Source organism: Pavona decussata, unplaced genomic scaffold, assembly GCF_977016875.1.
Source record: "Pavona decussata unplaced genomic scaffold, jaPavDecu1.1 SCAFFOLD_40, whole genome shotgun sequence".
NCBI lineage: Eukaryota > Metazoa > Cnidaria > Anthozoa > Scleractinia > Agariciidae > Pavona > Pavona decussata.
The window spans coordinates 2829427-2898857 of record NW_028145462.1 but is presented as its reverse complement, the minus strand read 5'-3'; the positions used below and the strand labels follow the sequence as shown (position 1 = coordinate 2898857).

The following is a 69431-nucleotide window of genomic DNA, read 5'->3' as shown; positions in this document are numbered from 1 at the left end:
TCAGATCTGTACGTGTATTAATTGTTTCTACTCGAAGGGGAGTAATTTCACGTTAACCATTTGCTTGATTAATTTTTATAGTTTCTTTGAGAATCTAAATGGAAATTAGGGTTTGTCGTTGCCGTAAACGTGTTGCTATCTATAAAACGTTTTTTTAAACAAGAGAAATCTTTACCTAAGTAGAGAACGGTTACTTGTTAATAGTACTGTAAAGAAATCACAGTAACAATTACGTTTATCTTTGATATAAACAGTACATAAGCGTTTTGTTAAAGTTAGGAGTATGATTTGTTTCTGATTGGGCGGGAGGGGGGGGGGGTCATCAGAAAAAAATAGTTCTGCTAGGGGGGGGCCATGTGGAAAAAAATTGCATGCTAGGGGGGGATCATACAGTTTCGTAGTGGCAATTAACCAAATCCCACCAGCCCCCCCATGCTCATAAAAAATGAACGGTCCCTTAAATGGAGCCCTGTATCACCGTGTATCTAAATTAATTAAGTTAACCTCAAGTAAAAATATAATCCACACCAACTCTCTAATCATAACTTCTTACAAAGTTCACTAATTGGTACCTGAAAAAGTCCGCAAGCGCAATCAGTTTAATTCAAATTTTGAATAAACAGTACTAGACTGCTTGCAGTCTGTTTCTCTCTCAAAGTTTGTGTTGTGGTAACACGCAGCGAAAGATTGGGACGAGGAGGATTGGGATCAGACGAGATCGGCGCGCGAGAAGAGACTCTTCTCGCCCCAATCTCTTCTCGTTCATACCCTCATTAGGAGAAAAGGAACTCAAAGCAGTCTATGAGTATACTGAACGAGACATTCGTGTTCGTGTTCGTGTTCTACGATCCAGTCTTGATTAATGGCAAAGATCTGTCCGTGGTTGAGAACGCAAAAATCCTCGGCGTCACCATCTCGAACGATCTTAAGTGGAATGACCACGTAGAGGAAGCTATTAAAAAGGCCAACAAGAGACTCTATTTCCTGGTCCAACTGAGAAGGGCTGATTTTGGGGCCGAAAGTCTGAGTAAATTTTACTGCATGGTTATACGACCGGTTCTTGAGTATCGCGCTCAAGTGTTCCATCACAACCTTCAAGATTACCCCTGTGAAGACCTTGAGAGGGTTCAGACTAACGGGCTTTGTATATAAGTCTTTTTTAATATTTCTTGTATATAGTTATGCAATTCAGCCTTTGGCTGCGATTCAATTATTTCAATAAACTTATCTATCTATCTCTATCTTATCTACTCTTTTCTCGCTTGTGGGGATATTGAAATCGGTTTAGTCCCATTTTTGGTCTGCGATTCTCATTGCAGTTGGAACTTTTGTATTAGAAAAAACCAGGAACTAGCTGAAGTGGATTATCGGCGAAAATTAAGAAAAGGTACCGTAGGCTACAACGACGACAGCGACGACGACTACATCTACGACATTCGATAACCTTACTTAGATCAAATATGATATCGATCTATATTTACCGCATATCTTACAGAGAAACCAAACTGATTGCAGGGCTGACACTACGGCAAAGGGCTTATTTGTTTGGGCCAATATTTCAACTAGTACAACTAGTCTTCTTCAGGGTCAGAGTTACAATGAGAAAAACTAACGGCCCTTAAAAGTTTAAATTTGAACGTAAACATAAACGGTTAATGGTTAACTAGTGTACACGACGTAGCGTATAAAACAGTACATAAGATGCATATACAGGTTAAAAAGTAACAGCTATAAAATTAAAAAGTTTGGTTTATTTACACGTCATTAGTGATGTCTGGCACGCGCATTTCTACTACGAGAGATCCGGCAACGGAACGTTTTCAGAACAGTTTTTTTTGCGTCGTCTGGTCCCTTACATCCAAAAGTTTCGTAATTACAGAGAAATTAACGGTTTATACCTTGACGTAAATTTCTATAGTAACAGCCTTTACAGGTAAAGGAGTTTACACAACTGAGCCTTAAATCATACTGAGTCACGCTGAATAATTCTGCATCATCAACAAAACAGTATGTTCGTCCTACGCTCACGCAAGTATGTGTAAAAAATGAAATGCGAGTTAGTAAATATAGCTATTATAACGACAGGAAGTTAATACCTTGTAACGGAAGTTGTCGAGAGAGAAGCGAATGAGGCAGGCGAACCAGTTGCGCAACACTGACCCGCGAACGTTCATTTGGGAATTGGCTTCCCACTTGCAACTACATCAGAGAAATCTAAGGCCCCAGAGGGAGCGGCGGAAATGGTGCCTAAAGAAGCTTTGGGCACGAGAGAAAGGATCCCAGACGAGTGGGGGTAGGATGGGCCGGGAGCCCCCGCAGAGAGTCTGTCAGGGCTAGGGTGTGAACTAAGCCCACACAAAATTCCGAGGGGCTTTTTACACCCCCTCCCTCCGTTTTCCCCTTATGGAAAAATGCGGGACTATATTATTGTAATGTTAGTTAACATGGGTCCCGATCAAGTATCAATTCTGAAATGTCCAAACGCTCTCAGCTGTGATAGAAAAATGGAACCGAACCATCATTTTCTTCTGTTTGCAGATAACAAGGTAGGATTACAAAAAGAAACGCGGAGGCATTTACTGGGAGGCTTAAAGACTTATAAACAAGCGGAAATGTTGTAATCAAGTAAAGTTATTTTTTTCAAACAAAAGCCAATAAAGAGGCGCATTATTCTAACCGCAATCACAAATCGTGAAATGGTAAATTTGAAAAGAGACTACCGCCAATGATCGGTGGTGACCGGTTTCTTTCGACAGAATAAGCCTGTGTAAAGTCTCTTTGATGGCATCTTTCGAAAGACCACCCATATGTAATTATATGTGCCGACGTTCCGAGCCGCGGGAAGGGGGTCGGGGGTGGGGCTGGTGGGACTGAGAGAGTGGGGTTGTTGCATACTCCTTGGGAATTTGGAGTGAGTGAGCTAAAGATCCTGCCCTGTTGTAGACCGGGTTCACTTACTGTTTTAAACCAAATGAGTACACTGGGGTTTTTAAGAGCAAAGCTTGAGGTTTCGTGAGTAAATTACAAGGAAACTGAGAAAATTAAACGACAATTTAGTTGTTTTAGGGCTGAGTTTGCAAAACATTCCATTCCATTCCGGCATATACCTTTGGTGTATAGCTTGTATATGATCACGGGTTGATCACAGGGATGGTATACTTTTCCCCGTTCTACCCACCCCAAGGGAAATAAATAATAAAATTTAGAATTGATGGAAGAATTCACACTTTTTCCAATTTGGCCAGCACTCGAGTAGCTGAGTATGCCAGTCGCTTTTTTACGCAAATCTGTGGCATCTCAGGCTCACACTTCTCGAAGCTTTCGGCTCTTTGGTTAGATTCACTGTTTATTTGTCAAGGTCAATTGAGAAGCCGGAAGACCTAACCTTAAGCCTCTTATTACCCTAGTCATGTATCGATAACGAAGCTGGAATTCCTTTGCTTGTAATTCTTAGGGGAATGCGTTTTAGATTGCTACGGAATTTTGACGGGAAAGTGAAGGAGAAGTTGTGCATTCGTCACCCTGTAGATGAGCTGGTCGGAAACAACGAACAGAAGTGCAAGCAAACAGAAAAGATTAATGACAGAGGTTTGGTATTTGCGAGCCAGACGTGCGGACATGAAGGCAAACAGTTATAAACACTCTAGAGATGCTTAGGAAACCAGCACGATAGTAAAGCTGTTTATTTTGTTTGAGTGATTACAAATAAATGAAATATTTGTTCATGTAGAATGGTGCCCTCAGCAATCTTTATTGTATAGTTAGCAAGAAAGAAGCCTCTTTAACGAGGAAACAAGGATGAAGGGAGGGAAGGTGAAACGTCCCTTCGAACACAAAAATATAGAAAGTAATTTTAAGCAGAAGAAGAAGAAGAAGAAGAAGAAGAAGAAGAAGAAGAAGACGAGAAGAACAACAATTCAATTAATTTTCAAATTTTACCTGTCCAAGGACAGAATTTACTTGAATATGCAAAGTCCCACCTGATTTTGTTGAAGTCGAAGAAGGGAAAGGCTTTGAAACATATGCATATCGAAAATAGTGATAAAAAGTTCCCTTTTCAGGGTTTTTTTGTGTGGCGCTGAGAAATTTTCGCTTCGGTCACGAAGGAAAATGACTTACAAATGACCGCGCGCTTCGGGTTTAACTTCTGCTATCTTCGGCTATAATTGGCTTTGTCATCTATCGACTACAAAATAAAATTAACATTTTTTTTAGCAATATTCTAAGGTGATAATTCTTTAAGGACAAGGACTAATTCTGATCTAGTTTTTACGGAACGTCCGGTGTATTGCTCAACTTGTTTACAAATCAGTTTTAGGATTAATACCGCCCCGATAAACTTAATCAAAATCTCTTTGAGTCGACGGTTTTTTTTTCGTTCCAGTTGCAATCCAGTTTCCCTCAATCGTAATCAATGATACATCTCAAGTTGTACTTTTAAAGATATTTTAGTGCTTTATAAGACAAAAAAATAAACGAAATTATTTCTAAAATTATTTCAAAGACGTTCAATTGAAGTTCTTCTTACAGAAACCTTTACTGTGGTTTAGCTCATTTAAATCCAACGAAAACGTCACTTAAAATAATAAATATTCTTTGCTTTAGTTACCTATAGCTGGAAAACGCGTTTATTCCATGGTGAACAAGGCTACCCAAGAAATTAATTTTGTAGAAGAAGAGAAACAAAAATTCACGGTCGCCGTCGAGTGTTCACATTTAATTTAGGTTGTTTTCCAGATAAAGGTAAAGAAATGTACTAAAATTTAAAACGCACTTGCAATGCGTTTGTTTTTGCTCAACAAGCCTGTTACTGCAGCCGGCTTTAGTTTTCTAATTATCACATGATAACGACACATCCACAATTCGTACACATCTCATGTCATTTTACCTGCTCCAAGAGAGGACAAAATTCATAAAAATTCTCCCTCCGTGAGACTTTCACTCACATAATGCGGGCACTAGTTCTACCCCTTTTTAGGTTGTCTTTCTTGCGTTGGTTTGACTGTATCAAACAAAGGTGGTTTGTGTTGTAGGACAAAATTTGACCTTATAACAATTCTTAATTCCACTTGCAGTTAATTGAGGCTACTTGGATTCACAAACAAAATGTGTAATAGCTCGCATTTATGGAACGGAAACCTTTTTCGTTATCAAAACAAAATTTACCAAACAGGATATCGAAAAAAGGTAAATATATAGCTAAAAAAAGCGAAGTTAGACCAACAAAGAACATTCATTATCGATAGTATTAATCCAGAAACATTATTTATAGAAAACACGCAAACTCGAAAAACATTGAAAAGACCTGAAATGGTTCCAAAGAAGCTCATCTTCTTTATCGTTATCGATAACTGGGTGTTCAGCTCAGCTGCGCCCAAAACTGCCCAGATACCCATCTACCGACAAAGGTCTCACAATTCGTCAAAATACAGGATTTTCAGATTAATGCCTCAAAATCCCTGATTTAAAAATCTGTATTGACTGAAAAATACCGGTAACTTGGGTCGGATGGTGCGGCGATAAAAAAAATCTGTTTGCGAGGCTTACGCGAAAGACGAAAGATAAGCTTGCTGTAAAATAGCTTGTAGGCTCATGCGGTTTTAGATGCGGTGTCGCCTAGTTGCGAAGAAAGGACCTTTGACGACCTTGTGGTGAACTTTTGGTGCTATAAAAGAGTGGTGGAGGGTTCCGCTTGTCGGCACCATCTACCACGGAATTTGGCGAATTTTTACAATACACAGACTCGAAATATTTCGGGTTATAAATCAGTAAAGTTTGTTAGAAGCTCGGTTTCTCGTAAATTAGCCAAACCGAAGCGTTCACAGCTCTGTATTGTCGACTCTCACTTGAACGTGCGGTTAATGCAGCCGATTGGCACTGAACGGAAGGCAATCAAAGGTAGTATGACGTAGCTAGAAGCTGAGATTTTTGAGCAATGGGTAGGCGGCTTTTTAGCTGTGGTACCGAGCACGGCATGGAATCAAAGAAAAACTAAGAAAAGCAACATTGAACCGAAAATGCCGCCATTGTGGGCCATGTAAGTCGTTTCCTAATCTAACCAAAAGCTGAGGATTTTTGCTCAATTTAATTTTCGTTCTAACTTAGTCTGCAAATTCAGCCGACTTTCCCGGCCGCCACTAAGCTGATCACTGTTTGCACGAAGTAGGCGCGCGGCTAAAGTCTTCGGCAATTCTCACCGGCCGGCTTTTATCCCTACTCGTTTCATTCTAATTAATTTTATTAAAGAAAATTTGAAATTTAGTTAACTTCTTTCGAAAAACGAAAATAACAGAGCGTCGGGCGCCGGTCGGGCCGGGCCGGGCCGGGCCGGGCCGGGCCGGGCCGTAAGTATTGAGAGGTCATGGCGAGGCCCGTTCGGGCCGGACAGGGGTGTTACCCCTCATGTCTACAATTCTAAGGACTTTTGTTCCTTATTAAATTTGCAAGGTTGTTAAACTAGGTTTATAGAGTCGTCTCTGAAAATAAGTCGTCGTTCTCCCTTATCACTAAATTATTTTGCGAGTGACTCTCTTATCCCTAAATGAGGGTCTGTCTGGGGGGGGAGGGGGGTGCTGGATTCTCATTGATCAGCTAAAATTTTAAGCCATTTGTCAGCTATCCGTTTATTTATCCGGATCTCAGTTAACTTTCGGTCACTTGTTTGTGCGTTTTTTTTTTATCGTATCCACTGTGTCTTTCTCGTTAGCCAACCATACACGAATTCCGAAGAGCGTTCGAGTAATTCCGATCTCTTTCGAACCGTTATGAACACTGCTTATCATCTTCTAACGACCTTAAATTTACGACTAACTTGTGAGAAGCTCCGAGCCATGTTCCGCCTTACTGCAACTTGTACTCTAGGCATTAACTACACAGCTATTGGGAAGTTATTTATTTGCAAGTAAAATTCATACTCAGGCAAAGTTTAGACATCTCAGCTAACAGTCTTTCGTAACTTTTCTAGGCGTCAGTTTTAAAAACACCATTTCTCAGCTGACAGTTAAAATTTTGACCATTTCTCAGCTACCAGGCAATCCCATCCAGGCCTGCCTAAATGAATCCTTTCACAGGCATGGTCTCGTTAGCTCTTTCTCAAACACAGGAACACCGCACTTATAAAGTACAATAAATAGCCCAGCGGGAAACTAAGCCTCAAGTACCTTTCACGTGAGTGGTCACACTTTAAGATTTTATCCGCAGACCCAATAGTTAGAGCTTCCTTAACACTCTGACTTTCATACAAAAACGGAAACCACCGCCAATATTAGAACTACAGAGCAGCACCACATAGAAATCATATTTACGTGAACTCAAATGTTGTGCGGTGTATCGAAAATTCCACGACTGATCTGGAGCTACAAAAGATGGAAATTACTGGAGCCGGCCGCTTAAATTTCTATTCCTGGAACTGATAATGAGATCACTACCTGTCTCGACCTGCACCAAGGGCGGAGAACATCATTACAGGCGGCCTGACACGAACGAAACAATATTCATCATTTCTCTTTTTCAGTTGTGTAAACTGCCGGAATTGTTAGTGGATACGTTGGACGCCAGTTTTGACCTAGTCAACCTTCAGATGACCGATTTTGAAATCAGTGGACGTCTAATACAATAATAAGTGACTGTGTACGCAACCAGTGCTAATATGACCATTTGCTAATCGTAGATGGTCTGTAAGGGACAATACCACCCTCACAGATAGGAACAGCCCTACCGCATTCAGCATCAGTCCCTCTGTATCTTTGCAGAACCGCTGCAGATTCTGCGAAAAGCCGTTAAAGTTAAAATGTCATGTGAAAACAGATATCGGTGATTCTCGCTGCAGTACTTATAAAAAAAAAGAGAGAAACTGAAAAAAACACAAAACCTTTCGTGTCATTTTGCGGCTACACTGTGAACAAAGGTATTGGCACTGCCCACCTGATCGGATTTCCAAATCGGCTGCCATTGTTGAGGTGCAAGTTCCAACAACCAGTGTCCGCTCTTACGCTTTTTCAACGAGGCATGATAGGTAATCGTGATAGGTAATATCTTTAGTGCAAATGTCACACCATGCAATGTTTTTGTTTGCTCTACTCTGAAGGAAAATATTTTCACAGGCTCTGCGCTAATTGTAAAATGAGAGCAATTGTTTACTCTCCATGTGATGTGGTTTTTGTATTTCAGCCAGCAGTCACAGCTAGGATTATTTAATGCAAAAAAAAAAACCCACAAGTCTGATCTAGCGCGTCAACAAGATGGTTCAATAAATGATGCTTTCGCTATCGGCCATCCAAGTTTCCTGCGGAAATAACATTTCTTCGACAAAACCGAGATCTTTGCATCACGAAAACGCGTCGTATAATGTATAGTACTTTGTTGCTGAGTGTTTTTTAAAAGAAGTGATTCCTACATTTTAAAATGGAAAATTCTGGATACAAATTCAGTACAAAATCGTGCTACTCGATAGTTTTAATTTCGAACATGTGAATAGTCACACGTTAGAACTTCACGTACAGCTTGGAACCAATGGCAGAATCAAAACCACGATGCATCGCCACAGGAAGGAACTTCAGTGCCGCTGGAAGTTTTCGTTCAACGGTTTTATTTTACCCAGGGCACTTTACTGGATTTAAACCACGAATTAAGAGACGTTGAACCACATTACACGGTTCTTAGTTTCCTTGAAAGAGCGAGTGGGTGCTAAAACTGTAAAGTGCCCGTCCAAAACAACACTGCATTAGAATACAGTCAATAGATGCATGCAAAAAAAACTCGACAGTCAACAAGTATCTTGTTTTGGGGTTTCAACGCTGCAGAAAGATGTCTATTATTTTGAGACGTAATTAGAAATAATTTAGATCTTATCTAAAGGCATTTGCTGCTTTCCGCTGTGAAATAAAAAGGTAGTTGATGCAAGTTTTCAACGTGTGAAAAATTTAACCGTGCGCGCGTTATTTTGATTTGTCCATTTAACACGTTTTTGTGCTCGTGAAATTTGTTTGCAGTAGTGATCAGCAAACAGGTTTTAGTATTTAGTTAGCAAACGTGTGAGTTAGGACGCCTAGAAAACAAACATTAGCAAAGAAATTTGTTGTTCACATCTGGAGGAAGAGTGGAGATCATTTTCCCACACAACTGCGTCATATCTCAGCTCAGCCTTTATTTTAGGAAAAGGCAGCTCCGTTTACTTTGAAAACAACGTCGACAGCTGATTGGTGGTTAGACAATGGTGATTAAAAGAAGCTGATGATCTGTTAAATTAGCCATCCAGCCAGTCAATTAATGTCAATTACGCCTAAGGATTGAAAGAACAAAGATCTAATCAGTGGATGAAAAGAGTGACTGCATTTTTGTGTGGTTTCTGTCGTTGCTGTAGGAGTTGGCAGCTTCGATACTCCGAGGGACGAAGGTCCGATAGTCGAGAGGGCCAACAAATTGTCTATCGGCGTTTTGAAGACAGTGGGACGTGCAGGAATCTTTCGTCAAAGGAGTGGGGCTTACAGAGTGTTTAGAAGATTTTCGACGCAAAGAAAAGCCCAGCGGGGATTTGAATTCACCGAGATCGTATCGCAACAAATTCCAAATTGTCATCTAGAGCAGCCATTGTGTTCTGAACGCACACAGCTTATTCGTAGTACATGCGTGTGGAAGTTCTAAAGTGGGCTAAATCGCAAATCTGACTTCACCAAGTACCCCGGGCGACGGTATAAAATATGACAGCGTCTTGAGTAAGTAGAAAAGTCATTTATTTACTTTCTACATAGGGGAAAATAATTCAGTGACAATTAAACTCGTTAACGTAGGTAATTCAGCGATCACTGGGATATTTCGACCTCACGTATAGGAAATTAGCGTGTGCAATATGTCCTCTGGATTACTATTTTGGGTATATTGAGGTTTATTTAACGATCAGCGAGTATGAGCCAATTGATATAGCAGGGTCGTTTCGAATGCGTCGCTTGGGCGAAGTTTCACCTTCGATTTATCCCATTGCGTTGTGGTGTCCAAGAAATGATCTAATACAGAGATCAGTCGAGCTACTGAACAAGCCTATTCTTTGTTGCGCGCTTGTTCAAATTTGCTCATACCTTCTTGTATTGTTCTATTGTCGAGTTTGTTTTACTTTCCATTCATTCTAAGTAGCCATAACGACTTCCTATGGGCTATAGTTCTTTGACAAAGAAATTGCCAGAAATCGACAATGGTGAAACTGCGAAATGACACCTCTTGCGACAATCAGCATTTTATTTTGCGAAACAAAACAAAAACTTGCAACATCAAGTATTAAAACATAAAAGTTTCGAAGTTATTTTACAGTAATTGTTTTTTTAAAAAGATATGTGTCGCATTCTTTAGCATAGACAAGTACGTGACATTACATTTTGCTGAACTGAACTGAAAGCAGTGCTTACATTAGGCAGACAAACAAAAAGGTGACACTGTGTATATTTGACACTTCATTCTAAAAATTCTTCTGCATGAAAACATAACAAGGCGTATAGTACGAGTTAAAACAAAGACTAGCTAGATGTCAGTTAAAACAATCATTCATGTGATTTTGCGGTCATGACAAGGTTTTTTCGGGTATCGAGTAGATATTTTCCCGTATCGCCCGACGCTGCGGGTTGCAGGGAATCTTTACAGCAGGGACTTCTCGAGCAAGACTTTTAATTAGTGTCCTCGCTTTTAAAACAGCAACACTTCAAGCGACAAAAATTAAATCAAGCGAGCGACATTTTGGCGATAAGCAGCGATAAGAAGGCGCAGTTTCTCCTTATTTACTTTTGTATTTCCTTCCAAAGGAGATCAGTAGGTCAGATACGAGTTATGAGCGCTATTTGACACCAGCTGTGCTGTTAAAATCAGTATCTATATCATTCGACACTTGAAGAAAATATCGCTTCCTTGCTATCTTTCTGCCAACACATTGATATCTCAGGTCATTCTCTGATGCTCAGGGTCACAGCACGTCTTTATGTTTCCATATAACCACTTCTAGCTGTTTCCATCGATTTTATACCCTCGCACATTTCTGAAATGTTTCTGGTTGAAATTTTAGAACCGAGGATTCTACAGTGTATCCGGTGACCTTGCTAGAAATCGGAAGGGTCCATACTCGGTGATTTCATAATTCCGCGAATTTGGATTACCGTTGGCACTTCATCATGTAAATGATTTTCCTTTCCAATCATTACGAAGTTTTAAAATTTTGCTTTTTTCTGGTTCGACTTTCGCCGAAGAACCTCGTTGAAAAACTAGTCTGCTTCTTAGATACGTTTTTTACACCTCGAGGTGTCGACCAAGCTGCTGATTTGAAATTCGATGATGAAATAGGACTTTGGATGTAAGGCGATACATGTACTTGTCTATAAAAAGCCGAGTCATATTATTTCATAAAAATAAAATATTTTTTAATTTCACAGAAATATAAAACCTCGAGATCAATTAACCCCACATAAATTCGGGTTAATTTGCGCGTGGCAAATCGTTTTTCGCGGCAGCCGTATTGGAGGAACGAAAAAATAGAATGATTTTCCTTTGAGAAAAAGATTTTATTTGTATCCAAATTTTTTTTGTTATTCTACTTCTCCACCAACATGGCCGCCGTGAAAACACCATTTAAATAGTATGTAGTGACTTAGTTCGTTTCCCTTAGGCAAGAGAGTTTTTACTGAGACCCCAACTTATAACTCAAGTTACGTAAGGAGGATATACAACAAAAATAGAAATAAAAATATGATGTTCAGCTGCATAAACATAAAATCCACAATACAGTTGTAAAAAATATACCGGTAGTTAAGAGTGTAAAAAAATCGCACCTGATAAAAATAAGTTAGTTAGGAGCTAATTTTTTACGGTGGCCCAAAAGTGTCACGGCAATTTCAATTTCACATGAAATTGCCGTGAAAATGAAATTGCCTTGATGAAAATGAAATGGCCGTGACACTTTTGGACCACCGTAAATTTTACAATAATTGCGAGCTAATAATCTTGCTTGTTGACTGTCTAGCTGAACTAAATTTCCCCAGAGAAATAAATAAAAAACAAAAAAAAGTTCACCTGGCAAATTTTATTTTTACTGGACATTTTGCAATTTAGGAAATATCGCAGCCTTTGTAACCGTAAAGTAAATTACATAGGTGTTGAACACCTGCTGTTCTTTCGAATAAGAAATGAGCTTCAGTTTGTAAACACGCGAAAAGTAATATCTTTAGAATTTCCTCCAAGTGCAATTGACTTTGTCGAAATACTATTGGCTGTGAGTCTTATATGACAAATGTCCTTCAGTAAAAGCTTTTGAGTTCTATAACAGAATTAGTCAAGATCTGCAATAAATAGTGTTCCTTGAAGAAGATCTGGTCCACTTGATGTGAAAAATATCTCGTAAGGAAACAGGGTACCTCTCGTTCAGCCACGGAGCTAAATTCCCCCAAAGCCCCTGTTAAACTATCTGAACAAATTGCGGAGATGGTCTCAGGAGAAGCCTGTGATTTAAGATGAAATTCTGCCCGTAACACTTCTCGGCTTGAGTTTGCTGTTTAATATCCAAGCCGATTTTTCAGGTCCTTTTCCTGTTAAATTTAGTAATCGCATTCAGAACTGGGCGATACATATCAGTTGGTGAGAGACCATATGCCCATTCTTGTAAAATTCGATTTTCGTTAGATTGCCCAGATATACAAAATTGTTTACATCTAATCGGTCGTATTAGAAGTGTATAGCTTTACAAAGCCGCAAAAAGTCGGAAACTTTGAGAATTGCTAATTAGGGATCCTAAGTCAATGCTTATCTGTATCGATTCGAGACTTAATATGACAACTTTTAGAGTTTCAGTTACAACGCTGGGAGGATTATTCGCCTTTTGGAATCCTTTTTGCTAAAAGGTAAGACTTTATTTTCGTCAGTAAACGGATTAAAACAAACATCCCGATGTTCAAAGTTCAGCCGTATTTTGCTATGATTTTCAATTAGTTGCCGGGCAAAGTTGAGTTTTAGTTAACATATTGATAACGTTAATTTTACAGAAGGCCGACAGAGTGAGGCAAAAAATGAGGTGAAAAGCAGAGGTTTTGCAAGCTTTATTGAGGCCTTTAAACCCGGCGGCAGCTCACAGCACGAAAAAGTCGATGAAATGTGAAGTTGGAAAAATACCAAAAGGAACCCAAATTATTGTTATCTTTTATTAGCGAAATGAAAATAAACATTGACTTGTCTCGGACTATGATTTCTTTCATGGATAAGAAACATACTGTTTTGCTAAGAGCGAACATTTGTTGTCCGGTGTAGAACTTTGACAAAACTTTGTATGTGTTTAACACTATGGCTGAATTTTAGCTCCGTCTTTTCGTATTAACGGATTCAATAATAGGATTCGTTGTATCAGTTAAGTACTTTAGCAAGAAGTGAAAAGTAGTGAATGAAACCATTGCTATAGAAGACTCCTCCATTGATATTAAACCTTCTGTACCAAAATCAAGCCCTAGTTTGAATTTCAATACCCCGCGTCGGAGAAGAGATTCCTTCGATCTCCCAAGCAGAACGGGAAAGGGAAGGGACCAACCGTTTCCCTTCTTTCTCAGTTCTTCCTTTTCCCGATTCTTTTTGGAAGATCGAGGGATCTCTTTCTCGAAGGGTAGAATTTTAATTAATCTGTAAATAGATCTTGCAACTTTTAATTTTCAAGACCTAAACCTTCCTTTGGTTTTATAAGCATATCATATCTTTCCAGAGCTTAACTCGCGCCACACGGGCGCCACGAAACCAAATCCTCAATTTGTAAAAGCTTTGCCCTTGTCAGCTTTCCCTACATAAAAAGCTTTCCCGACACATCTTGGAAATGTCATATCGTTTAATACAGGGACAAAATGTAAAAATAACTTTAGAGTGTGTAAACAATGAACAGTATCTTGGCCCTCGTTTTGGCAATCGAACAAGCTGTTTTTGTTTTTTCAAACTCCAAATTAATCGCTTCCCTGAAATTTGGCGGTTAGATAAATATTAATTTCCGCTTAAGCTGAAGTCGAGGAAGGGCAGCTCGCCGAGGAACTGGATCACATCCTGTGATTCGCTATTTTTACATTTCTCGGAAAATCAAAGAGCGCCTCACAAGGCAATGAGAAGAATTTAAAACACCCTAAAACTGCAGAAATCTGGGAGTTATTTCATGATCCTTAAACGTTACGGAAAAATAACAAAGGAATTGGCATTACTTAAGATAGTGATTATCCTACAAAAACCACTTCGTCTTTCCGCCATGTTTAATGCGTTGGTGCACGTACGTGAAAAAACGACTCAGGGATGGGTAGGTAGGGAAAATAGGGTAGGGTGAAGTTCAAGGGGAGGCTAGGTCATGATTCAGTTTAAAAAACCAAGAAACGCATGGAAGGGTCGTTGCGTTTAGACTGGAAGACTTCCCAAACATTTTGCTAAAAAGACATATTGATGTCTTTGATAGTAATTGGATTCAAGTGTCAAAGGTCCGCGTTGCGTGCAGAAAATCCTCGTTTGTGGGTGTTTTGTTTTGATCGTGGTCTCGAGTTTGAGTGGGATTTGTGTCATGTTCGTTATGTTAAGCAGATAAACGACTTTTTTAAGGATTTGCGCTTTAAATTAATGCTTTTATATACTAGTCAATGCTGTATCGTATTACATCGCTGAACACAGGTACTGTCAGAAATGTATGCTTGGGTCGAGACATTTTCCGTCTGAAATTATCATGGTAACTTTCATGTTATAATGAACGGCTCGACGGGTAGATCTTCCAACAAGACCGCAATTTACTGAGGTAGGAATTAGATCAAACACCTAAGATTGATGAAATGATAAGTTTAAACTATAAATTAACAAGCTGAGTAAACAGTCTGCCCTAGTAGAACCATCAGACTTTAGCCCGCTTCAAAGATAAGAATTTATAAACAGTTAATATTGAGGTGTTAAAGTTACTTTGTTAAGTGCCAGACTATATGTCATTTTCTAACGTTTTGGAAAACAAACAGCGGGCATTAGTACTTACATCGCTTGCATTGATATGGTCACACTTTCGGATCTCATGCAACAGCTGAAAATTTAGAATCTACTTGTACGGTAAAACAAACAGCGCCACAGGAATGTACTGGCCAGTGTCATTTCTTTGAATGATCAATCTCAAGGATTTCAGTCACGCATATCATTCAAGAGACTCAAAAGTCCGAAACCCAGTTGTACAGCAAAATAGGTAGCACTATAGGAAGTGCTTCTCAGTAACTTTCATTTGAACGGTCACACTTTAGAATTTCATCCACAGATTCAAAACTTGCAACCAGTTGTGCTTAACAAATAGATTCCATGTTGCCGTGCGTCTGTTTAGATGACGTCAAAATATGGTAAGAAGTAGCCTGCGAGCAAAGTGGCACACGAGGAGAACGTCTTCTGTGATGTATTGCTCAACAGAGGCACGGCAACATGGAATCTATTTGTTTTGTATAATAAAGAAACAAAATATACAAAAAATCACTTGTTTATTTCAAAATCTTTCATTTCGTTGTTTCGTTTTGGTATTTAAATAGATTAATCACTGACAAGTTTTACTTGCCTTAATCTAATTTCACCACCCGTTTTGTGTTTCGTCTAGTCGCACTCGACTAAGACTGCTCGAATATTTTTCCAAGTCATTTTCTACAAAGAAACGTGTTTTTCTTTTTTCTTCTTGCTTCACCTACCTGTCCAACGCTTCGGCAAGACGTTTTTCCACATGTTCGTTCGCCCAGTCAGATAAAATATTCTCTAGATTTTCAAAACTTTCCGCCATTTTAAAAAAACATGGGAAAAATATATATTAATGATGACGTCATCGATGCGTCTGTCCTCTAATAGATCATTGGTAAAAACCAATCAAAATGCGTGCATAGTTGAGCATGTTAAATAAAAGCATGATCGTGATAAACAGCATCATAGGAAAGCGCAGCTCAAAAGATTTTCATTTGAGTGGTCACACTCCAATATTTAATGACGCATTATCTGATACTTTGTTATCCTCTGAAAAAACTAGTCTACCAGTGTTCCCCCAATTTATTCTCCTCAGTCAATGATCCAAGGCGAGGGAGAATAGGTTTAACGTGCAGGCTTATCTTAATATTTTTAATTGCCTTGCTATAACTGTCACTGAAATGTGTTGCCAATGAATAAGGTCGCCAAAAGTTGACTTGAAAACGTAAACGTACAGCTTGCGATGGCTACAACCTAGAATTGTAGAGAAGGTTTCGATTTCTACGACAACTTTCAAATTCGCGACTTGCTAAATATTGTTAAACGCTACATGTAAATTTTCTCTTTGGGGGGGGGGGGGAGGGGGGTTGTAGGGAGGAAATCGTATACGCAGTTTATCGAATTTGTTCAAAATGCATTGCTATACGAATAACAGTGAAAACCAAACACTGAATGAATTTCATAGTTGAATTGTGTGATAGCAACCTGCTTTCTTAATTCCGTGACTTGCCCGTTCATTGCCCTAAGGATATGACACAGACGAAAAATATTGTTAGCTGAAGACTTAGAATGTTGTTTCGGGAGGACGGGGGCGAAAACAGTCGAGCTAGTGATTTGGGTAACTTCCCTGACCTTGTTGTGCACTCCAAACGCTGTGAAATAGATCCCAAATTCTTATAATTAGTGAAAGATAAGTGTATGTAAAAGGATGAATTTTTTACGCGATTATGTCGATTTAATACCCATCTCTTATGTGCTAAAATTTTAAACCCTCCGGATATAAGTGTGACTAAAACTGTTGGTCACCCTTGATAAGGAAAGAAAGGGTGAATACGAAGCACGAGGGTGCATGGTTATTAAAAGCTTTTCCCTTTGTAAACACTACGCCGGTCGCGTGCAAAACGACCAATCACGTAATGATTATCTTTCCACAAGAGCAAAACATTGGAATATTTCAGCTTGCCATACCGCACGAAAAAAAAGTTGTAGCATGAAGCAAAGTTTAAAAATCACGCGACAATCGGAATCCAGGATCGTGATCAACGTGTACGTGAGACGAGGCCTGTATAAGCTACAAAGCAGTGTGCAAAAATAGCAAGCACATGACTAGTTTCATCAGCTCATAATTCAAGTTTTCAGACAGGATATTTCGCTAATTGAATTTTGATTGACTTAGGTGCTGCATGTTAGGCTATTTAGGTGCGTTATTAAACATTGACAAATGGTACACAGGGGTGATATTGAATCACGTTTAGTTCCCAGGCCCTAAAGCACACAACAATCAACATGGCGTCCATTCAGTACCATTTGAAAAAAATCTTGCATTGAGGGGGGCCAATTCCCGGCTAAATCTTTTGAGCGGCGTGTTATGACCAAAATCCCATAAGAGTTTGTATAATTAGTCAAGGTCTTCTTTACAAATAGAGCCTTGTTTCAATTTTGTTAAGTGTTATTAATTGCCTGATTTCCTTGCGATACATGAATGGATGCCTAGAAAGCCCTCCTTGAGTTTAAATAATTGTCATCAATCACAGAAAATCTGATTGAAGAGATGAAAGAAGCAGAGAAGCTCTTGCATCGTCTCACGAATCACGCCGTATTTGATGCATGCTGCACGTGAACTAACGGACGCTTATCCACCTATAAGCGTCTACGAAATATTTCAATTAGAGTTAATACGTCGCATTACTTTGGCAGTGTGCTTAAACTATTATTTCCTGCATTCCCATATCGTTCTATGGCTTCAAAGGCGTATTTATCCATGCTAACACCGTTTTATCTATTCGTTTCTTTGACCTGAAGGTTTAATTCCCAGAACGTTTTAGGCAGCAGAATCCTATTCCCTGAATTAACGAGCTGTTGAAGGCTTTCCAAAAATGCAAGCTGACCTTGTTTCGCCCTTAAAACGACATATTTTCCGCTCGATCCGAAAACAAAGGAATTAGCTTTCCAATGCTACGACAGCTTGACGAGACATTTCACCAAAGAAAACTGTTATTTTTCTTCACGACTAAATCCGAATTTCTGGCGCGATTAAGGACTTCCGACCCGAATATTCAACCCGTCGGGTTTCCCACGACAATTGGTGTATTTGAATCTTTTCCCAGCTATGGCTCAACCAATTTTGGCGACGTCAGTTTTGTAATTAATTACATCCCGAAAATAACTAAGTTATCAGATAGAAACAGGAAATATATGGATATAAGTATCGCTACTAAATGTTTTTATTTACCACGATTTAAAACACAGTCAGACCTTTAACACGTCATTTAATCAGTGCATCACTGTAGGGCTCTTGGAAAGCAAGCTATTACAAGATGAGAATGAGTGCAGAATTTGGAGGCACTGCAATGCAGCTTAGCTGTAGTTTAACGGTTTTCCCTGTACAAAGTTCTTTCTGAAAAGATCACAACCCCTGCAGGGGAGGGTTAGGGCACTCCCTTACATAAACTATGCAGTTATCTACCACCCCCAAAGGGTATGGGTTTTGAAATCTTCATTTTGCTTACTGACCTGAAGAAAGCTACAGACTTTCTTAATTCTGAAATATGAGTAGGGTGTGTTTCGAATTCTTAGCCACTTGACGATACGTCCCTCCAAGAATTCCAGAAAAAAACCGCTTTCTCTCAACAAGAATAATTCGCCCGGGCACTCTTCTTAGTTGCGAAAATAATCTTTGTTTCGTGTATCGCGTTGTTTGTTTGAAAAGAAAGACAGGCGCTAGACAGTGAAAGCTTTAAAATGACCACTGTTCTGGGTGCATGGTCCACATTGTGGCCGACTTTACACAGGCAAAAAGTCTAGACAGGAGAGAGACGTACTCAAAAAATTAAATATTATTTTCCCAAGCCGGATTACCTGCGTCCTATTGCGGGCCACCCCACATCTCTTATTAATATAGAATTTACTGTTGCTGGGGAAAAGCACAAGTCGCTTTTGGGCCACAGACGGCAACGTATCTTGCAAGTAGGATTATCATTTGCCCTTCCCAAGCCCCTCGGGAGGGGGGGAGGGCAAGAAAGGAAGGAGGGAGGGGGGAGGGATCTTTTTAACGGTTCGCTGTTTTAAACACCTCGACAAAGAGGGAAGAGAATGGGAAACAAACATCACTTTCAAAGAAACGATGCAATTATTGAAGTAAATCAAAAACACAGTAACCGAAACAACGTGATCAAAGCACCGGATCCTGCAGTAAAGGATCTAATCAACAATAAATTGACGAACAAGTACGATAAAAACGAAAACGAGGCTTTCTTCTTCTTCTTCTTCTTCTTCTTCTTCTACTACTACTACTACTACTACTACTACTACTACTACTACTACTACTACTACTACTACTACTACTTCTTATTCTCCTTCTTGTGCGATTTTCTATTATAAAAATTTAAACTCGACGAAATGGCAATTCTACATTTATCGTTTGCAATGGTGTTTTGCAGCCTCTTTTTTTCAAAGCTGCTTTGATCACTACAAAATTTGTGATTCATGTTTTCGTATTTATCCAACTTTTTACTAACTTTGTGGTGACCACGATTCTCCTCCGTTTTTCTACATTTTGTAACCGACATTACATGTAACCATTAATTAATCCTTCTTACATTCTGCGGTTAGGATAAAAACACAGCCATGTAGCCATTGAAATCAAAGCTACTGAGAAACTGCTAGTTATCTCGTTTCCCAGCACATCGCAGAGCAAAATGAATGCTATTTTGTCGCGTCTGCTAGCGGTTGTAAAACAAACATGATGTCCTGTGACCTTTTACTTGAAGTATCTCCTGTGAGTTTTCAGGCGCCAGAGACACCACTGGATTATAGGTCACAGATTGAACGACCAAGTACTGCACCTTGACAAATTACAACCCCGTCTGAGAACTCTGCATTCTTGTTTATGTATGTGTGTCTGGGAAAGTTTCTCTCACACCAACATAAAGCATTCGAATTATTCACCTCTTGGAATTAATTATGGTTATTTCTTTTCGCGCCCTAATTCTGTGGCAAGCGTTCAAAAGCGGGCGAAACGTCAGAAAACCGCGGGAAATAGGTGTTCCGATTGCGGTCCCAAGATAAACAAGTTAGAATCATTGACAGTGACCTCTTATCGCTGATTTCCAGCGTGAGATAACTTAATAACAGACTTTTCGCGTGGCTGTAATACTTGAGCATAAAATGCACAGGCCACAAACATACCGATGAAACTAATTGATTGAAAAGATGTCTTATTGAGGTTAAAATCCTGAAGTATTCTAAGTGTTTTGTCGAGTCCCATTGATAAGGGTTGTTCATAGTTTCGATAAAACTTCTCCCGAACGACGGTCCAACGACGAAACATTTACATCTTCTAAACAGATCGTTTGATTGTTTAAATGGCGTTTGAATTCAATTAAAATGGAAATCAATACAAGTATTGGTTTGATTTAAGAAACATAAGGTTTGAACTGATATTCTAGAGTTATCATAGAATCAGCAGATTCTATCCAAACATTTTTTGAAAAAAATTGAAGTTTACACAAGGGCTAATCTCTTTCAGGTGCTTAGAGGACAATTTAGCAAAAGAGAGATTTTTGGTTTATTTCTCAGATGGAGGTCATGTCTTCACGAATAGTTCTAGTTGTACTTCTCGTGGCTTTTAAAGGTAAGTTCATTATGTATTTAATTTTGGTCAATTGCTTTGTTGTTGTTCCAAGCTGGCCTTAATCCATTAGAGAGCGAAACTTCCACCAAACGGAAAGTATTCTAACCTTACTTGCGTCTGTTTGGCAGACATAAGGATGTCTCCTTTCCTACTCAGGAATTCCGCCCTTGACTTCAGTGTTAAAGTGAGAGTAATTTAACCGTCGCGAAAAGCGATCCAAATTTTTTGCAACATTGCCATCGAGTCACACTTTGTCAAGGTTTACATTCACTCCCTGTTGGACCAAATTTCGAACGCAGGAAATCAAATTCCAGATTATTAGAAACGAGCAGCAACGACCTCAAAGCGTTCCGATGGAATAGCTTTCTATTCATGGCTACAAACGGAACCGCCTTGAGTGCATCATTATAAAGAGCATCTCAGCGGGAAAAAATGGCTTGAAGTAACTTTCTAAATGAAAGATCACAATTAAGAATTGCATCTGCAGACTGAAACTTTAGATTCACTTTGTACACAGTAAAGTACTGCTCAATGGCCTTCGTTTGAAGGATTATAACTCTTTAGGATTTTAACCATAGATCAGACTCAGCTAGAGCCCCATGGCGTCTAAACCGGAAAGGCTATTATTTAAGTATTTAGCAAAAACTAGCAATTAAAGACTCCATCTCTGTTTGGCAATAAATCAAAATCAGTTTTTTGCGACTAGTGTCGCTGAAAACAGCTATTTGTAGCTTCTAAGTATACAACGTTTCCTCGCTATTAAGTTTCGTTGAGCTGCAATAACAATTGGTTCGATTTTAACCTCTATTTATTTTTCTTGTTTTCTGAGCGACCTTTGAACAACATCGAACGTATTTCCAAAAAATGACTTCCATTTGTGGCTTTTCCTTTGGCACAATTTGACACAGTTTAACTTTTTAGTTAGTTTTTATTTTTTTGTAAATTGCTGCCTCCGATACTCTGTGGTGGTCATTTTAACAAATTAATCACTCCTGCAAGCGAGCGTTAACTTCGTTGTTGTAATTGCGAACAATTTCCCTGTGGCCGCGTTAGAGCCAACCCTGTGTTAGACCAGTGAACTCTCATAGTGTGGTAACAGACCCAAGCTGCGTTCATCTCCCGAAAGCGTATCGCCTATGAAATCTGAATTGTGTTTTCATAAGCGATATAAAAGACATAAATTTGACATTGTTGCACGATGTATAAACTAACGAAGGAGATAGCATCGTGATTTCTATATCACACGAGTATGACAAAGTCCGTTATTTCACGAAATTGGAAACCACGAACTTCCCTCTCACATTCACCATTCCATTTATTTTGATTTTATATTTTCCATATCCTGATTAATTTGTATTTTCGGCGTATCAAGGTTTTCAGAAGACATCAGAAATCTTAATATCGGAAAAGGTCGTGACCGCGATATATTCCGATCATTCACCCACATTAAATAATAAGAGGAACATGGTATGTTAAGTGGCAAGTACAGAATTCGAGAAATACTGAGACCGTTCTCTGGTTTCTCGTTACAACATTTTTGAAAACGTGCACGCCAGTTAAACGTTTTCAAGATTGTCCTTTGTAAGGTGCTGAATAGTCAAACATCTTTGGAGTGGCAAATGCTGGTGTATGGTTTTTATTACAACTTGAACAATTATCAATTATTTCATTCATCTATCTACCAATAGAACTGCAAACGTTGGTTTTATTGGCTTTTTAAAATTTTTATACATGCAGGATTTTTCGATTGTAATCACACAGCTGCCCCGCGGTGGTAAAGTTATCATTTATTTGATTTTTCAATACAAGGGATCTGTAAACTAAACTTCGAGAGCAAATTGGATAGATAAATGCGAGTGATAAACAGATGTTTAAGTTAACGGGAAACATCTGATTGCCGTTTGGAATTTTTTCATAAAGTTTCGATGGACTTATTGATAGATTGGTTGGTTATTTGCTCCTGATAATAACATTGACAGTGATGTCACTACAATATTGAGGATCAGTGGCTCTCAACAAAACCCCTCTGGGCTTTTCATGGAGAGGCCCCTGGATGGGGACTTAGGTCAGAGCACACCAGTTGAAATGTTCTTTTCTGAGAGGTTTGGCGAATTATGTTGTAGATGCTCATTGTAACCTTTTTTCTCGGGTGAAAACATACAGTGTGACTATAACCTGAGCATTAGGCCTTCCTAAGGGGAGGGGGGAGGAGGCGTCCCCCTCCCTCCCCCTATGAAAAGATGAAAAGCCTGATACTCAGGCTAGTGTGTCTAGTGTGACTATTTATACGAAAATGCAGCTATTTATACTGGGAGTTCTATATTTGTACGAGTCTGTGAGTAAATGCTAAATTGTAATCATTCGAACGAAAGCTATCGAGCAGTTAGTTCCACTGATCACGTATTGCTGCTTATGCTCGGAGGAGTGAAGGGGGGAGGGGGAGGGGGAGAATATAGGGCGGTTCCGTCCTAAGATCCAACGCTTTCCCCTTTATACACCATTTTGACAAAAAAGGTAACTTTTTCATATACCTTCCATAGGAAATCGTGTCTCCCTTTCACATACCTACAACAGACAAACTGCATTTCTTTTGGTTAGTCTGTTCGAGATATTTTGAAAGGTCCTTTAAAAACACCTAAATGACAATTTTCACTCTCCCTTTCTAGAGTTCAGCTAGCTTTGTATTTCTCCAGCCTGAAAAAGGGACCTCTTTCGGGCAGAGCCTTCTCGAATACTTTATTATAGAAAGTAAAACCCCCTTCCTCCCCCCACCTCCCCCCTCCGCCCAGGTGCTTATCGCGTAGTTTCAAGGTATTTCCAGCTCACCTTTTTCGAGACTCTCAATATTAAAAATACGAAAGCGTACCCATTTAGGCGAAAGCTATGGAGTGGTAATCTTAATGCTGTTCTGTCTATCATGTTGCACAAGGTGGTTCTAACGTTTTAGTTCTGGGAAAAATCCTGGAAGGCGTAACAATTTGACTGTTATAATTGAGAGGTACTTTCATGTGGTGTTGTTTGTCATGTCGCTCGAAGTCACTAAATTTGTAAATTTGTAAATTTGTATAGCACATAATTCCATGACGTGGTGATCAAATGCGCTTTGCAGTACGGGCACCGAATTGGAGAGATCGAATAGGCCATTTTCATGATGGCGTCATTTGACTACAACTACCAGAATTCATTTTGTTTTCCTTTTCAAATTCAAATTTTGTAATCCCAGTGAGAGCAAAGAACAATAGCTCTAATTAGCATGAGAAAACAAAAAACTGAAGGATTCTGGTAGTTGTAGTCAAATGACGCCATAGTGAGAATGTCCTATTGGAATTTGAAAATGTTGGTTTTATAGGAGAGGGAAAACCGGAGTACCCGGAGAAAAACCTCTCGGAGCAAGGGCAAAAACCAACAACAAACTCGACCCACATACCCGAGCAAGTTGGTGGGAGGCGAGTGCTCTCACCACTGCGCCATCCCCGTTCCCCGCTCATATAGCTTTTGAAATTGTCACTGTGTGATTGGCAGAAGTGTAATCCTTCAGTTGAAAGATACCGGGTAGAGAAAATGGTTTTGATATTTAACAAATTCTCTCAACTAGTTTCATAAGAAGAGTATCAAGAACAGCGATGAAAAAATGCATGTTAATATAGGACCTTAAAAGGTTGATTTGAAATTCTTGTTGTCTTTCGTTACAGGTCTGTTTGTTGCGTCATCATTGACCATCACAACAAGGGAAGGTCAAAATGTTACCCTTCCCTGTAATACTTTGATCAAAGGAGGAATGTGGTATCAAACGTCCTGGTTTAATGGAACAAAGAAAATTTTCTCCGTCAGTCAAAGCTCGCATTCCAAATACACTCAGCGATCCATCTCTGTGGTCGGACGCCATTCCATTCAACTCAACAGGGTTAACCGCTATGATCACGGAAACTACTCCTGCCGTGCGCTGTTTATTGCAGGTGGCAGCCCTCTAAACACCACAGAAAATGTGCTGCTTTATGTTAAAGGTGAGTTTAGTCCGATTACAAACAGACGTTGTAAGGTACAAATAGTCATCTTGGTCGATAGAAACACAAAGCGCCACTTACAAGAGCGAAACCGTGGAACTGTCATTTTGTAAATCCACTTTGTTTGACAAGCTTTTTAACATTTTGTTTTAAACACGGCGTTTGGCTTCTAGATACATTCTCAGTTTTCAGAGTTATCGTTTGGAAGCGATATGCAATTCTAAGGCTGGGTGCTCAACCATAAAACATTTCTACTTATGATTTGGGCTCCTCCTTACCCAAGCAATTTCCCGGCCTCAGATTGAATTACACAGGTTTCTAGGGAAATTTGCACCGATATCCAAGGAACATTGTTTTAAACTACAGGACAAAACCTGAAAAATGAACAAGACTGGCAACTTTTTAATCTTGACCACAACAGTTCCATCGGGGACAGGTGGACCCAATGTTACTGACAATCCGCACTATTGAAGCAAATCAGCGGCCATTGTGTTTAGTCAAACAGTCAGATCCGAGAAATCCTCTGCCCTAGAAAGCTCACCCACAGCCTTAAACGTAATTGAGGGAATATACCTTTACCTCAAAAACGAATTGGAGGAGTTAAAACCTACGTCTGACAGAATTAAAGTAAATTAAGCCTCGCGCGCTTTTTCTTCAAACAAGATACCGTCGAAATTCGACACTGTTAAAAATCTACCTTTTTCTTGTTAGTTGAGTAGAAACTGTTGCGTTTGGTTTCAATTTCTGGCAACGTTAATCATGTTCTGACAGCAACTTATTTGAGCGTTGTTATCAAATAGTTGGAACATCAGTTCAACATTTGGGGATCATCGCTACATCTTGACAAAGATAAAGATGGGTTAGGGCTGGTTTTCACTAGCGACTCAAGTACAGGTGCAAGCACAAGCAGAAGCATAAGAGTGCTTACTTCACAGTGAGAACGGCCTCGACGCAAGCATAAGCACAAGTGCAAGCGCAATCACAAGGATGAAAAGTTTTCCTTTTCTTCTGCCTCCGCTTGTGCTTGCGTCGCGTTCGCTTTCACTTGACATAAAGCTCTTGTTCCTGTGCTTGCGTCGCTAGTGAAAACCACACTTTATGGTCAACACTTCATACTTTTAAACCTCCACCTTGAGGTTCCATCTCTTAAACTTTCATGCACCAACTTTCACCGTGGTCACCTGCTCATAAATACAATTCCCTTTACGTCAAAAATGGTCACATAAGCGCCGTAACACAAGAAAACGAAAGAAATGTCTTTGTCCTTTTTTGTCCTGCGACAAGCGAAATCACCACGTCATAATTTCTGGCAGGAATTTCAACCCTGCTAACCTTTCTAATACTTGGATTTGCTTTCTACCCTTTCGGTTCCCTTCCGAAAATTTTGCTACTCTTTCGTTAATTACGAGGGAAAGAAGACAGGCCTTTCGGGGCCTCCCCGTGTATCCCCTGTATGGAAGTTGTCACCGTGTTCCTGAGGATTGATATCAGTGCGGCATATGTCCCAGTCTCCCTCGCAGCCGTTCTGTCTCGTCACGCAACGCTCCTTCCTGGTGAGGAGCGTTGCGTGACGAGACACTGAACGGCTGCGAGGGAGACTACGTATGTCTCACTTTACTGAAAGGATCAATGATGTCGAGAACGGTCTGTGTGGTGATAAAGTGAAAAGGCGATAAATGTGGAATTTGGTTAGTACGCGCGTAATACGCAAAGAGTACCCAGTTTGCCACAAACCTCAGGAATACAACTGGAATAAAATTCGTTATGACTTTAGGACAGCTACAGGGATACTCATGGCAACTTGGCAAGGATATGCTGCAGAATGATGACGAACATCCGTGTTAAAAAAACAAAAAAAACAAAAACAAAAACGAACAAACAGCACCTAACCAGGAAGGTCTCAAGATCGCAAGATGTTTTCGAGATTTCTCGTATACTTCATCTTTCAATGCAGGCTGTTGCGCAGACGATTTTCATTTCCCGTGAATCAAGTTTCCAACGACATTGCTTGATTTGAATGTTTTTCTGCTGTTTAGCTATTGATCCAGGAGAGAGGGAGGGGGGGGGGGGGGGGAAGTGTAAACAGGGATTATAATCCCACACTCCAAATTAAAAATCAATACAACAGAAATTGCTTTATTTTGTAATCTCCACGTTTATAACTTTTCTCTCAACACCCCCTGATCACTCCCCTTCATCATCATCATCATCATCATCATCATCATCATCATCATCATCATCATCATCATTCTTATTTACGCACGAAGTCGTATCCGGCAATTGATCTTCTTGGGAGCCACTACTCTAAACACAGATGTCCAAGACGGTGCCTACTTTTGTTACTGCGCATACCTCAGGATACTCGGGTTTCCTATGGGTGGTGCCTACTAATACAGGGATATTTTTGCGTGGTTTAAAACTATGTGGAGAAAGCAGAAATTAGCAAATGCTTTTGATATCCAAAAAGAAAATTGGGGGTAACCATGGATTTTTCAGAGATAATAAATCTTCAATTTGAAAAAAAAAAAAACGTCATGTATTGCTTTGTATTTTACTGCTTTTTAGAATAATTGTTGATTATTTATCTCTAAAAAATGCGTGGTTACCCCAATTTGGTTTTTGGATTCCAATAACCCTTGCTAATATCTGCTTTTCCCGCATAGTAAACTGCGCTGAAATACTTCGGTATTAGTAGGTACTGTCCTTAAGGGAATTTGATAAACCAGAACTTTACGCAGTCTTTTCACTGACAAAAGTTTGTCAAGTGCATAATGTTTTGTCATCTTTCAGCCCGTCCCATAATCAGAAGCACGACTCCACCCATACTGAATATTACTCAGTCCACACAATCACGCGATCTCCTGCTCGACTGCACCGTCAGCGCGTTTCCAAAGGCAAAGGTGACGTGGAAGAAAGTTAATGGACAGCTTCCAAAGGACAGGATCAGTTGGGAGGCCAATGGAACATTGCTCATAAAAAAGGCTTCATCTGAGGACACTGGAACATATATCTGTATAGCCTCCAACGAGCTCGGCACGGATCGCACAAGCTTTACTGTCACTGTCTTTGGTAACGTAGCTTTGGCATTTTTCAGTTTGAATGTTTAAGTTAACTGGATTTCACGGACAAGTCTCGCGCGCGTGGTCATACACAAAACACGCGCCCTTTAGATGATTCAGTCGTATAATTAACAATTATCCTGCGAAAATCGCGCGGAATATCGCCTGATACTTAGCCGACGAGGCCTGGCTGAGATCTGGGGATATTCCATAAGTTTTTTTTTTATTTTCAATACGATTGAGCAGGATAATTGTTTTATTATTCAGCACATCGATAACGAGGCACAGTTTTATTGCAGAAAAGCTGTAGACGATCTTTATTTTGCCATTTTTCTCCCCGACACACGAAATTACGTATATTGTAGGATATCTGTTGACTACGAACAACGAATATTCAGGGCACCATGACCATTTTTGGGCAGTGTTGCCGTATGTTGTATAATAATATGGTCTGTTGCTTGTTTTATTTTTTAGAACCTCCCAGAATATTTAGTAAAAGAAAGTTCCACGCTAACGTGGGTGAGGAAGCCAGCGTTATATGCGAGTCTCGCGGGAATCCGGAGCCAAAATTCACGTGGTCCTGGAAGGACGCTAACAACGATACGCTCAGTATCGGCAGGGGAGAAGAAATCAGCGGCCACAGCGTGACAACGGTACAGGGTAACGTAACGAGTCGAAGCACTCTTGAAATCAAGGACGTTACAACAGAATCCTGGACGACCTACACCTGTGAGGTGGTGAATACATTAGGCAGGGACACAGCGGAGATTTCACTGACGGGAAATAGTAAGTTTTGTTTTCAGAACTTGATGCGCAAAAATAATAGTAGCAATGTTAAGTGAGGGTAGCACCACGGTAACTCGAGGTTAATTTGAGTGGCCCTCAAGAGTTGAATCGCAATTTGGAAGTGTTGGGGGACGGAGAACTTGGAGAAACACCCTCGAAGCAGGCACTAGAACCAACAACAAACTCAGCCCACATAAGGTATCAACTCCGGGAATCGAACCCGGTCCACATTGATGGGAAGCGAGCACTCTCACCACTGCGCCATCCCTGCTGCATGTAATTAGTTGTTATTATTAGTAACAGACAGCAGTGGTTTGTACACGCGTTATTGCTCACTTTTTTTTTATTTTCTTTTCCCACGCAACTGCAGCTCGCCCAGATAGCCCAACTATTATTGACGTAGAGACTAGTGTATCAAACGCAGTAGTGACATGGAAGTTTGGAGATGACGGGGGCCTAGAACTCAATGCTTTAAAGCTGCAGTACAAAGAAGGATCAGAGACCAGATGGCAAGAGATTCAAATCAAACCGCCAAACAGGGTCAAGTACACAATTATGGATCTTAAGTCTAACACCAACTACAAGTTCCGTATCCTAGCAACAAACAACCTGGGCACCAGTCCTCCTAGTACAACCTATTTGGCTAAGACCGGTAAAGCAGGTATGTGAGTCGTTTTGTAATAAGACAAACCTTTGTAATTTTTCCCGAAGTATATCTGGGAACAGTTTAATATTTTATATCACTTTTCACGTACCATGATGTTTCCATGGCAACAAAATTTGGCCAGGCATCTGTTGAGAATGTTATTTCAAGCATATGGTCGCAATGCTGTGATATTTGTACCCTTTAAGCGTTTGTTTACAGGTCTCGAGTATTTTTGAGTCAATCTTGACGGTTATCTGAAGTTTTAAAGAAATTAAGAAATCCAAGGTGGCGTAATTGTAACGCCATGTGACATCTTCCTCCCATTTCGGTCGTATTGCTCTTAAAACTTCTGGTTTTTCACTCCTCAGCTCCCCCAGAAAGCCCAACCATTATCGACGTAGAGGCGGGCGTATCAAGCGCGGTAGTGAGATGGAAGTTTGGAGATAATGGGGGCCTGGAACTGATCGCTTTAAAGCTGCAGCACAAAGAAGAATCAGAAAGTAGATGGCAAGAGATTCAAATCAAACCGCCAAACAGAGTCAAGTACACAATTATGGATCTTAAGTCCAACACCGACTACAAGTTCCGTATCCTAGCAACAAATAGCCTGGGCACCAGTCCCCCTAGTTCGACCTATCTGGCTAAGACCAGTAAAGCGGGTATGTGAGGTGTTTTGTAACAGAGCGATTTTCTATTGAGTGTCGAAAGTAATTCCGCGTTTGGTTTTGTTTTTCATTACTAAGCTCTGTGATTGGTTAACAAAACTCGCGCCACTTTCTCAACCAATGGGAGTCCAAACCAGAGCCAATCGTGTTTTGGCCGTACCCGTTTTCCCGCGCTTGGCGCCAGTTACATGTATTTGCTTCGAATTCTGATTGGCTGGTTGCATTGTTTACATCTGTTCATCCAGAATAATTACTTTGGTTTTGGTTTTACGACAGTCAATTGGAAACCGCTCTAAGACAACCCTTTGTAATTTTTCCCGAAGTCTATCTGGGAAAAGTTTGGTATGTTATATCATTGTTCACGAAACATGTTGTTTCCATGCCAGCAAAGTTTGGCCAGGCATCTGTTGAGAATCATCTTCGCAATGCTGTGATATTTATATCCTTTTAGCGTTTATTTACTGGTTTTCGATTATTTTTGAGTCAATTTTGACGGTTGACGTCTGAGGTTTTAAGAAATCGAGAAATCCAAGATGGCGAAATTCCGGCGACATGTGACATCATCGTCCCATTTAGGACGTAATGCTCTTGAAGCTTGTGGCGGAGCCCCCTTTGACTCAGACAAAATAGGGTTGACACAGAAATAATCAATAGGGTAAATTCTGTTTTCGTCCTTTTTACTGACTGCCGTAAGGATCGTTCTTGTCTTCTATAATTTAACATTCTGAGATTCATTGTGTTCAACATTCCTTGGATCCTACATTACTGCAATTATTACCATAGTCACCCACGACTTTCTCCCGTCTGGCCTTATAGCTCAGTTGGTAAAGCAACGGACGATCAAATCCGGAGTCCGTGGATTCTACTTCCGCCGAGGTCAAAGATTTTTGTCTTTGTCTCGCGCAGTCTCCCATTTCCTTACTAGGGTTACCGTATTTACTCGAATAAGCGCCGCGGCGCTTATTTAATTTTTCGTGTCTCCTGTGCGGCGCTTATTCGAGCGCGGCGCTTATTTAAAAGGCTCATACCACAAAGACAGAACATTTTGATTGTAGAAATTAATTTACTTCATGAGTAATTTTTCATGGACTACCGACTTCAAGCTAACCTAAGTCTTCGCTTTCATAACAGCCTCGTCAATACTTTTCTGCAGGTTTTCAACAACTCTTCACTCGATGTCCGACATCGAGTGAATGTCCTGACTGTTGCTCATCTTATGGAAATACTCGAATAAGCGCCGCAACGGAGCTACGGCGCTTATTTTAATGACCCTTCCGCTCCATGGCGGCGCTTAACCGAGGGCGGCGCTTATTCGAGTAAATACGGTAACGTTCAGTGGGAAATTCACGGATCGACTTTAGCACTTTAACATACACTGCAGAGTTAATTCTCTGATCCATCATTCTTGTCATTAGTGCTAGCGGCACACCATTTAATGTCCCCTTAACATTCTGAGAACGTTTAGGGACTTCGTTAAGCAACCTGTCATAGCATTCAAGTTACTGTGCTACGTCTTGGATCCCTTCACCGTACTAAAAATGATTGACAAGAAAGAGAGAAAGACAGAAAGAGTTCTAACTTTTGACTACATTTCGTATCTCTTTGTTTCAGAATCCCACACCAGTGCTCAGTCCTCTAAAGGTTTCATGGGACTATCTCGCGACATGACCTTGTTGATTGCCGGAGTCGGTGGCGCCTTTTTAGTGATATTAATCGCCATCATCTGCGTGATTTGCTTCGTCAGAAAAATCCACAAGAACAGCACACCGCCGGCAAATACGCCGGTCAACAGCCGACCAACTAGTCAACAGGAACAAGCTGAAATGACTTCGGTGAGAAAAGAACGTGAAATCTAGGGGGGAAATTTAGCTCAATTGTGTAGGGATCGGCAGCTAATTGGCAATTACTGCAAGAATGTTTGGTCAAAATCCATGTTTCTTTAACTCGATGAAAACATGGTGATTTATCCATGGGCTACTTTCCAAATAAATAGAAAGCATTAGTATTTACCAAACTAGTGCCAAACTAGTCACGGTTGTTAACGCGCATTGATACACTATCCAAACTCACGATAGTGTTACGTGAAGAAGCACTTTTTGAGGATTGGGAGATTAGGAAATTTAAAAGCGAAAATAGACGATAATCGAATCAAATTTTTAGCACACTTGAATGTTATTTCTACTTTTCAAACTAAAATTTAGAATTTAGACGTTTCCAACAATGCAACGTCAAAGTTTGTTGTCAGAGTGGAGGTTCCCTTTGAGGTTAAAAAAGTCAAATGTCCTCAACTTCACACCTGTTTTTATTCTTATTTCGCAGTTATTGAACGATCATCATCACATCCCCAACATCCCCCTCCCCCAGCAGCCGGATATGCCCCAAGGAGCTGAGGCCATCTCGTTATCCAACAGTCCCTGGGAATTCCCGCGCAACAGGGTGGACCTGCAAGTGGTGCTGGGATCTGGCGCGTTTGGCCTAGTAATGAAAGGTCAGGCGCAGGGCATTAAAGGATGCGTGGGCAAAATGTATGTGGCGGTAAAGATTGTCAAAGGTAAGATTTTAAAAAGCGCTTCATGCCGTTTTTTCTGGGCCAGAAAGATTCTTGTGAATCTGTTCGGTTAGCACTAGCAATGGATCGCATCTAGAAAGGATTCGATTGCGTATTGTAAGACCGAAAGGAAAGCAATCATTATAACCTACAAACAGGGGCCATATTCAGGAAACCCTTCCAAGCTAAGATGCATGTATACCAAGTATTACCACTTAGCAAAATACTACTGTTTAGTGTTATTCCAACAATAGACTGTTTTTTTATAAGCAATACTAAGGATACATCTGAACTCAGAAGGGCCGTTCGTGAATAGGGCTCCAGAAACCTCTAAAAAACGCCAAGCGCGCAAAAATGCGTGTGATCAAGTCATAATTGGTTTAATCTTGACTTTAAATTGGTTCAGTGATAAAAGTAACCGCAAAAAATAACCGAAACCCGATCATCTTTGATCACACTTAAATTCACAATACACGGTTTTCTGTCGTTCAGCCACCCTTAGCTCGTCACGCAATCTATCTTTCCTCCCCTATCGTTCTTTTCATTTTGTTGAGGAGGAAAGATTGCGTGACGAATAAAAAGAGCGCCTGCGCCTGCGATGGAGGCTACACAAACGCAACTCATTTAAATTTTAATTGGTAAACGCAGGTTCTCATGTAATTTATGAAAATTTGCAGCTGCTTGGCGCAGGTTGAATATGATGCTATTTGTGCTCTCCATTGATTTGTAATGTTCTTCGTCTGTCATTAGTGTCTTAAACCATTCCTTGCAGCATTTCTGACTTCCTTTTCTTATGTTTTAATCAGAATGTGACAGTGAAACGGCCAGAAGAGACCTAATAGCGGAGTTGGAGCTACTCAAGCTTATTGATCCTCATCCGAACGTTATTGGATTGTTGGGCTGTTGTACAAGACAAGGTCTGTTTTCTTGTCAAGCCGTTGCATTTCATGTGCCCATGGTTAGAGGCCATATTCTCCAAGGAATGGTCTTCCGGTGTATTCAGGAGATTTTTTCTTGGGACTCTAGCGATTTCCAAAGCCCTTTCCTATACGTTTTGTTTTAAGCGTAAAGCAAGATTGCTCTATTTTTTTTTTTTTTTTTTTTGGAATAGCCACGCTATAAGACTTGATCTACAGACTGAAAAGTTAGGGCCACCTTCACAGCACAATGAGCAGCACCACAGTAACGTACTGCTAAACAGGCTAACGTTTTAATGCTCTCAAGCAAGGATGCTATCCACATACTTGAAGATAGAGAGAGAGATTAAGAGTCGCGTTTACGGTAACGGTAAACGTGGGGTTTGCGTTTATGTTTTCTTGTGAAAATAAGTACATAGATGAAAATGGTGCAAAATAATTGTCCTTTGATGCTAACACAAAACAACTCAATTTTACTGAGAAACTGAAAACAGCGAGCGGCAAATATCGGGTAAGCGTGGTCACGTGATCATTCTGTCGTTTGCCGTTTGGCGTAAATGTAATTCTAAATTTCTCTATGACCGAACAGCAACACAGAAAAAAAGCACTGCTCTGCAGCTTTCACGTGAATGTTCGCGTTCTACATTTTTCCAGTCTGCAATCAGTAGCATAAGGTGATATAGTCATACTTTCAGATTTCAAACAAGTTGGAGTTTCTTACTAGTTTCGTATTTCGTACTACTCGGAGTTTTTTTCTTGATAGTCCCGAGTTCAACTCCTCGTCCTCGGCCTCGCATTATCAATAGTCAATTGCTTGAGTCAAATGTTATATGACGTTTTTTTCTCATTAAAAAAAAAAACAGAGCCTCTGATGGTCATAGTGGAATTCTGTGCGTTCGGTGACCTCCAGAGCTACCTTCGCCACTGCCGAGGAGTGGAAGACAAATACTATCAAGATCTATACAAAGTACCCGTTGAAAAGCTCGGCTCAAGGGACCTGTTATCATTTGCTATACAGACCGCGAGAGGCATGGCTCATTTGTCTGGCATGAAGGTTGTTCACAGAGATCTCGCTGCTAGAAACGTTTTGATCGACGAAAACAAAGTTTGTAAGGTCGCTGACTTTGGCTTTGCCAGGGATATTTACGTGGAAGACCATTACACAAGAAAAACACAGGTAAGGTAGTGTTTGCGATGTCGGTCAGGCTGAAGATTTGGTCAAAATCTGGGTAACTCGGGAAACAGGCTCTGCTTTGTAATGAACGATATGAGCGATCAAAGGAACAAACGGATGAACGTAAAGCGTCATTCGCATGAGCAAAGAAATGAAAGAGAAGGGGTGAATGAAAGAATGGGCATTTGACGAACAAATGAATGTCAGAAATATTTAAGAAATAATGAATGAGCAACCGAACGAACGGACGATCGAAAGAACGAAGGGACGAACGAGAAACGAATTGGAGGAATAAACAAGCAAATCCAGGAATACATGAACAAAAGACGAGTGATACAATGAACGGAGAAGTCACTTATGTAACTCGTGTATTATATACGCAACATGGTACTTTTCAGACAATTGTTATTTTTTGGCTATTTTTTAAAGTAAACTTACTTCAATGTAATAGGGTTGCATTAAACATACCAGCGTGCACCTACTGGCCATTCGGTTAGCCTATTTGCATCTCTTGTACGTAATGAAACAGTGGAGAGGATTCCATACTGAATAGAACGTTCAACTTTACGAGAATCAGTTTATTTAGTCATTTGACTATTGTCTTCACAGGGAGGTCGGTTCCCTATCAAATGGATGGCAATTGAATCATTGTTGGATGGAGTCTCTACATCAAAAAGCGACGTGTAAGTAAATCCTTGAAACATTTTGTTACGATAGTCTAAAAAGGAGTCAGAGCCAATACTGAGTAAATGCATTCGAAACATATTTTATCCCCATCTAGGCCGGGAGGGGAGACGATTCCGTCCTTCCTCCATAATTTCCCAAGGATAAAGCTAGACAGCGAGACCCCTCGGATAGATAGCACCTCCAAAGATGTTTTGTTTGAGGTTCGCAACGGGAAATGATGGCGTCATATGACGCGAAGGTTACGTCACGAACTCATAGCGTAACAGGCAATCTTCAGAAAGTGTGTTCAATGCAATTTTGATTGCATGTGACTCCTCCGCTGCCCTCACCAGCGAAATGTCATACTGGTATCACGCTAAATGAACAAACACGAATTAAACTTAAATTATTCTAGAAGAACTGCCCAGGTAGCAATTATTAATTTTTTTATTTTCCTTTTTATATAGGTGGTCATTTGGCGTTGTTCTCTGGGAAATTGTCACATTAGGTAAGAATTTGTTTTTCACCACAAATAGATTATGCTCGAAACTTTGCATCTCAAGATCGGCTATGTGACAGAATAACACGCAGGGACCAAGTTAATAAGGAAGAGATCAAATTTCGGTACGAAAAGAGTCCATCAGAACAGTCATTGTATTTTCATTTCAAATGTCTCATATCTGAACGAGTAGTGACTTTACAGTTGGTAAAATAATTGTTAGGAGCTCATTCAAACGAACAGCATCATATCCCGATAAACGTCATCTTTTGAAATAACTGTAGCATTTATTAACCCCTAATATCAAAGAGCAAATTCTCCTATCTTGGTCCCATACTTTTCATATGAAAGTACTGGACAGAACTTATTAAACTATCAAGAAAATTCCCCTTGGGTGATCATATCCTTAATTCTCTTGACCTCAGAGTTTGAATAAGCATTGATATTACAAGGAGAAATTTGATGCTGATCACTGTTAGGGCTTAAAGACAGACTGATTTTTTCATTAGGGGCGTCTCCATATCCTGGCATGAATTCTCAAGAAGTGATTAACTTTCTTCAAGACTGCTACAGAATGGACAAACCTAAGCACTGCTCAGAAGAACTGTAAGTAAACTAAATTTCATAGGTACGATTCGCCTTATGCAAACTCGCCCACAGGAAACTTACTCAATCAATCACAGTAAAGGGAGATTTAAATTGACGGGTTTTTAACTGGTGACCAGTTAACCCTGCTTTTGGGCGAAATTGTATGTGCCAAAAAATGTCTGCGATAGAAACTTTCGTTACTCAGTCATCCGCGTGCAGGATTATCTCTAGGCTACGAAGGAAAGATCAGAAAGAAAAGACCCCAAAATTAACAATGAAATGAAATAAGCCGGAAAATATTGATCACGTTTAGGGTCGTAGGACGGTGACTCGCCCCCTGCACAATACACCTTTTAGTAGTTTCCCTCGCAGCTGTTTTTAGTGTCGTCACGCAACGCCCTCACAGTAAAAACGGTTGCGAGGGAGACTAAACTTTTAGAGACCCGATAGAAACAATCCCAATATGCTGAAGAATGTAACGAAAACAAAAAGAATGAAATAGCACTTGTTGGAAGTGAAAAATATGAGATGTTTATTTTTGAATTGCGAATGAAAGAAGAAATAAATGAGAGACCTTCACAGATATGAACGCAACTTATAAGCAGCTACGAAAAGAACGGGATTCGAACCCATGCCCTCTGTGATACCGGTGGCCGCGCAGCACTTTACAAACTGAGCTGGTAGCTGGTCATTTTGTAAATTCGTAATATACCCGTAGAGGTGAAGTGGTGGTGGTGAAATAGCACTTGTTCGTCTTATTCTAGATACGTGCTCATGTTGGACTGTTGGCAAGTGGCCCCTCAACGAAGACCAACATTCACAGAGCTGTCTCAGCACCTCACAAAATTGTTCAGTGACGAAAGAGTGAGTACTTTTTATTTTGTCCATCCATCCATCCATCCATCCGTCCGTCCGTCCGTCCGTCCATCCATCCATCCCTCCCTCCCTCCCTCCGTCCGTCCGTCCGTCTGTTCGTTCGTTTGTTCATTCATTCAACATTTTTCTTTTAAATATTATTTTAACTATTTAAAGCAAGAAAAGAAGGATAAGCAGACGGCCTTTAAACTACTTTGTTTTGAATAATTAGTTTCTCATTTTTCGATATTTATGTTACATGGTGCCTCATGGTGCCTCAGGTAATCAAGACACAACGACATAAACTCATACGTTTGATGGGGGCATGTTAGGAGACAACTTCCCCCCTCCCCCCTTCTCGCCCCCTTCCTGAGCAACGATAGATTTGAAGGGACCATTCATCATTCATTCGTCCATTCACATCCGCTTCTTCTAATCACTTTCTAGGAATACGTAGACATGAGGACTTACGAAGACTCTTTGTACGTCAATTTTGACGGTTCATCAGCCACGATCTAACTTCCTCAAAGGTGCTGCCTTCTACGAGCGCGTAGTAATTGATTGATAAGTGCCAATCATTTTGCCCAGTGAGCTGATGGTACTGTTTGCTTGTCTCCAGGAATACATCGATATGAGGATGTACGAAGACCATTTGTATATCAATTTTGACAAGACTTCAGGAACTATGCCGTCGAGATCATCGAAATCCGGGAGCTTAAGCCATCACGAATCGGCAATGTGATAGAGAAAAGACACAGACATTATCTTCTCTCTAATCCCGCTGCAAGTATAGGAAGATGAAAGCTTTCACCTTCAAAGAGACAAACGTTAATATTGAATAGCCGCACGGATTTTTAGAGTTCGGGTTCATGTTGAAGCTTCCACAACAGTGCAGTGAAAGTGAACAGCCACTCGCGCAAAGGCCTACCGGGAATTTTCGTGTGGACGCCGGAATATGGCGGAAAGAGCTTAAAATTCTTGAATAACACGTCAAGCAGTCGCTCGTCCACCCAGACGATCCCAGACATTCTAGTTTGCTCAGCTATAGTAAGAAGCATGGAAATTTCGGTTGCTTGTAAAGCTGCACTCAAAGCCAAGTCACATGCAAGGAGCGTGCAAAGACAGTGAAATAATTAATAATTATTATTTTAAGCTTTTCAGTTAATTAAGAGTAGGATAACAAAACGTTTAATTAAGGTGGGACATATTATGAGTAGCCAAATACAAAGAGAACAATTTAAGAGATTTAAGGGGAGCTGGTTTATTTAAGAAGTTTTAACAATAAATAATTTATACGTCGCATTTTAGTCGTGTCGAATGTAATTCAAGTTATTAGAGACAGTAATCGATTCCGCAGTTTGTTCGCCATTCACCTCTCAAAGCAAACTGTATAACGTGTTGTTGTTGTAGTTATTGGACTAATTTACGGTGGACTTAAATTGCATCCGACACTAGTAAAATGCGTATAAATTAGACCTAGGTTCAAATAATTTAACTTGGAAATCCCGAACCCTTTTATTCCGGAGAAAACCCTTGCCTCCTGTGATACAGTTCATGAACTTTTTGTGTCTTTAAAAAAAGTCCTGGAATGTTTGCTTTTTAAATGAAAGTTACAGTGGTCTTTTCATGTACTGCAAAACAACTTCCGAGTCTGTGGACGGAATCCTTAAGTCTGCATATGAAAGCTGTACTGAGCATGTACTTTCCTAAACACCTTGTACAGCAAAACAAACAGTATCGGTACCCTGACTTTCGAGTCTGTGAACGGAATCCTTCAGACTGAGGTCTGACCATTCAAATGAAAGCTACTGAGCAGCACTTTCCAGGATGTTGTTTACCATACTGTACGAGGTGTTTTAAAATTAACTTTCGAATCTGTGAACGGAATCTTTAAGCGTCACCATTTCAATGAAGGCTACTACTTAGCCAGATTTTCAAGCCGTTTGCTTTTCGATAATTCACAAGCTGATAGTTGGTCTTGTATTTTAAGACGTTTCAATTTTGGGCTCTTTTTTGTGACTGAAAGGATCACAGCAACAAGGGAAGAAAAGATAAGTTCCAGTTAACTAGTTTGTGCAAAAAATAATGTTGCGTTTTAGTTTTCCCACGTTGTAGTGCGAAAACATCGCTTTTATATCGCTGCTTTGGAAATAGTTTCAGCGCAAAAATTCATTATTTTGTAACAGATTTTAAGAGACTGTACTAATGGTATAATGTGATATGTTACATTACGATTTCAAATCAACTGCTCGTACTTTTTGACATCAAACCAAACTGTACAAAAAAAAAAAAAAACGTTGTCTACTGCGAATTCAGGTTTTCAAAACCAGTTAAATTGAGAATCCGAGTAGCTGTAAACAGAGTTGCGCTTTTGCAGGCCGTATATTATATATACGCCTGCAAACACGTTTTTGTTAAACAATTCTACATACGTTGGTGGTACGGGGTAATTGCCAACATGGCCCTACTTTATTACCATGCTTGCAATGCAAAATGACTACTGTGTAAGTCGGCTCTTTTTGAGAATTCCATCAAGCATGATCTCTTACCAACTATTACCGTTTTAGTTGCAAGGGCATTCTTTTTGCAGATAGTAAACTTATTTTTCCCAATTATAATTTTTCCTAATCATAAATGTTCGAATTAATTAAAAAGATGTAAGAAAATTGAATGCGATATTTTTGTAGGCTATTTAAACTCGTAGAAATTGCTTCAATACATGGACTCGTGGGGAAAAAAATTTCTTAGTTTGCTCTTGCTCTAGATTACTGATTTCTTTCCAATAGACAAGTACTGTTATTCAGTTGACATCGACTAGTTCATACATAAACATATCTCAGTTTTATTACACCGAAATAAAATAAATAGCATCACCACTCCGTTATTAGTTTGTTGGGCAGGTTATCTGGATTTCTTTTAAACGCTCGACTATGAAGCAGGGATGGCGAAGTGGTGAGAGCACTCGCCTCCCACCAATGTGAAATAATATGGCATCCAGACCGAAGCGAGTCAACCCGCGGGACTTCACTAAGCCAGCGGGATTCAAAGCTCCCGCATGAAATCGAGGCGTGTGGTAAGCCAGTCCAAGATGGCGCCCAAACCCTGAAATTACCCAGCATCCAGAATGAAGCGACACGAATAGTATGCGTTCTCAGTAACGCCGAACGCAATAACACCATGTATTCGAGAAACGCATTTACAATCCTCTCTGTAAGGCAGAGACCCTCGGGACGAGCGCGACTGTCCGCCTTTGAGAGAGTAAGTAGCACATTGCTTGTAAAATTCGGCCGGGATGGGAATTAAACAGCTCTAAGCTGTTTGCCTGCACTAACAAGAACAAGGATCGCAAACTTGCAGCTTCATTCAACGCAAAATAAATTTTAAAATAACGATAAAAAAATACAGTTGCCGTAATGGAAAGCTGGTTGCATTAACGTTTTGTTTCGTACTTCCTGCATTTTATGCCTTATTTCAAAAAGAGGATTTCACTCCTGGGCATATCAATAGTTTTTATTACGTTGTGCGTATTATCAATTTGTTCGTGATTTGCATTACCGTCTCGCAAATTCACTACTACATTTTATTTACATTTCTACACTTACATTTTTTAATGTGCGAGAATTAGGCATTGCTGTATAATTTGTTGTTAAATAAGTGACAACTGTGTATAAATTTTCTTATTGATTTGCTTAACCCGTCTAAACTATATTTAAAGAAATTTTTCGTTACATCTCGACCACAACTTTTACATTTTAATCTGGTCCTCGTGCCAGTCCCCCCGCACCTCCCAGTTACCAACCCGTGTACATAGCGAGGAAGGCACTGGAACAAGATAGGTGTCACGTGATAATCTAGAGGAAGCGTTCTTGTAAAAGTCGCCCTCGTTCTCATTCTCGTTCCCAGAGCTCCGTTTTTTTTTTATTCTTCCGCTGACCAAAGCCATCATTGCCATTGGGTCTGGTTCCGATAATTTTCACATTACGCTAGGAATCCAACATTGACTGAAAACATGGCTTACAACTAGCATCAAGTGTCGAGCTATTCTGGCTGCGCAATAAACATCGGCGTTACAGGGTGTGTACAGTGTCAAAATGCGCAGTGTTTTTTCTACTGAGTGAAAATCTGTTCCTTGGTTCCTTTTTGTTTTTGTTTTGTTTTGTTTTGTTTTAATTTTTCATCTTCATTTTCATTCCCCAATAGAATGCTTTCTTGGTGGTTTTTCTCCATAAATATCATTTTCAATGACTTTACATGACCCACAATTAAAATCGATGACTTTCCAGGCCTGGAAAACGAAATTACAAAATTTCATTACTTTCCAGGTCTTCCCTGACCCGTTCGAATCCTGCGTTAATTACTCTGTAATTCAAAGAAAAACTTCAAAGGGAACGACACTTACATAAACACAATTTGGATAAGGTGCCGTATAGAAGTGTTTGCCGGTTTAGAGATATGAAGAACGTCAGAACCCAATATCATCTTTCTCAAAAGAGTTCACGAAATACAGCAGGGTATAACTCCACGTGTCCTTATAACAAAGTTTCAATCTTGGATGGATGAAATAAAGAACAAGATTGAAGCTCGGCGGGGCACATACTCGACGCATTTACATGAACGGTTTAGGTTAGTGCACCTTAATCTTCAGCACTGTCCCGGATGCGGTCACGAATTCTTACTGGACAGTCTCTTCTCTAACGTAGGCCGTGACGTCAGCAATTTAGATTTCCATGTCTCCGCGGCCCCAAACGCGCTTCTCATTTGAGAGGAATCCGAGCGTGGTAACATCGCTCGAATTATCCCCGCCTTCACTTGGTTACGATAGCTGTTTACTACAACTGGTGCCGAGGCCACCCTCTTCGCGTCTTGGCGGCGGAAGGGTCGGAACGAGGCCACGCTCTGAGTTGTGCGAGGTCGGCGTTTCCCTGAAAGAAAACGCTATGAGTTTAAGGATAAAATGCTTTGCAGTTTATAAACTGTGTTTATAGACGTGTTGAGGCGTGGGTGTAGGTGCAGTCAACTGCGATATAAACTTGGGTGCTTGTGTCGTTAAACACGTGAAAGAGCTATGGAGGAATTTCTTACAGATCTCAGAAATTATTTCCACCGAACTACACATCCATAGATGAAGTTAACGCTGTTGAATAAAACAAGCAAGCGATTGGCTTTTAATTAATAATATCTCAACCAAGAAATGAAGCATCAAAAGTTATATTCAAATTGTTGGAAGCTAAAAAGCTGAAAAAGTCTGCTGGACAAATAAAATAAGCTGCACCATGTGTGACGTCATTTAAGGTAACGTCACACGAGGGAGGCGTCAATACTAATGACGTCACCACTGAAGGAGAGGGGTCACTTCACGACCTTACCAGGGGTGACGTCACGGTGACGATATATGTCAATCATGGTGACTTATCAGTTGCGTGACATCGCCTTAAATTATACCCACCCCTGCCAAACCCGCAAGCCTCAACTTAAGTTAGATCAGCCGCCATTAAGAATCAAAACCGTTGACATTTCCGAAGGTCCAAGAGAACGCCAAAAATGTCACCTGTCACAAAATCCCTCGAGATAAAAACGCTGCCTTCAAAACGAGTTTTTGTTGGCCTCACCAGCTTCCGGCATTTCCAAAACTCTCCTAATACAGACGCAGTAGTTTCTCGACGCCACAGGGTAGATAGTACAACAAAGCGCGGCTACAAAAGCTTTCATAGGGATTTTCACGCCTTTCTTAAAATAAAATGTAAACACTTACGTTCTTCAGGTGGAAGTCTTTGAGGTACGGGAGGTCCACCGTGAATCTCAAGACTGTTGATCAAAGAAGTATTAACTTATGTTAAAGTTAAACACTAAGGTATTTATTCCTTGGGTTTCTTTTCGGCGAGGGGGGAGGGGGGGTGGGGGGCGGGGACGAATTACTTGGGAGGTTTTTTTATCCCTAAAAACTGCAAAACTAAACTAGGTTCGATGAATTTTGAGGAATTAACTGTAGTACTCGTGGGAATAGAGATTTAGCAAAAAAGTATCGTGAAATGACGGTTTTTCCGCTCCCTTTTTTAATGTTTGCCGTTTCAAGGCAAAGAAGGCTGTTCGCGTGTTCGTAAACAACACGAGCTCATAAAAGATTCTATTTACGGCGCGGGGACTGACTGTTCATTTTGAGAACTCCCAAGGAGCTTTGAAGACGCTCACTTCTTTTAATATAAATAAACCAGAGAGTATTCAACGCCTAGTAATCTCAGTCATAGTTTACTGACTACTGTAGAGGAGTGAATGTTGAAAGCATCGGCGCGCATGACAGGAATAATATGTCCGTGTAGGTAAGAGAGCGTTCCACCCCCCAGTCTGAAAGATTGATAGTTTTAAGAATTCTTTTATCATTAGTCATAGTTGAAGTTACAACATGTAAACAGATTTTCTCATAACATATAATGTACATGATTTCATAGTATGTTAGTTATTATATTTTTGCACTTTTTATAAATTTAGCGCACGTAATTCGGTCACATAGACTGCCAAGAGTTCATTTTGAATAATCGATTTGATTGATTGATTGATTGATTGATTTATTGACTGATTGGTTGATTGACTGATTGATTGATTGATTGATTGATTGATTGATTGATTGATTCATGATCAAGTATATCTTACGGCAGATTGCGGACAGCAAGTTAAGGTTTGCCATATGCAGTTGAATGTTCAAAGCAATTTACATTGGTGTAATGGATTTACCTGGCTGAGGGCAATCCAACCATTTTTGTCTGTCTCCACTCATCCATAAATTCCATGGATATTTTACCGTTGCCAAGGTTATTGACAAGAGATTCCAGCAGCCCAGGGGTGTTTCTACACGTCTGCAGCATCAAGCGGGCAGCGGTTCTATCAAATGACAAGTAACCCAGGGCAACGGCGGCGCTGCTTCGAACTTCTTCGTTGGGTGAAGACAGATTGGAGAGCAGTGCCTCGACAGAGCCTACGCAACAACGGTAAAAAAGATCACGAGTTAACTTGTTATTCCTGAGGACAAAACATGGAAAAAGCTTTAGAAGGATGCTGTTCTACTGCATCGGGGATGAAAGACAATTTCCAAGGGCCGTTAACACGGGCGATTTTTCATGTGACTTTAGACGCGATTTCTGTGGCGAGAGGGAACTTTGATGTGTGTTTTGTACTCTCGTTGCCACAAAATCGCACCTAGGTGACATGGGCGATTTCAAATCGCCCTTACATCGGTCATGTACCGGAATAAAAGTCGCATTGGTATCATAAAAACACTCCCCTGGTTGGTTGCTTGACAACTACTGCTATACACAAAGCAACAGGGTTTGAAAGGCGTTTGTTTACAGTTTACACGCTTTCATCGCATACCTGCAGTAATAAGCGCCGCAGGGACACCAGCACGCGTGTGACCAAGGCTCGCTGTCAAACTAGCCGCGAGAATCTGCGTACTGTGCTGTTCAGAACTGAGCAGGCACACCAGTAATTCCACGCCATGTGCCGTCAGTTTCACCTGATCGCTGTCAATCACACGCGCCAAGACAATGATCTGAAAAGCCGCGTGAGCCTGGTACAACTCGTTCTCAGACCCCAGAAACTCTTCGAATGAACTCAGTGAAATGCCGCCCGCGTTTTTTATGGCGTACTGCTGTGCGGTGTTGTTGTAGGCGAACGTCGCTAGAGCCATCCCGGCCTTGTGACGGACAGTTTCTTCTTTGCTTGCAAGGTGATGGAGTAGTTCAACCACGCGAAACTTGGTTTGCTCTGCTAGAAGCTTCTGGGTTTGCGGATTGTTGAGGACAATCTTTCCCAAAGTTATGGCGACTTCAACCTACAAATTTAAAATAGAATGTTCGCCACGGTGAACTTGTATACTGTATTGCTCGGTGTTCGCTTGATGTCCGAACAAGCATACTAATAATAAACTGATGGCCTGGATGGGTGTCAAGTCCTTTTAGTGATACTTTGAATAACACTGTAAGAACTATATTTGTATCAATGAAAACGCTAAAAATTACGGTCCAGTTTTGTTAACAATTACTGTACTTACCTATTATATAGAAACGACGAATTGAATTTTTTTTTAATGAAAATGAATATATGAAACGTATATTTGACCTGCGAAAGAAAGATTAAATAAAAGAAAGACCTTGGCAATTACATGTATTTACGCAAAGTCTGAAATTCGGGCTTGCATGGGATTCGAACCCATGACCTCAGCGATGCCGGTGCAGTGCTCTACCAACTGAGTTATCAAGCCAGCTGGGAGCTGGTCATATTATGAGTTCGTTATATGCGAAGAAAAAGGACCCTCTGGATTGTTTTTCTTTCTCGTTCTCGGTCGTCGTCTGTTAAGGCGAAGGCGCCAAATGCAAAGGCATACCGTTTTCTAGCCCCACTTCTCTTACTACATCACTCCATGCCAGTTGCTTCTTGTTTCTTTCTTTGAATCCGCTGCAACTTTTTTCTTAAAGCACAGGATATTTTCTGACACTCTCTGCTAGGTTTTTTCGCATGAGGACGCCATCTTGGTTTGAACTTAAACCGCAGAGGCATGGAACGAGTGTTGTTCATCGTTCGTTTGCGTTTGCGTTTGCGTTGCCCCGGTTCACACGTGTGAAATGCAAATGCAAGCGCAAGGAAATGAAAATTTTTCTATTCCTTGCGTTGGCGCTTGCGTTTGCGTTTGCGTTGTGGTAGTTCACACGTATGTTTGCTTGCGCTTGCGCTTGCATTTGCGTTTGCGTTGCTCGTGTGAACCAGCCTTTACGTTGGCGCTTGCGTTTGCGTTTGCGTTGTGGTAGTTCACACGTATGTTTACTTGCGCTTGCGCTTGCGTTTGTGTTTGCGTTTGCGTTGCTCGTGTGAACCAGCCTTTAAGCCAACCCACCTGAATGATTGACATTCTAGACGTGCGAAGGAGCTGTACAAGCGTGAAAAGCGCTTCAGCGTTTGTGATCTCTAGTTGGGTGGATTTGTTGGACTGGTGCGCGACACCAACACACAGAATACCAAGAACACGGATAACCATCAAAAGAACCTAAGGAGAAGGATATGAACGTTACTACATTCTCAAACTCATTAAGAGAAAACAAAGAAAATCACTACTGTGACCGCGGTTTGGATATGAGTTGCTAATTACCATAAAAATTTGCCAACTTTAGCCTTGAATTTCTCCAAGAATTATCGATCATTTGAGAACCCATATCAAACACTCGAAAGTGTGTTTCATTAGATATCCAAACACGTCGAAGTCGTTTAAGAAAACTCGGCTGCGCCTCGTTTTTTCAACCTACTTCTCAGTGTTTGGATATCTGATGAAACACGCTTTCTCGTGTTTAATATATTACTTGAAAACCTAAAAACAGTCCAAGATCCCTGGTACCGTTTTCAGCTATGAAGTTAAAAACTTTAAAAAATGAAGTTTATAAACGCTCCCACCTTGTACACTTTGAGTATATAATCTGGATTTTGTGCACACTAAATAATAGGGAGCTTTAGCAACGACGGTGGTGGTGACGAAAACGTAAAAAAAAAAAACAACAGGCTTAACCAAAACAACAACTCTACACGTGCATTACACTTTTTGGTAGATTTCGTTGCGTCACTGCACGACTAGCACGTGAAATTTCCTAATTCCTGATAGGACGTTTTATGGAGGACGTAAACACAGGAAGACGAATTTTTCTTTCTCTTTCTAAACTTGGGTGCGGTCAGAAAATTTCACCTACACATTACATTTGCCTTTTGTAGCGAGTTGGAATAATCGCGACGACGTTTGAAACACAAAATTCATTTTAATAATCACGTTTTTGCCGCACTCGCCGTCGTCGTTGCTAAAATGTACGGCTTTTTCCCCAAGTGGAAAATTGTGTCGTGCAAAACCTGCCAAATTAGACTCACTGGTACAACAGAACGCAAAGGGTTTAGCTTCAGAATTCAACAAACAAAATCCTTTATTAAGGACGGTGCCTACTAATACCGAAGTATTTTTGCGTAGTTTATGACTATGCGGGAAAAGCAGATCTTAGCAAGAGCTATTGGAATCCAAAAACAAAATTGGTGTAACCACGCAGTTTTTTTTAGAGATAATTAAGCAACAATTAGTCCAAAAAGCCATAGAATACAAAGCAATGTATGGCGTTTTTTCCCAAATTGAAGCTTTATTATCTCTGAAAAATGCATGGTTACCCACAATTTTCTTTTGGATACCAAGAGCACTTGCTAAGTTCTCTTTCTCCGCATAGTTTTAAACAACACAAAAATATCCCTGTATTAGTAGGCACCACCCACAGGAAACCCGAGTATCTCAAGATGCAGTAACAAACGTAGGCACTGTCCTTAAGAACAGTTCCTCTTGCCAAACCTTTTCAGATGTTTTTGGTGACCTCAGCAGTCTCACCAGAGGCTGTACTCCTCCTCCAGCCACAATCTTGTTTTGATTTTCAATGTTCTCTGTCGTCAAAGCAATAATGGCCATTCCAGCAATGTACTGTAAGGTCTCCGACTTTAGCATAAGCATGTCAACAAGGATGTTTATGCCGATCATACTCGCAATCCGCTGCTGTTGATGTCGAGTGACACCCGCTAGCGCCCACAGGGCACTGGCTCCTGAAAATAAACAATAATAAATAACATTTGCTATCATCAAAGCCCTGTCGGGACTCCTGTTCTGTGGAGTATTTCACTGATTTTGATTCTGCTACCTCCAACTTTCAAATTAAGATAAAGGAGGCGTTATATATCAAATGGGAGAATCCAACATTCAACCAACAACTGTCTGAGGCACCTGGATTTCTCTCTTTTTAATTATGGTTTGTGTTTGTGTGTTTTGATTATTTGTTTGTTTATTTATTCATTCATTCATTTGTTTGCTGTAAACACATATTTGCTGTAAACACTTTTTTCCTTACTGTTGTATTTTCCTCTCCCAAGCTTAATTTAACTAGCAGAGCTCTTCAACCAGTATTATAAATTCTATTTCCCCCTATTTTATTGAACTGCACTGAGGTAGTGGCCAGCACGAAAGCCTTGCTCCTTTGGCCACTACGCACTTCTTCCGTAGAATGTAAAATCACTAAATAAATTGCTCTGCACGTTTAATTTTTTTTCTTCCTATAAAATATATTGTATTTTGTTGTAATAAGTGTGAAAAAAAATTGAATTGAATTGAATTGAAGTTTATTTAGGGTCCCCATTTGTTTTACTGTATACTTACCGGATCTAAATTGTTAAGATACCACCAGTAAAACGCATGCTACAACTATTGAAAATTCAAACGACAACAAACTATTGTAACTGAAGATGACATAGGAATGTCAAAACATGTTTTACAAACTTAAACTTGTTGTGTGTTTTTAAAAAAATAATGAATGAATAAATAAATAAATAAATAAATAAATAAATAAATAAATAAAAATCAGGCTTCACACTCTTTCTCAAAAGCACTATTTTCCAGGATTTTTTTTACTGGACTTTTCAAGCAATCATGAGATTTACAAGTGCTCAAAATTATCCCAAATTAGCCTAGAATTTGTATGCAGAAGCTCCCATGAGTACTGCAGGGTTCTCATTCAGTTAAGTTTCAGAGTAGATGGCAGGGATCAAGAAGAAGGCTACTTAGCAAATGAGTGTCAACAAAAGAATTCTCTTACACAGTACAAGCTCATAATTGGGCATTTCTGATACAGATGTGTGCATCTCAAATGTACATGTCATACTCAAATGCAAATTTGACAACACAAAAACACTTCTCCCAGGAAAGCCGCTTGTCAAAGCATTTATATGACAATGATATGTAGAGATATACATGTACTTGTCTATGAATGATGAATTGTGAGTGTTATGCAAGTCTGAAGTGAGACCTGCGAATAACCCGTAGGCAACCCCACAGGTTATGTTACACCAAGAAGAAGATGCTTAAAGGCCCACATTCACCCAAGACGTATTGCGCGCCCAGGAACAGTTTTCATGTATGAAACCCCCCCCCCCCCCCCCCATTTATTTGAGCCGGAGTCGAGTGAGAAAGCAAAAAGCGATCACGAATATTCTTTCCCTCCTGTACGAATCGTAGAGGAAACCTGCATGAACCGCTTGAGTTCATACAGCCAATAAGATCACGCGTTTGGACAATACAGCATTTCAAAACAAAAACAAACGACCGCAACGACTCTTGGGTGAAGGTGGGCCTTTAACACATTGATTCTTACTCACTTAGTCTAAATTACATGCACAATAATTTCATTTGTCGCTGCTCCACAGAAGCGTCTTTCGCACCCATGTGGAGGCAAATAATGAGAAGCACAGTGGTGGAGTGGAGACAAATGAGGGACTGGAGAGAGTGAAACAATTGAGGAGGTGCTTGGGAATAGGACTTAAGTGACTTCTGATAAAGTCCTAGAATCTCCTTCCAAATTATCTTGTTTCCACTTGTAAAACAAAAGGAGAATTTGACCTTACACCAAAAGTCACTTAGGACCTTATTCAGCGCACTCCTTCAATTGGGAGTTTGGGGATTCGGGGAAGGGCAGAGAAAGAAAGGAAGCTCCCCTTTTCTTTCTCTTCTCTTCATCCCCGCACCACTTTTTCTTTTTTTTTTCCTCAACTTCCATTTTCTTCTTTGCTCCTTTTTTATGAAGGAGGAGAAAACATAAATTTTATCCTTCTGACTTTCACCTACCTTGTTCCTTGACCTCAATTGCCCACATTTTCAACAGTCTAATCAGAGGCCTCTGGGCATCAGCTGTGTCAATCTCTTTTTGCGCCTCTGGGTTGTTTGTCGCAAGTGATTCCAAGGCACTTGCAGCCTTCACTTGGCATAGGGTCTTGGTACTCTTTGCTAATGCAACAAGTGGCTTAACAGCCCCTTTGGCAACAATCAGGTCTTGGTTCTCATGATGATCTTTGGCCAGAGAGCTGAGGCAAGCTGCTGTGTTGGCTTGAAGATTCTTTGATTTAGCACCTAAAAATATCAGTTACAATCAGCGGTACAAAATAATGTTAAACATTTTTAATGTTTACTTAGTGGTTTGCTTAAAACAAGACTTTGCAAACCGATTAATGTTATACGTGCGTGTACATGTTGCGCATTTATTTCAATGAAAATCATTGAGAATTTGGTTATAAAAGACCAAGAAACGGCAGCTATATCTTATATCACTATCTTATCTGTTATTTCTGGCAAGCCCCAGGAACTTACTACCCTATTTACTTCTATACATGTACCCACATCTATAAAAAAAACATTTTCTTCAAATTAATATCCAAAAAAAAAAATCAACACAATACAAAAAAATTAAATATTTAATTTTATATATAATTATAGCAAAACAAAGCTACAATGACTATAAAAAAGGACCTTGAAAATGAACTTGAAAGGACTCAAACGTTCTATAAACAAACCATAACAATGTGATAAACAAATATTCATACCCTTTAGGGCAGTGGAACTGTTAGCATTGGGTCCTGTAAAAACTATTTTAAATGACACAAGGCAGAAAGGTAAATATAAATTTGAAAACACTTATTAATAAAAAAATCTGAAAATGCCTTTTCACTCAACCTTTCACAAAAATATTTAAGACCTAACTACAACTTTTTCTCTTTTTGATTATTTAAATTACAACTTCAATTTTTTACATAGTTATATAAAACATCATTAGCCATGGCCTCCTGCGCAGACACTCTTTGGGTTTGTCACGCATTCCTGGGGGAGGATTATGCATGACAAGCCCAAACAGCCTCCGCGTAGGAGTCTACATTTGCAACACTTACTGAGAAGTTCAGTTAGGGTGTCAATGGCACTACTGTTGGCTACAGCTGTCTGGTTGTCATGGTTACCATCACACAACATCCTGAGTGCATTGACGCAGTTCACCAACACATGTTCGAGTTCCGAGTCCAACAAGCTCACAAGGGGCTTGATTCCACCTGAAATTATAAATAAAACAAGAACTATTTTTATGGTTAACGAGCAGTACAGATACAGTCGAACCTGTATATGACGGCCCTGTATTAAGCGGCCACCCTCTATTAAGCGGCCAGTTTTTAAAGTCCCGATTTTTCGCGCATACAAACGCTGTATTTGTTACCTGTATTAGGCGGCCACCTCTATTGAGCGGCCGCGGCCACCCTGCAGCAGTCCCATGTTTGTCTTTCTTTGTTATTTTTACCTGACAGTGTATTAAGCGGCCACCCTTGAATGGAAACTAAGCCATATGCACAGTACCATGGATAAAAGGAATTGTCGCTGGCAGTGCCGACAGTTAACGACTTGCTCTACAAACAAAAGTTTCAAATTGCGAGGTGCCAAACGCACGTGTCCCACTTGTTTAAGTCGCTGTAATTCTTACCCTGTTCCTATTTTGACTTGAATTTTATTATATATTGTGTTACTTTTAATTAGCAACATTACCGTCTATAATTCTACTTCGATCGCAACAACTATGAAATGACGGAATGAGATGTTTTGTTGTGAACTGCAAGTCTTGTAAGTAAGTGAGTTAGAAATAAAGTACTGTGTACACTGTACAAGCAGTAGAGGACAATTTATTGCACAGTACTTTTACACAATGTTAGGTATATCATACCATTAAGTTACAACTGTTGGCACTGAACTTTGTTTAAAGTATTGATCTCTTGAAAGAGTGTTGATTGTCCTATTGTTTCCTTGCATGAAATGTTTTTTGTATGATACACCATTAAAATTGACATTAGACAACCCCCAGTGAGTATTTTTAGTGATCCTGTATTAAGCGGCCAGTTCCTCAAGTCCCGAGGGTGGCCGTTATATACAGGTTCGACTGTAGCTGGAGTTGTAAGAACAAAGTACATGTAACAAAACTGGTAGAAAGACTGAGAATGATTTATTATTCAGTGAGGCATACTTGGAGAAAGTAAATCCGAGTGCTCCTATCAGGAGTCAAACCTAGAAAGACTGTGGTCTGAATTTTCAACTTCCTGCCATAGTCCCTAATTTTATTACTTCACAGTAAACTGGAAAAAGGTTAGGAAAAATTATATATATATTTTTTTCATACCATTATATTTACTGCAGCTGCACTCCTGCCACCCTCCGTGCAGTAAGAGTCAGACAGGATTGTAAATGGAGCCATAATATAAAACCCATTTTAACCGTACATGATAATTGGGCCAAAACAATACCCACCACCTTCTAAAAACAGTTTCCCCATGTTTAAACACTGAGCCCTTTGAAAAAGAGTACTGTCGGGCATATACTCATGGTAAAAAGGACAGAAAAATTCAGTTTTATCTTAGCCCTTCCCCACCCCATCCCACCTCAAAAAAATCGAAATCCCAAAATACAGTACTGGAACATGTTTCCAACCTTCCTCCTAAAGAATAATTTATGGAAATAATGTGATGGAAATGTTAAGCCTGGTGAATAATGAGTATGCCTGCCCTGTATCATTTAATGATGAAATACATCATTCTCATTTATTCTCCAGGCTTAACATATTCCATCACATTATTTCCATTTGCGCATATGTCAAAAATTGACATTCCAATCCTACATGTAGCAGTACGCAGAATGTTTGTCCCATGAACCTAGTTTAATGGCCTTAGCTCCCACGAGTCTCCTGTAGCTCAAGGGTAGAGCATCCGAACTAGTAATTGGAAGGTCTTGGGTTCGACTCCTGATAGGAGCACTCAGATTTTTTTCTCAAGTATGCCTGTGTCATTTACTGATTAATACATCATTCTCAATAATTATGTTGTGGTTTAAACTTTTTTTTTGGTTTAAAATTTTTCAAACCAGTTTAATTTTTATTTTCCTTTGTGAAGTATTCATTACCATAATCTGAGACAAAGGGAAACAAAATTCAAACTGGTTTGAAAATTTTTAAACCAAAATAAATTTTGAACCACAACAAATACATGCTGGCTAACTAGCCATACTGGCATTATGGAACATCCCCTAAGAGCTTAGTACATGTATGGCCAAACTGTATTGTAAACTGTACTTTTTCCATACTCTACCTTCGTCTGCAATCTTTCCCTGGTTCACATCTAAACAGGCCAAGTCACCAAGTATGACAGCAGCGCGAGAGTGGATCATAGGAACAGGCGAACCCAGCAAGCTGACGACGACAGGAATAGCATCAGCTTTGGACACTTCCGCTCTGACCTCAGTATGGCTGCCAATGTTACACAAAACAGAAGCAGCAAGAGACTGAAGCTCAACATTGTCCAGCCTCAGTAGATCCACGAGGGCAGGAACACCTCCAGCATACAGTATGGATTTCCAGTTGTTTTCGGCGGCCAGTGACAGAACCTCAAGACATCTGACGGCGCTGTGCTTCCTCTTGATGTCATCTGACTTCAGCATGCCGACAAGCAGGTCCCACACTGGAACATCATTATTATCCCAACTGATAAAATATTCCAATGTGTTGGTGTGGAAATGAAGAGCGGCAAGATGAACTGCCCCATTCCCTTCCTTGTCTGTCGATGTGTACTGCACACCCTGCTCAATCAGGCACTTGACTGCATCTAAAGCACCGCTAGAAGCTGCTAGAAGAATTGGTGTCGACTCTAACTCATCCTTAGATCGGAGCTCTAGCAGTTTGGGTTCATGGTGAATCAAATGCAGGAGGCAATCTACGTGATTGAAATAGGCAGCATAATGAGCTGACACCCAGCCTTGACTATCAAACATCATGACATCAGCTTTATACGCCACTAAGCAAACAAGACTGTCCAGTGCACCACATCTGGCTGCAAGGTGCAATGGACTGACTCCCTGGGAGGAAATGTTGTTGTAGCGTCGCACATTAACATCAAAACCCATCACAACTAGCATGGTGATAATCTGTGGCCTATTAAACATAGCAGCATGGTGAATGAGAGACAGACCAGACGAATCTTGTGATGTCAAACGCGAAGGAGGTAACCTTCGTGTCATGGTGTGAAAGATCGAAACCAGACCTCTTTGCGCACTAGCTTGTAGGCCTGCTGGAATCTGCTTGAGTTTAACCGTCCTTTGGTAACCATACCTCTTCTTGAACTGTTCATGGATTTGAAGCTCATGGACTGGAAGTCTCTTTGGTTTCAATTTCACAATTTCATCATAATGCGCATGTATCCACAATGGGTGTTTTGGTGATACTGGATAGTAAGTCTCCAGATGAATGTTTAGGACAAAATAACTTCTACCGTCAATTTCAACTGGTGCCATGGGGTAACTTTCCAGCATTACAGTATCAGAACTCATGATTTTGTTGCATGCATCAGTGGCAAGGTATTCCAGGTTTTCGCGCTCAGCAACAATCGCAGGGGCAATTTTCTGGGCCAGTGTAGTTTCCCGCTCAACTGAAATACCTCCATGCAGGTGAAAGTACTTCTCTGAATGATCAAAGTTCTTGCATTTGAAATCGGGCCGTAAAATCAGTGGTGGAAACTCACGTTCAGTTTTGCACTCTTCAAAAGTGAACGCGGGAAGAAGCTTGTTAACATCTGGGACTTTACAGCGTTTCTTGGCTGCAATCAGGAATGGAACCATGAAACTGATGAACTTGAGGAGGCATAACTGTCGTTTCAGATCAGGCTTCAACAGCAGGGTCTTCCTGATGAATTCTTGATGACAACCCAACCTTCGCTGCAGCTTTTCATAACTTTGAAGATCAATTTTGTCTGATTTTACAATACTAGAAATGTGATAATTGGCATCAATCAAAAACATATTTTGGTGTTGATTGACAGTGTTTTGAAACAAAGTCAGTTTCAGTGCCAGCTCGTCAACATGCTTCATAAAGTGTCTCTTTTCTTCAACAGCAACCGGATCATCCTTGTTGTCATCTGGTATCGCATCATAGGCTTCTGCTAGTTCAGGATCTTTGGACAAGTCTAAAATCCCTGCTTCTGTCCACACGAGTTGTAAACTCCTTCGAGTTTCTGGTTCTCCTGTGGTAGTGTTTAGATTCACAGCCTGTCTCCAGCGTTCAGCGAATTTAGTTCTCTTATCCTTTGGAAAGTAAGCCCCGTGCCACAAACTCTTGATCATGTAGTCGACATTCGAAAGTATCTGACCGATTCTCGTGTCGTGATACGCTGGTGGAATTTGACAAGAAGTGCTGCAATCATAATTGGCTTCCAACGTGATCGAAGGCGTTTGATTCAAAATAAAGATCCCGATGACTAATTCGCGAACTATCTGATGCATTTCTCGTAATTCCAATGGATCGATTCCTTCCTCTTCGGGAATCAACAGCAAGCAATTGTTGAAATTGCTGGGTATTTGAATCCCAGCAATTAGGCCTCGTGGCGGCTCCACGGAAATTCGAGTATCTTCGGTGGAGAGCAACCAGTCGCTGGACGTATAAGCGAGAGTTTCTTGTAACTCGTAGCGCTCGATTTTGTCGAAATACGTTGCAGCAGCTCTAGAAGCAGTCATGGACGCCATTATATCCGACGAACTCGAAGTTCTTCGATCACGCCGGCCAGACGTTACACTCGAACTACCAGAGGTCATTTTGGAACTCGAACCGGAACGTAAAGGTTATAAACACTTATATGTAATTATAGCAGTTTTGCCTCACAATCGAGTCATTGCAAACTCGTTTTTAAGAGCAGAAATTGTCCTTGAGTACTCGTCCTTTCTAGGACACCGGAAAACTACCGCGTAATCCAATTTACCGAAGAAAAGAATAACGCAAAGTCGAGATGTCATTGATTACACTTGATTAGAATCCTCCATGCTTGGATATAAACGACTTCAAAGTCCCTTAACAACGAACACAAACAACACCTAATTGGGAAGATCCATCATTATCAACTCATTTTGTACATTCACCTGTCCGTTGAAAGCTTGGAGTAAAAAAAAACTTTGCATAAACATTATTGTATGTTTCCTTCATTTACATTTCCCGTGGCAACTCATAAAGATTGGAAGGTCAAGGAGGACTGGGAACGAGACCAAGTTTCCCGGGTCTTCCGATCCCATGCATCTTTGCGAACCAACTATTGAAAAATGCGCACCAAAAAAATTTTTCGCAGAATTTTAGTCTTTCGTTGGTTACCCATGTTTTCTATAAGATTAATTTCTTTATTCATTTTCACTTGTTACATACAAAATGTATGCGCTAGGCATTAATCGAGATATTAACTTGCTGTGAAGAACAATTTTGAATGCAACCAGCGAGAGAAATCGGGGTTTATAAGAAATGACTTTTTGTTTTCCAAAAAAAGGTGATGTCAACTCTCTCTTTCCACTATACTCCAATCAGAAAATTTTTGCCTGGGTTTGCATTGCAATTTTAGCGCGGGGTGAATCATTAACCGCTGTCCACTAAAAAATGTCGTGCATGTTTAAAACCATGGGAACCAAACCACCACATATTTTGAAAGGAAATTAATTTTTAAATAATTCTCCCATTCCTAAAAGTTCTAACAGCAAATGAAGGAAAACTTAACACTACAACCTAATTCTAGGGCTTTTTCCTCTTAAATCAGAGGAACAAGGTTGGTGACTCTTGCATCGTTAGCGCGCGCATTAATTGCATGTCATTTGCGCGAGCCTACGTGTGCAAATGACGAAACAGTTGAAATAGAACTTCGTCACAAACGAAATTAAAGAGAAAATCTACTGAGATAGTACAAGACGTACGCATTGAAAAATGGAAAGCTTAAGGTATTTACTTTACAATTTGATTATCATTATCTCCGTTCTACTTGCTTTTGCGGTGATGGTGAAAGCATTGGTATGTTTGGTGAAGAGGCTTTGTGCTTTTGCTCAGCGCGGGATTAAATTGTTCAAAAATAACACGCCCGCCACACACGCTGCGCAACCTGTAATTACAGTAAGCTACAGAGGAAATAACAGCGCACTTGCTTCATCCAGAAACGATGACAGTCTGCATGTTAGGACAAGAAGCTTAAACAAGAGGAACAAGAAACCTGACAAAGAAAAGGAGAACGTTGCGGCAAACGAAGAGACAAACCATGGTAGGATTAACGTAAAGCAGGCGCGCGCTGATCGACACATTACTAGTATAAACAATGATCACGGAATAGGGAATGTTGACCGAAGTTTAACATACTCTCAACGGCGAACGTATTCTGAAGTTAACAACCAGAGAGAAAAGAACCACAAACAAGAAAGAAACAATCGCAAGGGTGAAAATCCTGTTATCATGAATTCGCAGCATGTTAAGGATTATATTTCGAGTAAAGACATGTTTCATAAAACGGTTAAAGGCGCGCCGAGTTGGAACTGGATACGCGCTCCTTCGCGACAACTTTCTGGTGTTATTCCGAAGCCGAAAGGAAAGAGTCACAACAAAGGCAGGCATAACAAACATTTAGAGGTTGTTCCACCACCCGTGGAGGAACTTATTTTGAGGAGCGACAGTTCCCTTAGAAGGGGGGAAGTCGTACAAAGTTGGAATGCCACAAGGGGATTACATTTTGATGCTGATAACGAGAGAGAAACTTACTGCAATCAAACAAGAAACATTGGTGGTATTAACAACAATTTAATGAACGAACTTGATCAATCGACAGACGTACAAACTGCAAATTCAATTCGCTATTCAGTGCGCTTGTGGTCTGTCGACGCCGTGAACGCGGAAACGGTAGCCGCAAGTGAAAATGAACTGCAAGGCCACAACGAGAACAATGGAAATAACGACAATGGTGCTCCTGCGTCAGTCGCAGAGAACTTAGATGACATCGAGCTTGAGCCAGTAAGCAATGAGACCAACCCGAAAACAAGCCGGTTTTCTCGACTCTTATCGACTGTGGCTAACGCGATGTTGCATATGGTGATGGCCGTAGTGCGGCCGTTTTGTGATTACGTTAAGAAAGAGAGGGAGCGCTTCAACGACATTTACGCAGAAGACACGGAAGCTACGTGTAATGTGGACCCCGAAGTGATAGCGTGTATTCAAGGCGAAGACAGAATACATAATCATCGGTACTGCCCAGACAACTGCACGTTTCGCGTGGCAGCTCCACCAACGTTCTCCGAGGACATGACGGCCCAGTTACACAGCCATGAGATTGTAGGGAGTGACAACCAGCTTCAAGGACATATCAGAAAAGAAACTTGGCATGTCACCTCCAGAGCTTTATGGAGTAAAACTAAAGCATTGGCTGGCCAAATCAAAGGCGCAATTCCAATATTGCTTGGTCGCATTAAATTGGCAGCTGCAGCAGTGAAATCTAAAGTGGTAGTGATTGTCCTACATTTGCACGTAGCTTTCTCTCAAATAATTACTACTCGTTCTCTTGATGTCATCCAGAAGAAAGAAGACGGAGCTACAAGAGTTAAACATACCAATCAAGCAGCATCACCACCTACAGCAAAAGCGGACAAGTCAAGTATCACACAGCCATCACCCCTCAACGCAGGAAGCATTTCACAGCGAGGTCGTCATTCTCAGTCCTCCGATGTGTTACTGAACACATTGGAGAACACTGACCTCTTACCTGCGACAAACAAAAGTAGTGTCGACCTCCGTCCACCAACAAGGGCTTTATCGCGAGACAACAATCGTCCAAAAGAACCACGCTCTCGGAAGGAGAAGTCACAGTTAAAGGACTCGCCGACTGTTGGCCACGCCCGTGCCTCTGGATCCGGTGAGAAACAAGAGAAATTCTCGTCCAAAGGCAAGATGAAGAAAGAAGTGTTGTCAACGTTGACCTCCAAAGTGGATGAGTTTGCTAAAGCTCCAGCTGGTAAAGAGAAGACAAAGAAGGGGGCGAGCTCAGCCTATGTGGATATACAAGCAACGACCACATGCCAGACAACGATTAAGCCCATGCCCCGTTTAATCCCGACGTCATATGTGAAGGCAGCCGCTCGTGCTAGAGTACACGTTAAAGACACGGTATCACCAAGAGTGGGAATTTCCAACCTGGTAACTTCAGCTAAAGGTAACGAAACTTCAAAAGAATCTAAGTCACATGACGGTCACGACAAATCGTCGGCTGAAGTGCAGGATTTCATTGAACATACTGTCTCTCGAGGAAAACGGCGATATAATGATCAGGAAGTGACGTCCTCTGATGTTCAAGCCTCAAAGGCCTTTAGCTCTCTTCAGAGATCCCCTACTGAAGGCATGCATACTACAGTGGAAAGACCAAGGGCTAGCATCAAAAGGAAGGCTGGAAAAGACACGACTTCCGAATCACAGTATGAACCGATTCTGGTGGACCCTCCAAAGCCATTGACCCAAATGCTAGATAACGGTATAGTGGAGCAGCAAGAGATGATGGAGGTGGGCGAGAGTGTGGATCTGCCTTTCATTACACATCCCGAGGCAATGGTAGTAAACAATGAGCCAATCGTAGTGAACGTTTCATTTGAAGAGATGAGAGCAGAATATTATGAGCAACAGGCGTCAGCAACTTCAAACGTAACCGGAGCAGGTGAGTCGATGGAAACGAACGCGCAAGTGGAGAACAAGGAACAATCAGAAACAGTGGAGATGAAAAATGTCCAAGAAAAAGTTTCATCATGGAATTTGTTTTCATTTTCGCTGCCGAACTTCCTTTGGACGCCATTTACCACGCAGTCAGCCGCAGAGGAGATGGAAGTTGTCTCGGATCAAGAATCATTTGCACAGCCAGTCGACGTCGAAATGGACCCAGATGATCAGTCTGTAGAAATGGACATCAGTCCCCCTCAACTCTTTGCGCCATCTGGACAACCACGACCTCAGGCTCAAGTAGCGGCCGGAATGGGGAGACCACAGACAGCATTTGTGTCACCACAGCAAACTATGGACGTCACACAACAAACAGTGGATGGATGTAGGGTAGCGGCCAGTCCTTTCACGAAGCTGACGGATGCCAAGAGGCCATTAGCATCTACTGTGCAAACCCTGAAAGATTCAAATTTGTTGATGAAGATACAAACTCCTAAGCCACTAGTGAATCCGACAGTGCAAGTGATCCAACCAGCTATGCAATCTGTGGCATACTCCGTTGTGCAACCATCAGTGCAACCTATGATGCAGCAAGCTATGCATTCAGTCACACAACAACCAATTCCACAGCTTGTAACGCAGGAAATGATGCAATCAGGTATGCATCCAGTGACGCATGCAGTAATGCAACCATCAGCGCAACCTGTGATGCAACAAGCTATGCAGTCAGTCACACAACAACCAATTCCACAGCCAACGAACCAGGAAATGATGCAATCAACTAAGCATTCAGTTATCCAACCAGCACTGGAACCAGTGATGCAGACAGCTATGCAATCAGTGATGCCTCAGACTATTGCCCAAGCAGAAACAGTCATACATACTAGCAGATCAGTTCCAAGTATCCAGCTTTCCCAAGTAGGTTCTTCTGGTACGGGATCGAAACTGTATGATGCGAGTTCCGAAGGAAGTATGAGAGATGTTCCAACCACTGGACACATTCCATTAACTTCTGAAGTGGCTTGTCAAGGAGTCGATCAAAAATCGATGGTTCAGTTAACCATGGAACAACTACAACTCGTGCCAACTACAGATTATGTCGACTTTTCCGATTCTGAATCAGAGGAGGATTCAGATGAGGAATTTGAGCTGGACTTGGAGACTATTGAGAAGTTTTCTCAGCTGGAAAAATCAGCAGAGCACGATCAATTCATAACAAAACTTTTGGCGGAAAAGGAATCCACTCAATGGCACGACGTCAAGGATTCAGACTCTGATAGTGACGATGATGACAAGCATGAGCGGGTCAGGCTGTTGGACTTCGAAACAATTGACAAGTTTTCAGAATTAAAAGAGGACTCGGACATTTCTCTTGAGCAGGTTGAACGATTCGCCCAATTAATTGCCGAAAAGGAGTCTATTTTCCAACAGTGCAACATGTGACTTTGATAGAGTTCAGATTAAGAAGTTGAACATTTCTATTACTGGAAAAATTAATAGCGGAGAACTATGAAAATCATTTGCTTTAACTGCTACGCTTATTTCACCAAAATGAGATAGTGACTCTTACTACTTTAAAAATACTCAACTGTCGTTTCCATGTTACTTAATGAAAATCTTTTGACACAGAATGCTTTAATATTTTATGTAAATACCCTTTTTATGTATACGTTTACCTCATTATTATTATTATTTTTTTACAAATTGTACAATAAACATTTTTTGCAATTTTGTTGCAGAATATTAGTATTACTTTTACGTTAATGCAAAATGCCTTTAAGCGAACAGCATACTGTTTAGTATGTGATGTTTCGGTAGCAGTGTCTTATTTCCTGATTAAAATTTTTAAATCATATTTTTCTACATACACCGACTTGAAATTAACAGCGAGACTAAATTTAAGAAAAGACACCGTCATTTGCAAATTGTGGTCAAGTTAGATGTTTTCAAGGTTGAAACTTAAGCAAATATTGCTCTGAGATTTCATTTTCAATTAAATATATTTTTAAATATATTTAATTGCAATGTCTTGGTTGTCCACGGTACAGAGCTCATGGCCCCACGATGATTCAGGGAAGCCTTTAAAGATCGAGGTTCACATGAACGTAAGTTCGCAGAAAAAGTTTACGCTAAAGACCCGTGCGACGTTGGCTCTCCATAGTTACGATGTATCCTAAATATTGTTCGAAAGCACCCCTCCCCCTACCTCCACACGCCACCCCAAGATATTTGACTCTAAAATTCTTTGCTAATGAACACTCTCGACAATTACTCTCGACTACAAGACCGTCAAGAGTTAGGTGTTTTGAGCCATTAGTTTAGTATTTCAAGCAAGTAGGCCAAACCGAATCACGTTGTGCTTTTAGTGACCTGGTCTTTGGGTGGAAGCGAGGCTGGAGTTCACTTCGTTTTGATACAAACCTCAATGTTCTTCATATTCAAATGCAAACTAGTTAGCATAAGAACAAAATGATTTTCATATGAAAAGCACTGAAGCTTGTATCAAAACAAAGTCAGGTCAATGAGCCCAGAACTGTGAAATGGGTTACTTTGAAAACGCAAAATTCCACCTCTTTCCGACAATAAGCTTCCTCGAAAGTAAGCTCCTTGCACTGATATAAGCCAAGTGATAAAACCTACTATTTTAACAAAAATTGGGGGATCTACATGAACCGGGCCTCAGAATACTACATCGACATGGAGAAGATTAAGAGATTCGTAAAAACCTGTGGAAAGATTTAACGCAATGCCCTCCTGTTCCAGAGATTAAAATGAACAAAATGCAGTTCTGGTAAAATGTGTTAAACATATTTAGTATTCAGTGACATTTGCTAAATATACACAGTTATATACAAACCACACGTGAAAATGTTTAAATTACACCATTATGCACAACAGTAACATTTCTCTTGCTGTATAACACACACAGTCAACAGACACATCTCGCGCATTTTACAGTCACGTGTCTGTAGTAACATTCACCAGGCGCTCGTGCGTTTGATCGTACGATCCACGCCCTCTCATGACCAGTCTCTGCTCCTCTTCCTGAAGTTGACCGCTGACTATGATGACACACTCGTATTCAACATTGTGCCTGAGAAATTAAACCGTAATTGAATGCTGTTAGTTTACAACGACACAAACAAAAGACCATCCCAGTGTTTTACATTTTGCCTCGTTCTGCGTCACATAAGAGACCTTTAGGTTCTAGCCGAGTATGAATACGACTAAGAGTTTTGCCAATGGACAAAAAGCGTGCGCAAGTGAACCAGTAGACCTGCACTTCTCAAAAGCTCTATTTTCACTAGACCCTGTTAACCTGCAGCTGCATTAGGGTGTTAACGCAACAGGACGGCTGATGTGGTGGGGCGGAAAAGTGTCCTTGTGTGACCAACGTGACGTCCAAGTATTTACGACTCTAGATTGCAACATTCCTACCGCTCGTGGTCTTCACGTTGCAACTGATGAGAGAACACCACTCGAAAATCGCCTAAAAATGTGAAGGTACTAAGATGTCATGTTGGTCACACAACGATAATTCACCGTCCCCTTCTCCCTCAGCCGCCCTGTTGCGTAAGCTCACTACTGTTTTTTAGAGCTGGGAGCATTGTTCTGTTGTCCGTTCCTATGTCCTCTCGACCAACCATGTAAGACGTTGCAAACGGTGCAGGTCGAACCGAGTGAACTTGTGTCACTTAGGCGTGAAAACTAGATAGCCGTCGTCAATTTACTACAAGTTATTGTGTGAACGGCGTAGTGGCGAAAGCAAATCCTCGAAACGTAGGTGATCTCGTCTTTTTGGAATCACAAAAGGGCTTAGCTATCGTTATTCAAAACAACTGCGTCAAGTTCGTCGCTCACAAAGAGTAAAATGAAGCTTTCTGGGATATATCTGTTCTTAGTACTTCGCTAAAAACTTGAAGTCATATCTCGTTATCGTATTCGTACTCGTACTAGAATCTAATGGTCCCCATAGGCTGTCCAGTCTAGAGGTAGCCTTCGCTAACTTACTTTGCTGTGAAGGTAATTTTAAGCGTGGTCTTCGTCCTTGCAATAAGACTCGTGTTAGCCTCAAGGAATCCTTCGGTTGGTGACATGACAAAAACTTGTTGACTGACCGGGGGAAAACGAGGGTCTGTAAAGCAAAAGAGCAAATGAAGATTAGTTAAGCCAACCTTTCCCTTGAGACCACACGCTTTCCACGCCTGCTTACATGAGGGGCGTTAGGCCCTTTGCAGCTAACGGTCACATGGTACAAAATCCACTATGTTGTAGAGCAAGCCACACACTGGGACATCCAAAACAAAGCGACTTCATCCAGTCAAACTTGAATTTTCTTTCTTTTGAATGTCCCAGGGGGTAGCTTGCTCTCCAACATGGTGGATTTTGTACCAGGTGACCGTTAGCTGCAAAGGGCCCATTGAGAGTGCACATAGGGACTTAACGCAACCACGACGGCAACGCCAACAAAAACGTCACTTGAAAATACTAATTCGTGTTACTTGTACCACTTCGCGATTATTCCAATCCTTTCAACCTCTACAATGTGGCCGAACTATCCAGTAACAGAACTGGTGGAAACGGTCTTCAAGTTAGCACAGATAATGAAAATTTACTGTCATGTGCTCACGTTCTCCACAAAACCTTGAATTTGGGCATTTCACGTTGTTGTTTGGCCGAAGATGGCGACGAAATGTATCAAAATTTGTAATGCACGTGCACAGCATTGTTTAGCTCATTAAGCCTTTTCTTTATTGACGTTTTCTTTGCCGTCGGCGTCGTGTTTGCGTAAAGTCCCTAATGACATCAACAACAACAACAATGCGAAAAACTTAACCGTGAGAACTTACTAATACCTCTGACATACAGGTTCAACGTAAACGAATACGTATAACACTGAAAAACATACGAACATGTTTTGCCTTGCTTCACGAACAATTACTAAGCGTTACCTTTCTTAGCGATCCATGACGAGGCGGACTGGGAAGGATTAAACAGCGTCACGTGCATTTCAACAGATTGGCCCACAAGGCACGTGCCAAAGTCCACGAAATCTTCAGACAGGCGGAGAGTAGGAACGGCAATGGAAGCCATGAGTGGAATTAACTGAAAAACAAACAAGCTTCAGTTTTACTTGCTAAAACGTAATTACAAAGAGGATTGGTAAACTTCGAGTAGTGGAACGAGATAGCGCTAGCTTGGGGGAAAATTGCCTCTGCTAAACAACCACCGAACACGAACTATGTTATAGGCCATTTCCGAGTTGCAGTGAACCTCGTTATGAAAGCGAGGCCAAGTAGAAAGCTTTTCATATGAAAATTAGTTTTGTTTGCATATGAATAAAAACTAATTTTCATAACAAAAACTTTGCACTAAGCGTCGCTTTCATAATAAAGTTCAAAGCAACTCGGAAATGGCCTATTCTAAAAGTGTTAAAAGAAAGCTGCTTTTCCAGAAGCCTGAGAAAGGAAGCGAAGTTTCCCCGCGCCATGACTTAGTGGGGGACCTACGGTGATGCCGCGAAACTTTCACTGCTTTTTACCATTAGTGTCACCGTTACAACATCCATTACCTGTGTAGTATTATTTGAAAATTCCACTTTAAGGTCTTGCTTGAAGATCAGTTTTCTGTCTCCGTCCTCGGTTGCGCTGAGCCGTGTACCGTCATCTTCCTCGCGTTCAGCCGATAGCTCGTTCACTTTGCGAACAAGCTCTTCAGACAAGCAGAATCCAACCTTCAACTGACAAAAAAAAAAAAAGGTAAAAAGTAACATAAGGAGTAATCATCCCTTTCCTCCTTAACGCCAACATAGCATTTTGGTGTTCTATACATACAATATGATCCCCATAAACTCGCAACATCAAGGAGTGAAGATCGGTTAGAAACTGGGGAAAAGACTGACAATTTCATAGTGAAACGACTGCCCATAGACTTTACCTAACCTCCTCTAAGGTCCGATTGTGGTACAGGGTAAATCTCGCGAGCCCATCAGTATTAAATGTTCCACTTTTTTATTCAAGAAGTCGGTAAGTCACACTCTAACCTACGTAGCCCAAACGGCCTGAGCTTAACCCGGTTTCTGCAGCGCGAAGTAATTACAAGTATTGTTACTCCTCCCCTGGATGGGATGCTAGTCTATCGCAGGGTTACTCCCAGCAGTATGTCGCCAGTATCCATTTATACACCTGGGTGAAGAGAAACAATGAAGAGCAAAGTTTTTTGTCTAAGGAAACAACACAGCAACGGAGAGACCAACCTGGCCTCGAACCAACGACCCTCCAATCTTCCCATTGTCAGATCGAAAGTCCGACGCGCTAACCACCTCACGGCCACGCTTACACGACTTCAGTAGAAGTCGACTAAGGAAAATCTATCAATACTGTATCTAATATGTCTGTGTGAGTGTATGTCTTGCTGTTGTTTTGAAAGAAAGCACAATTCGCGACTATAGAAATGCGCAAGTACTTTATTACTCCCTCGCGCTTTCGCCTCGAACGGGTGGCCCCCAAAAGCTCGCTCTCTATATTTCACCCTTGTGCCGCGCGTAATATGAAGGCATTTACGTAATGCAACAGCAGACGTTACTATTCAAATACCTCTAAAGTTTTGGCGGGTTTGATTGTGATGTTCCCGGATGCCTGGGACCTAGATGTCTTGGCCGATGGAGGAGGTTCGGTAGATATGATCTTAAAAGGAGCCTTCGCTTCAAACCTCATGGCCAGCGGTGTTTCTGTGGTGTTAGCGAGCACAAACCGATGGACCAGCGGTGTCTCATCACGCAGCTATTGAAGGAAAGTTAGAAAAGAAATAAAAGTGTTAATGATTTACGAGAAAGATTTCCTCGTCATTTTCATAAACTTTTCCTTCGATTGTACTGCCAAAATAGTCCACATACACGAACGCCCAAATGTATTTGCGACAGAAGACCATAGATGCTTCAAAAATGATCCAAACCAATACTTACGGCTAAACGTGCTATTACACATGCGTAACAGAATATTGTTGCCATGGAAGTGTCAAGTCACGGGAACAATGACACGTCATACCAAATTGCTGTCAGATTAATTATAGGAAAAGTAACGAAATTTGGTGGATTTTAATTGGTTTAAACTTGTAAAAAGTTACGAATGTTTTACGTAAGTGCGGGCACTTTCAACATCGCCCCTTCATCCCCATTTTCACGAGGTCGATGAGAATTTATAAAAGGTTGGTTTCTAACGAAACTGCGGTGCTGCATCGGTGGGGAGTAAATACGAATGCTTGGTTTATCAACAGAGTTGATAAGTAAAGCAACTTTGTTGATAAACCAAACCTTCGATGAATATATACTTTTTACCACCTATTCGGCCTTTTAGTGTAAATGCTCGACATAAAATAAAATAAAAATAGTAATAACATGACTATGCAAGAGAATGAAACTAACCAGATCAGACGCCGCTGTGATGAACTCAGTGCCTCTGTCTTCCTCGGTTTCCACAGAAAGCCTGATTGACAAACAAAGAAACAATCCAATATTTAAGCCTTCCAAACTGTGATACAGTGAATTTTGTCATTAACCATCTGGGCACGGTTGTTCGAGAGACAATTAACGCTAATCCACGATTAACGCCCACGTCGCAAATGGAGGTTGGGTGCCCAGGAGCCAGAGGGCCGGCACCACCAACCCAAAACCAGGTAGGTACAACACCCCATGAGCCTGCCCTACCCACAACCCAGCCACGAGCCCCGCCCTCAACCCAACCCCAACCCTAGCACCCGTCACACTGACACTAGAAGCTCAGTGAAAAAATGATATGTAAGTAAGACATAGAACTAACCCTAACCCATACTCAACCCCCAACACCAACCCCAAACAATAACAAACTAACACTACCGGCAAGGAAGGGAGGGAAAGAAAAGCCCAACAAAACGCGCTAAACCAACCACGCCACGAAAAACGCCGAGTAGAGTAAAATTCCGAGCACGTGCAAAGGAGCACGCCTAAACCCCAGGAGAATACCGCTGGCCACGCAACTGCCCGCGGACCTGAACCAGGTCCAAACAGTAATGCAAAACAACAAACGGCCCAAATCTTGATGCTAACGCGCCACCAGTGTTCAAACTATACGCCAATAAACGCTAACGCCACGCTACGCCACGCCACCAGGGAGCAAACTTGCTCAAAGTTCTTTACTAAGTTAAATTACATTTAACCCTATTTAAAAGTTACCTGAGGTTTTCATCTCACTCGTTAAAAATGTTTTAAAAAGCTAGCTTTAAGCTAATGGCAAAAAAAAAAAAGAATAAGCGTAATAGCTGTTAAAGTTCTCTTTTTAAAAGTAATTTGAGAAGACATTTCTGCAAACATTCGCTAACACATGATATATATTGAGACATTTAGTACCCCAATAACTCCTAAAACGTCTTGTGAGGGATTTCATGTCATTGTTGTATGTATTCCTATTCCAGAATAGGGTCAATCGAACGCACCCTAAGTCAAAAGCGTCAACAGCGCTGAGCTATTTTTCCAAAATAAAATTTGCCGCCATCTGACAAACACACATGGCGCATTTTTAATCAGCTAACAAGGATAGCTATGAAAAACAAAAAAAATACTTCAAGTGTTTCCGTGAGTACACCTTGACTTTTTATTTCCCGACTTATTTCTCTTAGGGAGCCTGGGATAGTAAACCCACAAAAACACGCGCGCGCGCGAAAACTCGCCTTCCGCGAGAACTCAAGGCAACTCGTATTAAGATTGAGTCGAACCTGTATTAAGCGGTCACCCTCGGGGAATGGCTAAGTGACCACTTGATACAGGTTGACCGCTTAAGGACGGTGCCTACTTTTGTTTTTGCGGATATACATTCTGCGCATCTCGAGATACTCGGGTTTCCTATAGGTGGTGCCTAATAATATAGGGATATTTTTGCGCGGTTTAAAACTATGCGGAGAAAGTAGAACTTAGCAAGTGCTCTTGGTACCCAAAAAGAAAATTGGGGGTAGCCTTGCATTTTTCAGAGATAATAAAGTTTCAAAATGGAAAAAAACTCCATACATTGCTTTGAATTTTACTGCTTTTTTGAATTATCGTTGCTTAATTATCTCTGGAAATTGCGTGGTTGCCCCCAATTTTCTTTTTGGATTCCAATAGCCCTTGCTTAAATCTGCTTTTTCCGCATAGTCATAAACCACGCAAAAATACTTCGGTATTAGTAGGCACCGTCCTTATTACAGGTTGCACAGAAAACACGTCAGACACAGCAAAAACGACATTTTTCATTCGATTGCAAAAACGTTGACACCCAATGGCTTTATGGGTATAAGTGTACTAAATTTATTTACATAATATTCTATTCTCGTGCGACGGTTGATACACGTGGTGAATGATGGAAACTGTCCAAGCTTTCCTTAAAGTGTAAAGTTGGCCAACAAGACCAATTTTTAAACACTACCCACAAATCCATTAGGTTTCATCGTTCATGGTTTATACTTTTTAGGTGTCAACGTTTTTACAATCGAGTGTATATAATATTTGACAACTTAGGGTACAGTTTATGCACTAAAGCGCTAAAAAAACCACATTCATTTTGGGTAAAGAAAGTTCGGCGATAATTGCCATGACAAAGGAAAGCATGGTATTGAAACGGACGAATACAACATTAACGCCAAGATCGTGCAGCTCGTTAGAAACTACCATATTAAGCGGTTTCCTTTTTGCAAGGTGGCTGTTTAAAACAGACGAAGACAATAGAAACAACTCGTTAGGACTTAGTAAAGGGTGACCGCGACGGCTTAATAGAGGTGACCGTTTAATACAGGTGAGGATTACAGTAATTAAGGGAAGTAATTTTCGGGACTTTGACAACTGACTGATTAATACGGTGCCGCTTAATACAGGTTCGACTGTAGTTTGAGCTAGAGGAATTTTAAAAGATTGAAACCGTTAACGCTGACATCGGCAAACAAGTTATTAGCGCTGAGTAAGCTATTTTCGGCATGGTACTGAAAGGTCAGTGCGCCCACACACTCCATGAATTGGCTCTGATAGCTGCAAAGTTTCAATAAATAAAGAGTCACAA

General features: G+C 40.7%; 4 protein-coding genes across 8 annotated transcripts in view; 2 read left to right on the top strand and 2 right to left on the bottom strand.

Annotated features, from left to right (window-relative positions):
* Positions 1-9264: 9264 nt before the first annotated feature.
* Positions 9265-39864, top strand: LOC146483209 (uncharacterized). Of its 4 annotated transcripts, none has more exons than XM_085106371.1 (16): positions 9265-9713; positions 20477-20581; positions 24274-24585; positions 27376-27654; positions 28119-28430; positions 28801-29091; positions 29445-29726; positions 31353-31573; positions 32061-32292; positions 33096-33206; positions 34070-34383; positions 34990-35063; positions 35514-35554; positions 36055-36151; positions 36898-36997; positions 37608-39864. In XM_085106371.1, exons 2-16 carry the CDS (start codon positions 20527-20529, stop codon positions 37728-37730), a joined length of 2844 nt encoding a protein of 947 aa, XP_084962497.1. In that variant the 5' UTR covers positions 9265-9713; positions 20477-20526; the 3' UTR covers positions 37731-39864. The 4 variants fall into 4 exon arrangements, with proteins under 4 accessions (XP_084962497.1, XP_084962495.1, XP_084962499.1 ...); XM_085106369.1 differs by having other exon boundaries at positions 29445-29735; XM_085106373.1 differs by having other exon boundaries at positions 29445-29735; positions 37436-39864.
* Positions 39865-40477: 613 nt separating this feature from the next.
* LOC146483208 (ankyrin and armadillo repeat-containing protein-like) lies at positions 40478-55820 on the bottom strand. Its single transcript, XM_085106345.1, has 9 exons — positions 52982-55820; positions 50756-50911; positions 49662-49943; positions 47349-47593; positions 45873-46022; positions 44354-44813; positions 43718-43958; positions 42741-42793; positions 40478-41910 (listed from the first exon to the last, which is right to left on the bottom strand). The coding sequence occupies exons 1-9, from the start codon at positions 55470-55472 to the stop codon at positions 41651-41653; spliced, it is 4338 nt and encodes a 1445-aa protein (XP_084962471.1). The 5' UTR covers positions 55473-55820; the 3' UTR covers positions 40478-41650.
* Positions 55821-62156: 6336 nt separating this feature from the next.
* Positions 62157-69431, bottom strand: part of LOC146483207 (deleted in lung and esophageal cancer protein 1-like) — a 43187-nt gene continuing 35912 nt past the window's right edge. For both annotated transcript variants that reach the window (XM_085106344.1, XM_085106343.1), the window contains exons 33-38: positions 66794-66854; positions 65967-66152; positions 64943-65110; positions 64323-64476; positions 63382-63505; positions 62157-62464 (exon numbers count right to left, since the gene is read on the bottom strand). In XM_085106344.1, coding sequence (XP_084962470.1) covers positions 62329-62464; positions 63382-63505; positions 64323-64476; positions 64943-65110; positions 65967-66152; positions 66794-66854 — 829 coding nt within the window. In that variant the 3' untranslated portion in view covers positions 62157-62328. The remainder of the gene's footprint in view (positions 62465-63381; positions 63506-64322; positions 64477-64942; positions 65111-65966; positions 66153-66793; positions 66855-69431) is intronic.
* The window catches only part of LOC146483198 (QRFP-like peptide receptor), a 167613-nt gene continuing 167179 nt past the window's right edge, over positions 68998-69431 (top strand). The window contains exon 1 of the mRNA XM_085106413.1: positions 68998-69431. This exon is cut by the window's right edge and continues 2547 nt beyond it. The gene's annotated coding sequence lies outside the window, so the exon portion shown is untranslated.

Bases quoted from the DNA above. Each gene is read 5' to 3' on its own strand.
- LOC146483208 (XM_085106345.1), bottom strand. From the start codon at position 55,472: ATGACCTCTGGTAGTTCGAGTGTAACGTCTGGCCGGCGTGATCGAAGA. The intron at 47,594-49,661 runs GTAGGTGAAAGT...GTTTATTTTCAG, and splicing joins AATTGAGGTCAAGGAACAAG to GAGCCAGTGCCCTGTGGGCG. The intron at 46,023-47,348 runs GTTTGGCAAGAG...CCTTCTCCTTAG, and splicing joins CACCAAAAACATCTGAAAAG to GTTCTTTTGATGGTTATCCG.
- LOC146483209 (XM_085106369.1), top strand. From the start codon at position 20,527: ATGGAGGTCATGTCTTCACGAATAGTTCTAGTTGTACTTCTCGTGGCT. The intron at 27,655-28,118 runs GTAACGTAGCTT...TTTATTTTTTAG, and splicing joins CTTTACTGTCACTGTCTTTG to AACCTCCCAGAATATTTAGT. The intron at 33,207-34,069 runs GTCTGTTTTCTT...AAAAAAAAACAG, and splicing joins GGGCTGTTGTACAAGACAAG to AGCCTCTGATGGTCATAGTG.